This window comes from Lissotriton helveticus, chromosome 6 (genome assembly GCF_964261635.1).
Source record: "Lissotriton helveticus chromosome 6, aLisHel1.1, whole genome shotgun sequence".
Lineage (NCBI taxonomy): Eukaryota > Metazoa > Chordata > Amphibia > Caudata > Salamandridae > Lissotriton > Lissotriton helveticus.
The window spans coordinates 103434038-103506126 of NC_136067.1; the positions used below are offsets into that span (position 1 = coordinate 103434038).

General features: G+C 44.4%; 2 long non-coding RNA genes across 2 annotated transcripts; both read left to right on the forward strand.

Annotated features, from left to right (window-relative positions):
* Positions 1–2229: 2229 nt before the first annotated feature.
* On the forward strand, positions 2230–50842 carry LOC144761236 (uncharacterized). The gene is made up of 3 exons (XR_013595640.1): positions 2230–2265; positions 50546–50653; positions 50746–50842. It is a non-coding gene; the product is annotated as an uncharacterized LOC144761236 (long non-coding RNA).
* Positions 50843–66381: 15539 nt separating this feature from the next.
* LOC144761237 (uncharacterized) lies at positions 66382–66832 on the forward strand. The gene is made up of 3 exons (XR_013595641.1): positions 66382–66491; positions 66584–66680; positions 66761–66832. It is a non-coding gene; the product is annotated as an uncharacterized LOC144761237 (long non-coding RNA).
* Positions 66833–72089: the final 5257 nt, after the last annotated feature.

A 72089-nucleotide genomic window follows, 5' to 3' on the forward strand; every position in this document is an offset into this window, starting at 1 on the left:
TGGTATCCTTTAATTTTCAAACAGTTCTTTGATTGTCCGTTTTAATCTGCTATTTAAGCCCGAACCATGATGTCACTGTTCGTTCGTGGACCCGTTTTTTTTGAACTTTTAATCCTTCTTCTTTGCGGGTGCAGTCCTGGTGTTTGGGCTATAGTTACAATGTGTTTCTTCAAGGCAGGATGCACACCTTCTGTATCCATTATTTTTAACATATTTTTGTTCATCTTTATTCTTGCATGCGTGCAATATACTGTAGTGCCTGCCGTGCCCAACATAGCACTTAGGTACTAACATCATAAGAAGTGGGACTGTGTCCAGTCCCCAGATATGCACAGCTAATTGCCTCTTGGCCAAACTTTATTCAACCATTATTCCACTTTCTCCATGTAATCCATAATCTCTTCTCACAAGTATTCCCATATTTTGAAAACGGGACCACGAGCTGATTCTGTACGTTATTTTCAAATTTCTACTGTTTAATGGGGTCACTTGGACTTTCACCAAAAACAGGATTGAGACGTAGGTTCAGTAAAGCAGTATTTATTAGATCATATGACCCAATGCATTTCGGGCTGCCACGCCCTTCTTCGGGGGTCACTGTAAGTAATAATAACATGACACAAATTACCAAACTGTTATCACCAATGTACACTTATTATCAACCAGGTGCGACAACATAGCCGATTTATGCGGTGAAAAAAGTAGTCACAAGTACCCCGAGTTGTAACTGGTGTTAAATGAACACCCTCTATCAAAATTGTATTCAAGAGCTCTACCCCCAGTTGCCACCCTTTCCCACTACTCCCTCAACTTGTGCACCCTCATAACCCACCAACGTGCACCCGTTCGGTTATCATGCAACATTGTTCTTTAGTATTATCGGAATAAACAGTCTGTGCATCTTTAACAATATTACGGTCTAACTGTCCACCAGAAATCTATGCAAAGTAAATGCATTTGCGCTCGTGCTGTTGTATTTTAATGATCGGTAACAACCTAACAAGAGGGGTGGAAAGGTTGTTACCGATCATTAAAATACAACAGCACGAGCGCAAATGCATTTACTTTGCATAGATTTCTGGTCGACAGTTAGACCGTAATATTGTTAAAGATGCACAGACTGTTTATTCCGATAATACTAAAGAACAATGTTGCATGATAACCGAACGGGTGCACGTTGGTGGGTTATGAGGGTGCACAAGTTGAGGGAGTAGTGGGAAAGGGTGGCAACTGGGGGTAGAGCTCTTGAATACAATTTTGATAGAGGGTGTTCATTTAACACCAGTTACAACTCGGGGTACTTGTGACTACTTTTTTCACCGCATAAATCGGCTATGTTGTCGCACCTGGTTGATAATAAGTGTACATTGGTGATAACAGTTTGGTAATTTGTGTCATGTTATTATTACTTACAGTGACCCCCGAAGAAGGGCGTGGCAGCCCGAAATGCATTGGGTCATATGATCTAATAAATACTGCTTTACTGAACCTACGTCTCAATCCTGTTTTTGGTGAAAGTCCAAGTGACCCCATTAAACAGTAGAAATTTGAAAATAACGTACAGAATCAGCTCGTGGTCCCGTTTTCAAAATATGGGAATACTTGTGAGAAGAGATTATGGATTACATGGAGAAAGTGGAATAATGGTTGAATAAAGTTTGGCCAAGAGGCAATTAGCTGTGCATATCTGGGGACTGGACACAGTCCCACTTCTTATGATGTTAGTACCTAAGTGCTATGTTGGGCACGGCACTACAGTATATTGCACGCATGCAAGAATAAAGATGAACAAAAATATGTTAAAAATAATGGATACAGAAGGTGTGCATCCTGCCTTGAAGAAACACATTGTAACTATAGCCCAAACACCAGGACTGCACCCGCAAAGAAGAAGGATTAAAAGTTCAAAAAAACGGGTCCACGAACGAACAGTGACATCATGGTTCGGGCTTAAATAGCAGATTAAAACGGACAATCAAAGAACTGTTTGAAAATTAAAGGATACCAATAGTCATGAATAATTAACTAGAGTTGGGGGGAAGATGCGGCTCTGACTTTTTTGAGAGTACACAGATGAACTGTGGGAAACCGAGTTGTAGAACGAAAGCCATCAGGTGCAACCAGTGAATGACTGGGGGAAGGCGGGAGTTCCTTTACATTATGAACCTATCAGAGATCACATTAGGTATTCAAAAGGTAGAGGCATGGTGGGGTGCAATAGGTTTGGCTGAGGAAACGAACATGCTTTTAATGACAGAATAGCAGGTATGTGGGAACAACAAGATGTGTTAGACGACGGCAAAATAAATGTACGGCGCGTCCTTTTAAATGTCTGCAAACATTTTTTGAAAGTCTTTAGAAATGTTTGACATTAAAATGCTTGATACGTAGAGGGGTGGAAAGGTTGTTACCGATCATTAAAATACAACAGCACGAGCGCAAATGCATTTACTTTGCATAGATTTCTGGTGGACAGTTAGACCGTAATATTGTTAAAGATGCACAGACTGTTTATTCCGATAATACTAAAGAACAATGTTGCATGATAACCGAACAGGTGCACGTTGGTGGGTTATGAGGGTGCACAAGTTGAGGGAGTAGTGGGAAAGGGTGGCAACTGGGGGTAGAGCTCTTGAATACAATTTTGATAGAGGGTGTTCATTTAACACCAGTTACAACTCGGGGTACTTGTGACTACTTTTTTCACCGCATAAATCGGCTATGTTGTCGCACCTGGTTGATAATAAGTGTACATTGGTGATAACAGTTTGGTAATTTGTGTCATGTTATTATTACTTACAGTGACCCCCGAAGAAGGGCGTGGCAGCCCGAAATGCATTGGGTCATATGATCTAATAAATACTGCTTTACTGAACCTACGTCTCAATCCTGTTTTTGGTGAAAGTCCAAGTGACCCCATTAAACAGTAGAAATTTGAAAATAACGTACAGAATCAGCTCGTGGTCCCGTTTTCAAAATATGGGAATACTTGTGAGAAGAGATTATGGATTACATGGAGAAAGTGGAATAATGGTTGAATAAAGTTTGGCCAAGAGGCAATTAGCTGTGCATATCTGGGGACTGGACACAGTCCCACTTCTTATGATGTTAGTACCTGAGTGCTATGTTGGGCACGGCACTACAGTATATTGCATGCATGCAAGAATAAAGATGAACAAAAATATGTTAAAAATAATGGATACAGAAGGTGTGCATCCTGCCTTGAAGAAACCTGTCCTTCGGACATGGTCAGAAGATCCGGAACCTCCTCCAGCCGCAATGGAGGGACTAGCGACAGCAGATGTAGTTCTGTGTACCAAAATTGTCGCGGCCATGCTGGAGCTATCAGGATTATTTTGCATGGTTCCGTTTTCATCTTCCTGATGAGGCGTGGAATCAGGGGAATTGGCGGAAACGCATAGAGAAACCTCCCTGTCCAGGCTAACGACAGGGCATTGCCCAATGAGCCTTGATGGTGGAACCTGCTGGCGTATGACCAGCATTTCTTGTTGATTGGCGTTGCAAAAAGGTCCACCTCCGGTGTGCCCCATGTCTGAAATAGTCGATCCAGAACCTGCTGTTTTAGTTCCCACTCGTGACTGACTGAGGATAACCTGCTCAGTCTGTCGGCGCCTTCGTTCAGCACTCCTGGTAAGTGCTCCGCCTTTAGTGAAATTCTCTGAAGAATTGACCATTCCCATATCTGTTGAGCTTCCCGCGACAAGAGGAGTGATCTCGTTCCTCCCTCCTTGTTCACATAATGCATAGCTGTGGTGTTGTCCGTTCTGATGAGCACTTGTGAACCCTGGAGTCGCGGAAGAAAAGCTTGAAGAGCTAGCCTAATCGCTCTCAGCTCCAACAGATTGATAAACAGTTTTTGCTCGCGAGGAGACCAATGGCCGCTGACCTGCAGATCCTGCATCACTGCTCCCCATCCCTCCAATGACGCATCCTTCGTTAGTATTTGAGGCGATGGTACGCTTGCGAAGGATAGACCTTGGCACAAATTGTCTTGATGTGACCACCAAATCATTGCCTCCTTCATCTCCCGAGTGACAACCACCTTGTCCTCGAACGATCCGTGCACTTGTTTCCATTGGAGGTCCAGTTGTTCCTGCAGGGGACGCATCCGAAGCCTGCAGTGCGGAATTAAGGGGATACATGATGACATCACCCCTAGCAGCGACTTGTAACTGCGTACAGAAAGACACCTTTTTACCCGAAGGTTTTGTGCCAAACGTTGTAGTTTCTTTATCCTCTCTTGAGTAGGAAACGCCCTCGAGAGCTTTGAATCTAACACTGGTCCTAGGAACCGTGCTCTTCTCGAGGGCATCAGCGCGGATTTTTCTCTGTTCAAAGTGAGCCCCAGATTCTGGAACAGATTGGTGCAAGCCTGCACAGCGTCCTGCGCTAACCTTCTGGACGGGGCCTTCAGTAACCAGTCGTCCAGATAAGGGAAGACCTGGAAGTGGCTTCTTCGCAGAAATGCCGCCACCGGTGCCAGCACCTTCGTGAAAATCCTTGGGGCAGAGCGAAGTCCGAACGGCAGAACCCTGAACTGAAAATGGCTCTTGGCTACTGTGAAGCGTAGGAACCTTCTGTGTGCTGGGTGAATCGGCACATGGAAGTACGCGTCCTCCAGATCGAGCGTGGCCATGAAATCCCCCGGGCTGATCATCTTCAATATATCCTGTAGGGATACCATCCGGAAGGATAGGGAGACGAGATAGGTATTTAGCTCCCTGAGGTCTAAGATGGGGCGCCATTTCTCCAGCGTCTTTCTCACCAGGAAGAACCTGGAATAGAAACCTTGGCCCTGTTGTTTGGAGGGGACCGGCTCTATCGCCTCTTTGCGGAGCATGTGTTGTACTTCGAGCCTTAGGAGACGCAGATGTTTTGATGGAACGGCTGCCGGGGGCCTGGGTGGAGGGACTTCCATAAATTCCAAAGTATGTCCTCGCCTTATGATGTTGATCACCCAACGGTCCGATGTTAGTTTGGACCAATTTTGAAGGAATTTTGACACCCTGCCTCCAACTGGTGATTTCTTGGAGGAGGGAACAGTAGGCAGAGCCAGGAGGCCGCTATTGGCGCTTGGACGTGTCCCGTCCACGGGCAGCCTGCTTGCCCTTATTGTAAGGCCTCGAATAACCCGAAGATTGGCCTTGCCTTTGCTGGTATGACTAGCGATTTTGCTGGTATCCTGAGCTGTTCGAAGAATAGCGTTGTTGATGTTGTTGGCATGAACCTCTATAACCACCTCCTCTGCCTCTCGAACCTCTGAAGGGAGATTTGCGATACTGGAGGGTACCTAGAGACCTGGCTGTTTCTCTGTCTTTTTTGATCTCTTGAAGAGTATCATCTATTAATTTCCCGAATAGGGCTTCGCCATTGAAGGGCAGATCAAGGACCTTGTTCTGAATTTCCGGTCTAAACCAAGTCGCCTTCAGCCACCCTTGGCGTCTTAACACTGCCGCTCCTGCTAACGCCCGAAAGGACGTTGTCGCGATGTCCATGGCACAGTCTATAATTTCCATGGAGACCGCCTCACCCTCCTGTAAAGTCTTCTTCGCTTCCGCCAGTGACTCCGGTGGAAGGAGTTCCAGATATGGGGCTACATCGCACCATAATTGGCGATCATATCGTCCTAATATCGCCAAAGCATTGGAGGCACATATTAGTAGGCTAGCCATCGATGAAAACCGTTTGCCCGTGTTATCAAGTCGTCGCCCATCCTTATCAGGAGGGGCCGTTAATGGAGCAGAGGGGTTCCGCGACTTCCTCTGTGCTGCCTGTGAGATGACAGAGTCAGGTTTTGGATGGCCCGTTAGCGCTGCCGGTCCATCATCTGGTGCTTTATACTTCTTATCCAGACGCGGTAGCACAGGGACCACCGTCGCTGGGTTTTTCATAGCTTTCAAACCTTCATCCCACAAATGATCCACAATTGGAATCGATCTTGTTGTTTTGCGGTGTGTTTCTTTGAAGTCATATAAGAAACATTCTGTGGTTTCCGCGGGCATTGCCAGCTTAAATCTTCCCGCTGCACGTTCCATCAGCTGGTGAAAACTGCCGATGTCAGCAGGAGGCGAATCTACCAAGTTCTGATGAGGTGAAGCTTGGTCTGGGATTATGTAGTCATCATATTCATCCCTATCATGATCCGAGTCTTGGTTACCATCAGATGATTCATCATCATCATCCCCCTCCGGGTCATCGGCTGGCTCTGACGGAGCCTGAGGTATCGGCCGCTGAGGCTGAGGTGGCGTCCGTGCCGGAAGTACCAAAGGGACTACAGATGAGGGGTTTCTGACTGGTGTCGAAGGGGCAGACCTACGTGGTGTTGGTCTTTCCGCTTTCGACTTATAGTCCTGCAGCATCTTGTGGAGGTCATGCAGGAATGTTGTAGGTACCGAAACCATCTCCTGTGGCACATAGCCCCTGGAGTGGGCCACTTGATGATATTCTCCTTCTCCTCGGTCATATGCCCCATCCGAATCTGTCTCCTGACTCTTAATCAGTAGCTGAGACGGGCTACTGGCATAGTCATAAGCATCCTGTCCGTCATCCTCAGATCCTTCCTGGTCCAACAACAAAGTTGGCGGTAAAGTGGTCACCTTTCCCGGGGATGTCATTTCCGGAGTGATCCTCGTTAAGGAAATCGTCACTCGTCTCTCCGTAGCCAGTATCGTCGATGGTTCTGTCTACGCTGGAGATATTCTCGTCGACGATATTGGAATCACAGATGTCGTCGTCGACACCACCGTCGACGAGCCCGCCGACGTTGTAGATATTGTTGTCGTCGTCGATGCACTCGTCGACGATACCACCGTCGTCGATACCGTCGACGACGCCTTCGTCGTCACTGCCTTCGACGATGATGGTTTCCTCGTCGACGATGTTAATGAAGCCGTCGACGACGTCTTCGTCGACGATGTCGTCGTCGTACCTTTCGTCGACGCTGCCATCGGCGCTACCTTCATCGACGACGACGACGAATCTTTCGTCGACGATTCTCCCGCCGACGAGCCCGTCGACGGGACCAATTGAATTTTGGGTTTAGTTTTCTTCGTCGACGGACCCACCGTCGACGATGTCTTCGTCGTAGAGGACTTAGAACTCCTCTCTGAAGAATGTGAGGAGGGTTTCTTGAAGGCTGGGTCTGTCTTCTCACCCTTAGGAGGCGAAACCAGTTCTGCCTTATCCTTCCCACTGTGGTGGGGGGGAGCTTACTGAACCCCGGCTATCAGACTCTCTGGGGGTCTTTTTGGAAGCCTTTGAGGGGCGCTCAACAGAGGAAGATAGGGAACCGCTGCCCCTTTTCACGGACCTTTTTGAGGAAGTAAATGAAGACGATTCCTCCTCATCACTGGAAACTCCATGTTTCCTCTCCTTTTGCCTCTGTAGCCATGTAAGCAGTCTTCCAGCACGGTCTCTCAAGGTCTTGGTGGAGAGAGTGCGGCAAATTTTGCAGTCTTCTGCCTTGTGATCCGGATAAAGGCAGTAAATGCAGTCCTTGTGTTTGTCCTCCACAAACAGCCTCTTCTTCCCACAGGTGGAACAGGGATTGAAAAGAGCTTTCTTTTTCTCAACTTCAGACATCCTGATGAAAAGGAGAGATTTCTGAAGTAGAACTGAAGAAATCCTGAAGAAAAAACTGTAGAAATCTACTTGAAAGAGTTGAAAATAGAGCAGAGCTCAATGCAGACTCCCTAGCACAACGTGCGGTAGAAAATCTGAGGCTCTGAGATTCCTTCAGAAAGGTTCCAGGGGTGAGGCTCTTCTGATTGGCTGATGCCTAATATTTGGTCTCTTTTACAAAAAGAGGCTGATATGCTACAAAAGGGAATGAGGCCTAGGCCTTTCCTCTCTCTTTTGTACCTAATACTATGGTATTTTATTATTACCGAGACTCCCATTCCGACGACGGGGAATGATACAAAAGCATGGGAATCTATGAAAGTTCCAATACTGGGGCAAAGACATTTAGCTTAGTATAAATGAATTAGTTTCCTAATGGGCTTGTGACCTAAATTCTTGGAATTAAAAAAAAATTATGTCTACTGCCCCTGCTGTTTTAAAAGCCCTGTGGTATACAAGCTTATTCCATTTTAAATTGTCTCCAATCATGATTCCCAGGTACTTAAAGTTTGAAACGTTAATAATGGTGGTCCCACCAATGATGAACCTACGTGAGTGTGTATTATTTAGCCCACAGGGCTTGATAAAAGATTTCATGTGGTTGACCTTTAATTTTCAATCCCTCATAACGTAATAAAATGAATCCAGTTATAACTGTAGCCCATTGATGGTGTGAGAAATAAGCACTGGGTCATCCGTGTAGAGGGGGCCGGACAGACACCCACATTTGGAGAGTCCTTTCCACTGACCATCAAAACTCAATCAATGGAATTAATATAGAAAATAAATCAAAAAGGGTCTAGTATGCAGCCCTGTCTAACTTCCCGATTTGCCTTAAAGGCTTGTGTGCATTGGCCATATCGAACTTGAATAACCATATCCCATTGGAGGCGTTTAAGAAGTTCTAACAAGGGGATTTCAACACCTACCTTGCTCATCATGCCCCACAACTTGCCCCTGTCCACCAGATTGAAAGCAGTGGATAGGTCCATAAAAGCCAACTGGAGTGAACCTTCCTTGGGTTTAACATACTTTCCAGTGAGCAGGTTCAAGGACTGCTCAGCTGTGCCTATGCCTGGATGGAAGCTGTAATGTACTTCTGAGAAAGATCCTCTTTTCCACCTAGTCTTCCAATTTTTGCAGGATCACCCTCCCTAAGATCTTGGCAGAGTAGTCGAAAAGGCAGATTGGGTGGTAGCGTATCGGTTGTCTTCTGTCACCCTTTTAAAAAATAGGGACAATAATGGTTTTTTTTCCAGGAACTTGGGACTTTGTCACTAATTTACAGCATGAAACACATTTGTAAGTAGAGGGTCCGAGAATGTTTGGTTTTGTTTGAAGACTTCTATCAGAACCCCATCCTCTCCCTCACAAAAGAGCCCACTGTAGGAAGGTGGATACCTGACTATGGTTGCCCCCAACTTTTTGCCTAGTGTTTTGCTGGTTTCTAACTTAGTTGGCCTGGGATCTTGCTATCCAGGACCCCAGGCTTCCTGCTCTCTCTGTTAAAATGGACTCCATGTACCCTAGGTACATATCTAATTGGATACTGAGTCCCCTTATCAGTCCCTGTATAGTATACCGTAGGTATCCAGGGCATAGGTGTACCCAGGGCCTACCAGGGGCTGAAGCATGTATTATGCCACCCCTGGCTGGCCATCCAAAACGGACACAACTGGCTGCAAGACAGCTGGGGCAAGGTGGTGTAATCACCCTTTGCTTTAGATATAGTATACCTATATCTAACCCTAAAATGGACACATATATTCCTATCAGTCACTCCTATGGCAGGCCTTATCAATCCTGAAGGCAGAGTGCTTGGAATTATGTGAGATGGTGCTCTGGCATGAGCTGAGCCCGTTTGCAGCTTGCGGAACCAAGTCCAAATAGCTGTTCCATGATAACGCTATACCATATACTCTTAAGTGCATTATAATCCTCGCGGTTAAATGCTAACTTTGGTATAGCATTATCAAAACATGTCGAGTAAGGTGTCATACGAATTGGAATACTAACCCCTCGCCAATTCTGGCGACGGGGTTAGCATTCCCCCCTTCTAGAGGGACACGACATGTGTGTAACTGTGAACCCCGGTTAAAGTCAGACACAGCCTCAGCTCCACAAAATGGATGCTGCCACCGAGACACCAGTCTGCCCTCCTGCTGCTGGGAGTCCTTCCAGAAATGGAGGCATGGACAAAGGGTTTCCTGTCAGGGGCGGTGCTAGCACCATCCCAGACAGGGTTTTGTGTATCCCAGGTAGGCAGGGCTGAAAGGAAGGTGACTGCAAGTGGCACCCCGGTGCTCACTGTGCATATGCCGGCTCAAACCAGTTCCTGGGGCACACCAGCCCCTGAGCTGGGGAGAGACCGGACAAAGGAGAGGGGTGTAACCACCCCCCTCCTAGTCCCACCCATAGGGCAGGACTTAGTCGCGTGCCAGCCCCGTTTCTTAGGATAAAGGTAGGAGCAGGCCCCCTTCCCAAATTGGATAATCTTGAATCTTGAAACTACTTTCCACAAAAGGAACTCTTGACTCTTCTGAAGACTCTCCCTTGTGGCTAAGGAGTAGCCACCCTGCACCAGCAGGCAACATCGAAGCTCTTCGGTTTGCTGTAAGTCCATCCTCCGGATCAAGACTGCCCAGCTCGAAGAGACCCGGATTCCCTGCCATCTCTGACCTCTACCTACATCATCCAGCCCAGCTGAGATTCGTGGGTGTGACGAGACCCGTGGGACCGGCCATCTTCAAGACCTGCACGACGCTTCAACAGCACGACCCCCGAGAGACCCTCGAGTAAGTGCACTGGGGTTTGAGAAGCCCTAACCCTGAGCAGCTCCAGCACCGAAGTCCAGTCCCCCAGCATCCACGAGATCTGCGTGGGGCCCTTCTGCTCTTTGCTGCCCACCGCGTTGTCCGGCTACTTGCCTGCTGGCTAGTGGCCCTCCGGACGACGTACCACGACGATTTCACCACTGGTCTGGTTGCCCCAGACTGGCCCTTGCTCCCTTCCAAGAGAGGAGCACCCCGGACCCTCCTGGTCCACTCCAGACGCCATCTTGAGTCCACCGCGTGGGCTTGACTTTGCCAAGGCTTGTTGCTCCAATCCTGGTTTCAGCAGTGCCGACAGCAGACACCTTCGTGGGACAGCTTGCACCTCCATCCTGGTCGCCGACAACGCCTCCTGGTCCGAGAGACTGCAGAGCCCAGCGTCGCCCACTCACCTGGTCGAGGTGATTTCATCCGGTGCCATCCTGGTGCCCATCTGATCACTGGCTAGTGATCAAGAACTGAGTCCCCTCTGCTTTCAGGTCATCTTCAACTCCGATCCAGGCTTGGGTCCCATCGAACTTCATCACTGGTCGCCTGCCAGCAACTTCTTCTGTCAGGCTCCATAGACTGTAACGAGGATTCCCGACGTCTTTTGAACCCTATGCAGCCGCAGCCCCTGGGCTAGGTAACTCCAGCATTTCGGTGCTCCAACGTAGGTTCACTATCTAAGTGTCCAGATCCTTTTTCGTTTTCAGCCTAACTAGTCGGATTCGTCCGATAACACTAACTTTACGAAATCTAGCATCCATAGACTTCTTCCCGCATCCCGCGTGAGAGTGCACACTCTGCACCCGATCCCCCCAGGCCTCCTGCTCCTAACCTTAGGGTTCAGTAGTGTAGTCCTAGCGATCCTGAAGCCTCTGGATCTTGTTACTTACCTGCTAGTATTTCGCATTCCACTTATTGTGTATATGGTTTTTCGTGCCCCTCGGGCATTTGTGTAAATTGTGCAACTTGAAGTATTTTCGTAAGAGTTTTGTATTGTGCTTAGTTCCCTGACTCATAAAGCGTTCAGGGTAGAACTGTTATTAATAAATATCCTATATTTTTATAACAACTTGTGTGGTGTCCTTTCACTTGGTGTTCAAGGGGTATATGTGATGGTGAAACAGCTGGCTTAACACGCCCTCTAGAGTTTAGCCTAAAGACTGCTCGTGTCCATGCTACTAGGATAGCTGGTCTGAAAGGTTGACTTACAACCAATCATCAATAAGGGTTGTTTGGTATGATACAAAGTGATCACTAGAATAGTGAGCACTATATATCAGGCCAACTTCTCACACCCACCACCGCAAAACTCAACTTCCAGAGAGGAATGCAAGAAGTTGCAGTATGGATGACCAATAGCTGCCTAAAATTCAATGCTGAGAAGACAGAAGTCCTCATCCTGGGCACCACCCCTTCAGCATGGGACATCACCTGGTGGCCCACCGCCCTCGGAAGCCCCACTACCCCCTCAGCCCATGCCCCGAACCTCGGATCACTCACCATTAACCGACAGATCAATGCCGCCGCTTCCAGGTTCTTCAACACCCGCCACATCCTCTGAAAGACCTTTAAATGGATTCCCACGAGTCGGGGAAAACAGTCACCCACGCACTTAACACCAGCAGACTGGACTATGGCAATACACTCCACGCCGGCATTAACAAGTCCCTACTCTGCAAGCTCCAAACGATACAGAACACCGCGGCCAGACTCGCCCTCGGCATCCCCCGGCACGAACACATCAGCCAACACCTATGGCTACTGCACTGGCTCCCCGTGGAGAAGAGAGTCACTTTCAAAATCCTCACCCACGCCAACAAATGCCTGCACAACAGCGGACCCAAATACCTCAACGACAGAATAAACTTCCACGTACCCAAAGGGAACCTACGATCATCCAACCTCGCACTAGCTGAAACCCCACGCATCCACAGAGCGAGAGCAGGTGGAAGATCGTTCTCTAACATTGCAGCCAAGACCTGGAACTAGCTACCAGCAGACATCAGACACGTCCCCTCCCTGAACACCTTCAGGAAGGCCCTCAATGCATGCCTCTTCGGCTGAACAGAGCGTCCCTGTGCCTTGAGACCCTCGCGGGTGAGTAGCACGCCTATATTCCCCTGATTGTTTGATTGATCTGGGCCAGGTGAATTCCCGGCAGGGCTTGGTGAAATGGCCAGAGCTATATCACTTACATTGATGCAATTTGCGAGGGAATGCACACCATCTGAAACCGTGTGAAGGACAGCCACAAAGGATGAGTAAAAAGCCCCTTGCAAAAATATACTTCAAATGGGAGGTACCTAGTCTTCAGGAGGAACATGACATTCTATTTTAGGGGCCCTATCTTCTGAACTCAAAGGCTGATCGACAACCTCCCAGAAAGCTATAGGCTCTCTGAGTACCTCGGCTGCTTGTAGATCGTCCCAGGCCTTCTCTGTTATTTCTCTTTTACTCTCCTCTGAGGTATCCTTCTAGATTTGCCCTGCTCGTCTAAAATCCTCAACATTACAAGGTAGAGGCTTAGTTGCCAGTTTTAGCTTTTTAGAAGCAGAAGAGGAAGCACAATTGAACCATCTACACAAAACGGGTTCAGTATGGGTTTTCCTAGAAAACATCATGTTGGTTAGCATTTTACATAGATGATCAAAACTTGCTAAAACTGCTTTTGGGTTTACTTCATCTGATAGGCAGCATATCACCTCTTCCCTTCTTCTCCTAAAGTAGTCTAAAAAAATTATTTTGGTCTTGTTTTTCACATTTGATTCAAATCCTCATATTTGAACATAAATGCAATTCGAACAAACAGATTTTGGGGTCTTAGTAGCAGGGCAAATTAGGCAACTTGTGACTGGGTTATGGTCACTAATACCAGACAGTAGAATATTTCAGTCAAGTGCTAACAGGGCCAGATATAAAGAGAGATTGGGCGTCCATATTTTGAGGGTGTAGCTGCAACACAGAGGGATTGAAAACCATTAATTTGAGAATCTTCTCGAGCCCATATCTCTTGGCAGCATACGATGTTGCAAGAATTAAGAATTTCTAACCAATCCACATTATCCAATGTAATGCTTATACGTGCAATATTCCATGAAAGGAGGTGTAGACCGACTAACCCCTGCCTGCATGTCAGATTATATGTTGCTGTTGATTGGCTCTCCCCCAGCTGGGATAATTGGCTCGTCTGTAGGTGCCACTGATGGCAATACCAGGTTAGGATCTGGAAAAATGGCATGTCAATCTATGTCCATGAGACTAGAAAGGGGAGCAGAGCGGTTTGCCTGGCTATGTGAGTCAGAGAAGATATTAACAAGTTGGGGACCTTGCCTAGACTGCATGCTGTTAAAAGATGCTAAGAAACAAGGGGCGGTAAAAGAAGCCCAGAGGAAGTCTTATCCTGTTCGCTGACTAAATAGTCTAGAGTAGACAATGTAATAGGGCACCCACCAACCAAGGATTTCTAAAATTCACCACCACACAGTCCCCTGTTGAAGTTTTAGGAGCGTGGCCTAACCTGGCTACCATCTGTGCCATATGAATCTCGTCCACAAGGTCTGTAGGACAGCCTGATGTGCTCTTATGCCAATGGCGACTTTATATTTTAGACTCCTCCAATTCTCGTGAGAATCTTTGTCCAAGACAGGAGTACCTACCTGTAACAGATATAACATACGGTGGATAATCAGAGTGTAGTTCGAGACGGGCTGGTCACCCACTATTGACTGATTCATGCCTTATATGTTGAGAAGGCTAATGCTATTCTGTGATGTTTGGCACCTGGTCATGGCTAGTGATGTTTTGGTATGTATTGGTACAGCTAAGAGGATTAAGCAAAGGAGGACTAGAGTCACAGAGAGTCGAAACTGAGTTCAGGGCTAAACGTACTGGCAAGGAATGGGTTCTTTCTTGCAATACTGGTTCGAGATAAGACCGAGAAAGAATACTCTGATTGTCTGACATGGTTTGCTTTTTCGCCAAGGAGTTTTACTTACGTAGTTCCAACTTGATGAAAATCCTTAGGGACTCTAGGTTGGGAGAGGCCAGGACTGGTGGCTTAGTGGACTAATACGTCTACTGTAGGGGCCTGTGTTCGACCTCATGTTCACAGGTTCAAATCCTGGTGGGTACACTCAGCGTTTCATCCTTCTGAGGTCAATAAAATGAGTACAACTTACGTTGGTTAATAATAACCACCTGTTATTCAGCACCAAGATACCCTTGGTTGGATGTGTGCTTTACAAATAAGTTTTATGTTATCAAAAAAAGGTTTACCTATACTTGATAAGAAGGAGCTAACATCGGGAATACCAGAGATGGTTGTGTTCTTAGATGGAGCAGCTGGGTTTGACTTGGACTTGTTAGTCTTAGATTCACCCCTTTTAGTTTTCCAATCGCTCTGCTTGCATTTTAGGGGTGGGGATTGTCTACTTGGGCCAACAAAGGAGATCATCTCTTGTGGGTCATTCACTATGCAGGGAATAGTAGATAAGGTGAAGACAGCGGCTAAGGGTTGGTGGTCATCTTAAGAAAACAATTTGGGAGGTATCCTTCTCTCTAATGAATGGCGTGCCATGTGTATCCACCCGGAGATTTCCTAAAAGAGTTGTTGGGTCTTTAAACATCTTTTGTGCAGCATCTATTCAATTTGTTACCATCTCAAGCTCTTTGGAAATGACCCCCATAATGGAAGTTAAATAAGATGCTATTAGAGGTGATGGAGTTTCTTTAGCCACTGATTTTGAGTTGTTGAGGAGGCTTTTTCTCTCCGATTTTGGTAGATCCAGTTTAGAAGGTAAACACAACAAGTCTAATGAGGAAAAGCCTACCTTGAGCTGGGAGCTCTGCCTGAGAAGCAAGAGGGGTGGCCCAGTTTTAGTCGGCCCTAGATGGGCACAGACTGGCCTGGCGCTCCTTTTATGCACTGGCGTGGTGCGTTGAGATGCGGGCTAGAATGCAGGTTTGGCGGTTCCTGTTGCTGTGGTTTACGGCAGCTGCAGTCTCTGGACATAATGCTGCCTTTCCCACAGTGCGGGACACAGCGTTCCTCTTATGTGCTGGCGTGGTGCCCTGAATTGTGGGCTAGAATGTGAACGTGGTGGCTCCTGCCGCTGTGGATTATGGCACCGTATTCCCAGGGTGAAATGCTGCTTGTCCCGCACGGCGGGACACAGCACTCCTCTTATTGATAAAGATCAATTCAAATGGTCAGGCGATTTCAGTAGATGTTTCCTAAGTTAAATTTGCCCGGCGTAAAACGCCTCTAATACCATACGAAGTTATTCAATAAAGAGGCAGGCGCTGGAGACAGGAAGACAGGAAACAAGTTTATTCCGTTGGAGTGGAACACATCAGATCAGACAACAAGGTATCGTCTCGAGGTGCTCTCCCAACCTCTCTGAGACCTGGTCTTTTATACACTGGTTTAAGACATGTGAACGTCCTTTATTACAACAGGGACATTGTGAAGTATGAGAACGACATCACCGGCACCCCCCCAGTTCCGGCCCATTCCAACACATGACAACAGTAGAGGCCCTTTCCCCTCATATGATTGGGAGGGGCTATCACGCAGCTGAGTGTTCTGCCGATTCCTTTGGAATGTGTGCGCCTGATCGAATCTCAGGGGATGGGGAGGTCGTGATCAATAGTGGCTCCTTTCAGGAAAGGCGAGTGAATACAGTAATGGGCAATAAACTGTATCCTCGGGCTAAAGGATGACCAGCGGTTCGTACAGGCAGTCGGGCTCAGAGGAAGGGGTCATCAAAGGAGGGGTATTCATGGACGGAAAGGAGGTGTTGGTCAGGCGCGGGGTGTGATTCCCTGAGACTGAGTCATGGGAGGGGAGGGTTCATGACTTGCGCATGTGAGTGCGGGGGCAGCCAGGGTGCGCGGGGAAGGCTTGCAAGGTTCAGGGAAGTGTGCTGACGGGCGATCGTGAACAGGGAGACCATGGTACATAAAATGTCTGTCGTGTATACTCATACGTGAGTCTGCAAGATGGCGTAGATAATGTTTAGTACACGAACTAAAATTCCACAGTCCTCCCTTTAACATGTCTCGCCAGCTTGTCAGTTCGGATCGATCCCCATGAGACCACGCACCTCTATTTCGTATAGGGGACTCAAGTGCTCAGTTTTAAAGTTCAAAGTCTTTGGGCACATACAGTTGGAAATGAGTGCACATAAAGATGGTAAACATTGAATACCTAAGCAACACCCACACAGTGTCATGATTGGTATCAATAAAAACGTGAACAATCTCCATCCCCAGCTCTTCAAAGTGTCCCAGAACCAGCCTCCAAGCGACCATCCTTCCTGCTCCTGGTGAACCTCCGAGGACAGTCTGTGGAGGTGTTCGATTGCTTTGTAGACTGAAGGTGAGTTATCTGGCACGTAGGTGCAACAGCTGGAGCCGATGATGCGGCATGCACCTCCGCGGTCGGCCAGAACCACATCTAGAACAAGACGGTTTTGAAGAGCCACCAGGCGGACGGCCTGAAGCTCAGCCGTGTTGTTGGCGAGGATGCCAGCGGTGATGTTAATGGTTGTTTCTAATGCCTGAGTCAGGTGTCGGATAGCGCGGCTATTTGCCATTGGTCCCCACAGAGGAACAAGTCCCTTTGCTGCATCCAGGAACTGTGCTCCGGTGGAGTCGGCTTGTTCAACATCTCCGGCGCGCTTTTGCCGGTGGTGGTTGGCTGGAGCCACATACGTGGGAGGAAGAATGAAGGCGATGTAGCACGTACCCCTCCAGCCTCTTGGGAGCCAAGTGTAAGCTTTGGTGCCACAAACAAAGTACATATTCGGGGAAGCAACAAAGGAGGGGGGGTCAGCTGAGACCAATGTTTTGGTGATGCGACAAGAACTGTGACCCACCAGCTGCGTTCCTTGTCCTTCGAGGCATACGAGTCCTGTGACATTGATGACAGACAGGGCCACGGTCAGGGTGGCAGCCGTTTGTTTCCGCAGGTGGGAGAAGGTGGGTCTGGCTGGATTGTGGAGCACTTGCATTTCGACCCTTTCTTTGGCAGGGATGTTCGTAAGGAAGGTTGAACCCGAAATTGCAGGACAAAAGGGCTTTCCTGTCTTGTTCAGCCAGAACCCATAGTAGAAGTGAGACACCGTTTGACCAGAAGTGGCGTTGTCCTTGTGGCTTTCTTGCATGAGGATCAACCAGGCGAGGCAGGAGCCGTGAACTGAGAAAGGAGAAGGGATGAAGGGGATGGAGTGTCCGGTAGCATGTGGGAGCAACCCACAGATCCAGCAGTTCGTGGCATTTGCAGCAAGGTTGTGCTGGTGCAACAGTTGTACGAAGGAATTGTTCCAGAACTCCCTACGCCTTTCTCGGAGCTGAGGTGAAAGGGTGATCAGGTGGTGTTCTTTCGTGGTTGGCTGGACAGTGGTTGGCAACATCTGGTGAGCGGGTGTGTTTTCCTCCAAGATCCAGAAGGAAGTCATGAGGAGGAGGCAAAAGAGGAAGACAATGAAGAAAGCGATTGTCTTTGATTTGTGCAAATTGTCAGTCTTTGGGTTCCTGTAGTGGGTATTTCCTGTTGCTTCCGACGTCTTCTTATCTGGCGCTTCCATCATCTTCTTATCTGGCGCTTCCATCATCTTCTTATCTGGCGCTTCCATCATCTTCATCTTCAAGGTGCTCGGTAGTGGGCAGAACCACAGACTTTGTTTAGCTTCTCTCCGGGTAACCCTTGGTTGCTTTGGGTCACCTTTCTGAGATTTTTAACTTAGTCAGTGGCCTACTTAGCCGAAGCTCCCTCCTTTCGACGCAGGAAATACCCTTCTCGAGATGGCACAGTGGGATCAGAGTGTTTTGCAAGTTCAAGTGCCTCAGTATCAGGATAGCAGTTCAGTGATGGTCGGTCTTTGTTCAGGAGCTCTTCTTGGGTGCTGACGTTGTCTGTCGTGGCCAGGGTCGAGGAAATCTTCTTGCAGTGGTGTGCATGCAGCCAGTTCTTCTTCCCCTCCACTCGAAGAGCCGTCCGAGTGGTGATCAGCACTTGCCAGGGGCCCGTCCACCGGGGTTCCAGACTCTTCGCTCGTTGAAAGTTCCGGATTAGGATGTAGTCCCCCGGTTGGATATCGTGACCGGGACCCCTGGAAGCATCGGGGATGGCCTGCTGCACCTGTTGATGAATGACAGACAACGTTTTAGTTAATTTGCATAAATAATCTGACAGCAGGACGTCGGGGACGTCGTGAATGGAGGTCGGTTTGGGGGCAGTCCAGAGGTTCATAGGCCGGCCAAACACAACTTCGTAGGGGGTCAAGTGGTGCTTAGTGGGAGTGGAGCGCATTGATAGTAATGCCAGTGGAAGGGCATCTGGCCACTTAAGTCCTGTGGTGGCCACTATTTTCGACAGTTTCAGTTTCAGTGTAGCGTTGTCGTTCGACCAGGCCAGCAGATTGGGGGTGGAAGACTGCGTGGAATCTTTGTTTTACCCCTAACCCCTTCAGGATTAGTTGGATAACTTCAGCTATGAAGTGGGGGCCATTGTCGCTCCATAAAATTCGACAAAGGCCGTAGCGAGGGAAAAACTCTTTCAGCAATACTTTGGCAGTAGTCATGGCAGTGTTATCACGGGTCGGATAGGCTTCCACCCATTTGCTGAAGGCACATACAATGACTAATACGTACTTCAAGCCCTGGCACCTCTCTAATTGGATGTAATCCATCTGGAGGACCTCAAAGGGGTGGTCGGGGATCCCAAACCCTCCCCGGGGTACCACAGTTCCTTTCCCGGGGTTGTGTTGTAAGCAGATAAGGCACTGCTGGACTAGGCGTTTTGCCGAGTCGGGGATCTTGTTGTTGTGCCAAACTTTGGAAATGAGTTCAATCATGGGGGCAGAGCCTATGTGTGCAGGGGAATGTGCCATTGTCAGTATGGGGATCAAATATGCATCAGGCAGCAACCATTTGTTCGTGTCTTTTGTCCGCCAGCAGCCTTCATCGTCCCTTAGACCCACCCGTGCCCACTCAGTCAATTCGTGTGGTGTGCTGGCCGATTGGATGTCCCTGATCGTTTCCCTAGCGTCAGTCCATTTTTCTGCTTGTGACCTGGTCACATACATGCGTGTCGTTGTCCTATTCTCAGCTGTGGTTCGAGCAGTGATGTCGGCTAGTGCGTTTCCCTGTCCAACTAAATCTGTTACCTTCTTGTGTGCCTGGCATTTGATTACTGCTAATCGTTTGGGGAGAAGAACTGCTTCAATCAGGGCGGAGACTAAATCTCCGTGGAGGATGGGCGTACCGTGGGACGTCAGGAATCCCCTTTCCCTCCACAGGAGCCCAAAATGATGAACCACCCCGAAGGCGTACTGGCTGTCCGTGTAAATGTTTGCCGTGGTTCCTGCTGCTATGATACATGCTCGTGTGAGGGCAATTAGTTCTGCTGCCTGTGCGGATCGTTGTGTGATGCGAGCGGTTTCAACTACTGTTCGAGCTGTCGTCACCGCATAGGCAGCAGAAGTGGTGCCGTCTGGGAGTTTGATACAAGAGCCATCTACCCATAGTTCTCCATCAGGATCTGTAAAAGCAATGTCTCGGAGGTCAACTCTACTCCTGGTCTGTTCGTCCGTGAGGGTCACACAGTTGTGTATAGGGGGCACATCGGGGTCATTTTCGGGCAAGGGTAACAGTGTAGCAGGGTTCAATGTCGTGCATCTCTTCAGGGTGATGTGGGGTGCAAGTAGAGTCAATTCGTACCCTGTTAGTCGTGCACTAGTCAGATGTTGAGTCTTAGTCTGGTTCAAAAGGGTGTCAACTGCATGGGGCACTAATACCGTGAGGGAGTTTGAAAGCACAATTCCCTCACTCTGGCGGATAGAGACAGCAGCAGCGGCTACTGCTCGAAGGCAGGCAGGTAGAGCTCTGGCGACTGGATCAAGAGTGGCAGAGAAGTAGGCACAAGGGCGTTGTTTGGCGCCGATGGGCTGAGTTAGAACAGACAATGCGCATCCCTCCCTTTCGTGAGTGAAGAGGGAGAAGGGCTTGGAATAATCTGGTGTTCCTAGAACGGGTGCCGAGCAAAGGGCATCCCGCAACTCCTTAAAGGATGCTTGGCATTCGGGAGTCCACGGGAGTGGGAACGGAACATCTTTGGCCAACAGGGAAAGTAGGGGTTTTATAATGAGACTGAAATTTGGTAACCATTGTCGGCAGAAAGAAGTAAGGCCCACTAATGAACGGACTTGCTTCTGCGTTTTTGGAATGGGGGTGTCTAGGATGGTTTGGATTCGGTCGGGCGTAAATTTCCTCCCTTCTTTGGACAGGAGGTGGCCTAGGTATGTTACTTGGGGCTGACAGAACTGCAGTTTCTTTTTGGAGACTTTGTGGCCATTCTCCGCAAGAAAGTGCAAGAGTTGGATAGTGGCTGTGATTGCAAGTGGAGTGGTGTCGGCCGCCAAAAGGATATCGTCAACATATTGGATTAACACCACTCCATCTGGTAGCTGGACAGCGTCCAGCTGTCTTTTGAGGGCCTGGCTGTAAATGCTGGGACTTTCAGTGTAGCCCTGGGGAGCCCTACAAAATCGGTACGAACGGTTTTTTAAAGTGAAGCCGAAGAGATAACGGCTGTCTGGATGGATGGGGATAGAGAAAAATGCATTTTTAAGATCAATAACGGTGAAGGTGGTGGCAGTGGACGGGATGAGAGTCAGGATGGTGGTGATGTCTGAGACTACGGGGTACTGTGGCACCACCACTTTGTTGATTTCTCGCAGGTCGATGATGAAGCGGTATGCTTTCTCATCTCCCTCACCTTGTTTCTTGACAATGGGTAGGATAGGGCTATTGCAGACATTACTAACCACTTCCTCTACCACTCCTGCGTCCACCAAGGACTGAATAATCGCTACCAATGCTTTCTCGCCTTCGGGCGATATCCGGTACTGTGGGAGTTTCGGGAGTATTGCATCTGGTCGAACAGTTATGTGTACAGGATCGATCATCATTCGTCCTACATCCGAGTCGTTTCTGGCCCATAGGTACAGGGGTAGGGTATCGAGCAAGGATAGGTCAGCATCTGTTATGGCGTACATATGTCGTGCGGGGTAGGGTCTGGACATGCTCGGGTTGTCGTACAGGATGACTCGGACTCCATCCGGGGAACACCTAATAGTAGCTCGGAAATGTTTCAGTAAATCAATACCCATAATGGCGTCAGGGGAGTTGGAGGAGAGCAGAAATGTTGTGTCAGTGGGATTGTTTCCTAGGTCAAAGGAGATAGGTACAGACAGGGGATTAGTGGAGGGCGTTCCATCGAAACCTATCGAGGTAATGTGTGAGCCAGACAAGGGTGCCCTTGGAATCAGTCGCTTTGATAATACACTCCGTGTCGCTCCAGTGTCTACCAAAAATGGAGACTTTGTACCCAGGACCTTAGCAGTGACGTAAGGACCTTGCTGGTCAACACAGAGCTCGACTGGATCCCTCCCTTGCCCCTGGCAGTCCTATGCAGAGTCGTGAGCATTGTTGCCGTCGGACTGTTGGCACTGATTCTGTCGGGGGCGGTCAAATGTGTTTGGTCTGTCAGATCGGTCATTGGTGGTGTCGCGGGTCTGCCCTCGTCCCTGCCCTCCAGTTTTGGAGCCATTTGTCATGTCCCTTGTTTCTTTATTTTTAATCATTTCCCGAAGGGCCAGGCATTGAGACTTCCAATGCCCAAATTCTTTGCAAAATGCACACTGGTTCTCATCGAGGTCGGTTCGTGGAGCGCCAGGTGTGGGGTTGCGGTCTCTAGGGGCCGAATTCCTAGGGGCATTCGACTGGTAGTTCCCCCTATACCGTTCCCTTCCTGTAGTCACTCCCTGCAATTGAGCAATCATTACTCGTTCTTTTAAGTCCTTTTTCTTTTTCTCAGTTGCCCTTTCGTTCTCGTTCTCTTGGTGTTCGTAATACTGAGCCATCTGAAGGATAGCTGCAGGTTTAGAGGCTCCCCAACTACTCTCGCTAGTCTGTAACTTTTGGGAGACCTCTTGCGTTAGCCCCTTTACGTAGTTTTGCACGAATAGGTGTTGTCCGGTTGCGGTGGTCATATCTTGGCCACTGTAGTCGGAGAACACTGTTTCGAATCGTGAGAAGTATTCTGATACATCTTCCTGAGGTTTCTGGCGACAAGCCGTGACTATCGACCAGTCTACCTTCTTTTCTGGGATCAACGTCTTTAGCTTCTGCACTATTTTGTCGGGGAGTTCCAGTATGTCTTTTACAGGTTTCTTTCCGGGCTCTCGCTGCCTATCTAGGTCATCGAGTTGTTTCCAGGTGTGTCCGAACAGGTCCGTGTGGTCGGCTTTCCGGATTTGCTTCCACACATCAGCCGGCAGACACAACCCGAAAAACAAATCAATGTCCGCTAGAGTCATTATGGTTGAGCCCAAGGCTGTGCCTAGTTCTGTATAAAATGCTGTAGGGTTTTTTCGTAAATCGGGCAGGGTTTGCCTAAAAGTTAAAATATCTTGCCGATCCCATGGTTGGTAAACCCAGTTGTACACAACCCTCCCTTTTGCATCTGCGTGGTTGATATCATCGTTTGTTCCCTGACCTCTTGGGGGAACCCAATAGGGGGCGGCTTCTCTGATAGGCATCATCGTGTTGGCTGCTTCTAATGAGGGCTCAATCGTCTCAGGGACTGTGATCTTGACCTCTGGTTTCTGTTCCGCGAGGTGGCGGAAGACCTCAAGCGTTTGCATGAAGAGGTCCGTCACATCGCTCTTAGTTCCATCTCCAACATCGACCCTTCTATATAGAGCCGTCAATTTTGTTGGACCCTTATTCTGGTACCTATCCTCATATGCGTTCAGGGTGTGATAGCTGAACCGTAAAATGAAATGCCGTCTATGACTACCGGCATGTGAATTGTGCATATTCATCGTATATTCTTCGCTCTCCTTCCGTTCTACCAATGTTTTTGCTATCTTGTCGATTCCATCCCGCTCATCTTTGCTCAACCTATTTGGTCTGGCTGTTAGGTGCCTGCTAGTCTCATGTTCATCTGCTGTTGTTACCAATGCGGCTGGTGCGAAGGCCGTAAGAGCCGGGGCACTAGCGCTAGGGTCACCCATACCTGCACTTTGAGCTGGTGAGTGTTGTGCTAGAGGCTGGCTGGGAGCATAAGGAGGAGGCATGTAGATAATTGGAGGTCCGAGCAGTAACTCGTCATTTGCCCGCTGTTTGGAGGGTATCTCCGGGTAGAGCGCAGAGGTGGTCCTGACAGGGCATTGGCCTGCCAGTCCTGATTCTTGCGTTTGTCTAACTTCCTCTCTTCTTCTTATTTCTTCATCTAGTTCTTTTGCGGCCAGATGGGCGTTTTTTCGTAACTCTTTCACTATTTTTGCTTCCTCTCTTTTCCTGCGATGTTCTGCTTCTTTGCGCCACATGCCAATACTATCAAGCATAGTGGGCGTTGCCTTGTTTATTTTTACAGCTGCTTCTAGTGTTTTTATTTTATTTTTATCAAATGAACCTATCAGTGGCCATTGATTTTTAGGATCCTTTTTTGTATATTTATGCCATAACTTACTATAAGCTATAGCGACTAGTCCTTGCTTAGTAAACATGTCCTTATTAGGGGTGCCTTCCAGTGGAGCTGGATGGTTCATCTCTAATAAGCGGTCCGGGTTGACCCAACTATGAACCAATGGGGAGAAGATAGGCATGACGGATTACAATGGGGGGCAAAAGCCTGCACTACCTATCTTTTCACTACTTGCAAAGACTGGACAGAATATTCTATTCTACGCTATTTGCAAATAGAGAATACCTCAGAAAAGAACCAATTCCCAAAACAGTCAATGTTCGGGCAAACAATCAATCAATGAGGAACGACATAGGTACGACGTGTTAAAGGTTTGCGTTACCTACCCTTCACTATCGGCAAAGGGAGAGAGAATATTCCTATTCTTCCCCGTTTGTAGACAGAGAAGATCCTTAAGAGAACCAACTTCGAACAATTCAATGCTCGATTCAATCAATCAATCAATGAGGAGAAAAGTAGGCACGACGTGTTAAAGGCTTGCGTTGCCTACCCTTCACTATCTGCAAAGATTAAACAGAGTATGGCGATTCTGTGCTTGTTTGCAAATAGAGAATTTCTCAGAAACAGTCAATAAGTAATACTAGTATTTTCAAACAATCAATCAATCAATTTCGCAATTTGTCGTGTGTCACGACCTTACCCGGACCGCATGGACAGTTTCTCGTCTTCCGCTTCCAGCGCCCGATTGTCCTCTATTCTCTTGTTGCTATCGCGGCACTCCTGGTGGTTCCCAGCCAGGACCGTAGATCACTCGGGAGAGGTCTGCTCGGAATCAGTGAAGTTCAGATGATCGGCTGTCAGACAAGGGTCTATCGGACAGGAGCTCTTCCGATCGTTGCAGTTGTTCACTCTGTCGTCGGGACCTCTCCCACTGGATCCACGTGTCGCTGATGGGCCCCACGTTGGGCGCCAATTGATAAAGATCAATTCAAATGGTCAGGCGATTTCAGTAGATGTTTCCTAAGTTAAATTTGCCCGGCATAAAACGCCTCTAATACCATACGAAGTTATTCAATAAAGAGGCAGGCGCTGGAGACAGGAAGACAGGAAACAAGTTTATTCCGTCGGAGTGGAACACATCAGATCAGACAACAAGGTATCGTCTCGAGGTGCTCTCCCAACCTCTCTGAGACCTGGTCTTTTATACACTGGTTTAAGACATGAACGTCCTTTATTACAACAGGGACATTGTGAAGTATGAGAACGACATCAACGGCACCCCCCCAGTTCCGGCCCATTCCAACACATGACAACAGTAGAGGCCCTTTCCCCTCATATGATTGGGAGGGGCTATCACGCAGCTGAGTGTTCTGCCGATTCCTTTGGAATGTGTGCGCCTGATCGAATCTCAGGGGATGGGGAGGTCGTGATCAATAGTGGCTCCTTTCAGGAAAGGCGAGTGAATACAGTAATGGGCAATAAACTGTATCCTCGGGCTAAAGGATGACCAGCGGTTCGTACAGGCAGTCGGGCTCAGAGGAAGGGGTCATCAAAGGAGGGGTATTCATGGACGGAAAGGAGGTGTTGGTCAGGCGCGGGGTGTGATTCCCTGAGACTGAGTCATGGGAGGGGAGGGTTCATGACTTGCGCATGTGAGTGCGGGGGCAGCCAGGGTGCGCGGGGAAGGCTTGCAAGGTTCAGGGAAGTGTGCTGACGGGCGATCGTGAACAGGGAGACCATGGTACCTAAAATGGCTGTCGTGTATACTCATACGTGAGTCTGCAAGATGGCGTAGATAATGTTTAGTACACGAACTAAAATTCCACAGTCCTCCCTTTAACATGTCTCGCCAGCTTGTCAGTTCGGATCGATCCCCATGAGACCACGCACCTCTATTTCGTATAGGGGACTCATGTGCTCAGTTTTAAAGTTCAAAGTCTTTGGGCACATACAGTTGGAAATGAGTGCACATAAAGATGGTAAACATTGAATACCTAAGCAACACCCACACAGTGTCATGATTGGTATCAATATAAACGTGAACAATCTCCATCCCCAGCTCTTCAAAGTGTCCCAGAACCAGCCTCCAAGCGACCATCCTTCCTGCTCCTGGTTAACCTCCGAGGACAGTCTGTGGAGGTGTTCGATTGCTTTGTAGACTGAAGGTGAGTTATCTGGCACGTAGGTGCAACAGCTGGAGCCGATGATGCGGCATGCACCTCCGCGGTCGGCCAGAACCACATCTAGAACAAGACGGTTTTGAAGAGCCACCAGGCGGACGGCCTGAAGCTCAGCCGTGTTGTTGGCGAGGATGCCAGCGGTGATGTTAATGGTTGTTTCTAATGCCTGAGTCAGGTGTCGGATAGCGCGGCTATTTGCCATTGGTCCCCACAGAGGAACAAGTCCCTTTGCTGCATCCAGGAACTGTGCTCCGGTGGAGTCGGCTTGTTCAACATCTCCGGCGCGCTTTTGCCGGTGGTGGTTGGCTGGAGCCACATACGTGGGAGGAAGAATGAAGGCGATGTAGCACGTACCCCTCCAGCCTCTTGGGAGCCAAGTGTAAGCTTTGGTGCCACAAACAAAGTACATATTCGAGGAAGCAACAAAGGAGGGGGGGTCAGCTGAGACCAATGTTTTGGTGATGCGACAAGAACTGTGACCCACCAGCTGCGTTCCTTGTCCTTCGAGGCATACGAGTCCTGTGACATTGATGACAGACAGGGCCACGGTCAGGGTGGCAGCCGTTTGTTTCCGCAGGTGGGAGAAGGTGGGTCTGGCTGGATTGTGGAGCACTTGCATTTCGACCCTTTCTTTGGCAGGGATGTTCGTAAGGAAGGTTGAACCCGAAATTGCAGGACAAAAGGGCTTTCCTGTCTTGTTCAGCCAGAACCCATAGTAGAAGTGAGACACCGTTTGACCAGAAGTGGCGTTGTCCTTGTGGCTTTCTTGCATGAGGATCAACCAGGCGAGGCAGGAGCCGTGAACTGAGAAAGGAGAAGGGATGAAGGGGATGAAGTGTCCGGTAGCATGTGGGAGCAACCCACAGATCCAGCAGTTCGTGGCATTTGCAGCAAGGTTGTGCTGGTGCAACAGTTGTACGAAGGAATTGTTCCAGAACTCCCTACGCCTTTCTCGGAGCTGAGGTGAAAGGGTGATCAGGTGGTGTTCTTTCGTGGTTGGCTGGACAGTGGTTGGCAACATCTGGTGAGCGGGTGTGCTTTCCTCCAAGATCCAGAAGGAAGTCATGAGGAGGAGGCAAAAGAGGAAGACAATGAAGAAAGAGATTGTCTTTGATTTGTGCAAATTGTCAGTCTTTGGGTTCCTGTAGTGGGTATTTCCTGTTGCTTCCGACGTCTTCTTATCTGGCGCTTCCATCATCTTCTTATCTGGCGCTTCCATCATCTTCATCTTCAAGGTGCTCGGTAGTGGGCAGAACCACAGACTCTGTTTATCTTCTCTCCGGGTAACCCTTGGTTGCTTTGGGTCACCTTTCTGAGATTTTTAACTTAGTCAGTGGCCTACTTAGCCGAAGCTCCCTCCTTTCGACGCAGGAAATACCCTTCTCGAGATGGCACAGTGGGATCAGAGTGTTTTGCAAGTTCAAGTGCCTCAGTATCAGGATAGCAGTTCAGTGATGGTCGGTCTTTGTTCAGGAGCTCTTCTTGGGTGCTGACGTTGTCTGTCGTGGCCAGGGTCGAGGAAATCTTCTTGCAGTGGTGTGCATGCAGCCAGTTCTTCTTCCCCTCCACTCGAAGAGCCGTCTGAGTGGTGATCAGCACTTGCCAGGGGCCCGTCCACCGGGGTTCCAGACTCTTCGCTCGTTGAAAGTTCCGGATTAGGATGTAGTCCCCCGGTTGGATATCGTGACCGGGACCCCTGGAAGCATCGGGGATGGCCTGCTGCACCTGTTGATGAATGACAGACAACGTTTTAGTTAATTTGCATAAATAATCTGACAGCAGGACGTCGGGGACGTCGTGAATGGAGGTCGGTTTGGGGGCAGTCCAGAGGTTCATAGGCCGGCCAAACACAACTTCGTAGGGGGTCAAGTGGTGCTTAGTGGGAGTGGAGCGCATTGATAGTAATGCCAGTGGAAGGGCATCTGGCCACTTAAGTCCTGTGGTGGCCACTATTTTCGACAGTTTCAGTTTCAGTGTAGCGTTGTGTCGTTCGACCAGGCCAGCAGATTGGGGGTGGAAGACTGCGTGGAATCTTTGTTTTACCCCCAACCCCTTCAGGATTAGTTGGATAACTTCAGCTATGAAGTGGGGGCCATTGTCGCTCCATAAAATTCGACAAAGGCCATAGCGAGGGAAAAACTCTTTCAGCAATACTTTGGCAGTAGGCATGGCAGTGTTATCACGGGTCGGATAGGCTTCCACCCATTTGCTGAAGGCACATACAATGACTAATACGTACTTCAAGCCCTGGCACCTCTCTAATTGGATGTAATCCATCTGGAGGACCTCAAAGGGGTGGTCGGGGATCCCAAACCCTCCCCGGGGTACCACAGTTCCTTTCCCGGGGTTGTGTTGTAAGCAGATAAGGCACTGCTGGACTAGGCGTTTGGCCGAGTCGGGGATCTTGTTGTTGTGCCAAACTTTGGAAATGAGTTCAATCATGGGGGCAGAGCCTATGTGTGCAGGGGAATGTGCCATTGTCAGTATGGGGATCAAATATGCATCAGGCAGCAACCATTTGTTCGTGTCTTTTGTCCGCCAGCAGCCTTCATCGTCCCTTAGACCCACCCGTGCCCACTCAGTCAATTCGTGTGGTGTGCTGGCCGATTGGATGTCCCTGATCGTTTCCCTAGCGTCAGTCCATTTTTATGCTTGTGACCTGGTCACATACATGCGTGTCGTTGACCTATTCTCAGCTGTGGTTCGAGCAGTGATGTCGGCTAGTGCGTTTCCCTGTCCAACTAAATCTGTTACCTTCTTGTGTGCCTGGCATTTGATTACTGCTAATCGTTTGGGGAGAAGAACTGCTTCAATCAGGGCAGAGACTAAATCTCCGTGGAGGATGGGCGTACCGTGGGACGTCAGGAATCCCCTTTCCCTCCACAGGAGCCCAAAATGATGAACCACCCCGAAGGCGTACTGGCTGTCCGTGTAAATGTTTGCCGTGGTTCCTGCTGCTATGATACATGCTCGTGTGAGGGCAATTAGTTCTGCTGCCTGTGCGGATCGTTGTGTGATGCGAGCGGTTTCAACTACTGTTCGAGCTGTCGTCACCGCATAGGCAGCAGAAGTGGTGCCATCTGGGAGTTTGATACAAGAGCCATCTACCCATAGTTCTCCATCAGGATCTGTAAAAGCAATGTCTCGGAGGTCAACTCTACTCCTGGTCTGTTCGTCCGTGAGGGTCACACAGTCGTGTATAGGGGGCACATCGGGGTCATTTTCGGGCAAGGGTAACAGTGTAGCAGGGTTCAATGTCGTGCATCTCTTCAGGGTGATGTGGGGTGCAAGTAGAGTCAATTCGTACCCTGTTAGTCGTGCACTAGTCAGATGTTGAGTCTTAGTCTGGTTCAAAAGGGTGTCAACTGCATGGGGCACTAATACCGTGAGGGAGTTTGAAAGCACAATTCCCTCACTCTGGCGGATAGAGACAGCAGCAGCGGCTACTGCTCGAAGGCAGGCAGGTAGAGCTCTGGCGACTGGTTTAAGAGTGGCAGAGAAGTAGGCACAAGGGCGTTGTTTGGCGCCGATGGGCTGAGTTAGAACAGACAATGCGCATCCCTCCCTTTCGTGAGTGAAGAGGGAGAAGGGCTTGGAGTAATCTGGTGTTCCTAGAACGGGTGCCGAGCAAAGGGCATCCCGCAACTCCTTAAAGGATGCTTGGCATTCGGGAGTCCACGGGAGTGGGAACGGAACATCTTTGGCCAACAGGGAAAGTAGGGTTTTTATAATGAGACTGAAATTTGGTAACCATTGTCGGCAGAAAGAAGTAAGGCCCACTAATAAACGGACTTGCTTCTGCGTTTTTGGAATGGGGGTGTCTAGGATGGTTTGGATTCGGTCGGGCGTAAGTTTCCTCCCTTCTTTGGACAGGAGGTGGCCTAGGTATGTTACTTGGGGCTGACAGAACTGCAGTTTCTTTTTGGAGACTTTGTGGCCATTGTCCGCAAGAAAGTGCAAGAGTTGGATAGTGGCTGTGATTGCAAGTGGAGTGGTGTCGGCCGCCAAAAGGATATCGTCAACATATTGGATTAACACCACTCCATCTGGTAGCTGGACAGCGTCCAGCTGTCTTTTGAGGGCCTGGCTGTAAATGCTGGGACTTTCAGTGTAGCCCTGGGGAGCCCTACAAAATCGGTACGAACGGTTTTTTAAAGTGAAGCCGAAGAGATAACGGCTGTCTGGATGGATGGGGATAGAGAAAAATGCATTTTTAAGATCAATAACGGTGAAGGTGGTGGCAGTGGACGGGATGAGAGTCAGGATGGTGGTGATGTCTGAGACTACGGGGTACTGTGGCACCACCACTTTGTTGATTTCTCGCAGGTCGATGATGAAGCGGTATGCTTTCTCATCTCCCTCACCTTGTTTCTTGACAATGGGTAGGATAGGGCTATTGCAGACATTACTAACCACTTCCTCTACCACTCCTGCGTCCACCAAGGACTGAATAATCGCTACCAATGCTTTCTCGCCTTCGGGCGATATCCGGTACTGTGGGAGTTTCGGGAGTATTGCATCTGGTCGAACAGTTATGTGTACAGGATCGATCATCATTCGTCCTACATCCGAGTCGTTTCTGGCCCATAGGTACAGGGGTAGGGTATCGAGCAAGGATAGGTCAGCATCTGTTATGGCGTACATATGTCGTGCGGGGTAGGGTCTGGACATGCTCGGGTTGTCGTACAGGATGACTCGGACTCCATCCGGGGAACACCTAATAGTAGCTCGGAAATGTTTCAGTAAATCAATACCCATAATGGCGTCAGGGGAGTTGGAGGAGAGCAGAAATGTTGTGTCAGTGGGATTGTTTCCTAGGTCAAAGGAGATAGGTACAGACAGGGGATTAGTGGAGGGCGTTCCATCGAAACCTATCGAGGTAATGTGTGAGCCAGACAAGGGTGCCCTTGGAATCAGTCGCTTTGATAATACACTACGTGTCGCTCCAGTGTCTACCAAAAATGGAGACTTTGTACCCAGGACCTTAGCAGTGACGTAAGGACCTTGCTGGTCAACACAGAGCTCGACTGGATCCCTCCCTTGCCCCTGGCAGTCCTATGCAGAGTCGTGAGCATTGTTGCCGTCGGACTGTTGGCACTGATTCTGTCGGGGGCGGTCAAATGTGTTTGGTCTGTCAGATCGGTCATTGGTGGTGTCGCGGGTCTGCCCTCGTCACTGCCCTCCAGTTTTGGAGCCATTTGTCATGTCCCTTGTTTCTTTATTTTTAATCATTTCCCGAAGGGCCAGGCATTGAGACTTCCAATGCCCAAATTCTTTGCAAAATGCACACTGGTTCTCATCGAGGTCGGTTCGTGGAGCGCCAGGTGTGGGGTTGCGGTCTCTAGGGGCCGAATTCCTAGGGGCATTCGACTGGTAGTTCCCCCTATACCGTTCCCTTCCTGTAGTCACTCCCTGCAATTGAGCAATCATTACTCGTTCTTTTAAGTCCTTTTTCTTTTTCTCAGTTGCCCTTTCGTTCTCGTTCTTTTGGTGTTCGTAATACTGAGCCATCTGAAGGATAGCTGCAGGTTTAGAGGTTCCCCAACTACTCTCGCTAGTCTGTAACTTTTGGGAGACCTCTTGCGTTAGCCCCTTTACGTAGTTTTGCACGAATAGGTGTTGTCCGGTTGCGGTGGTCATATCTTGGCCACTGTAGTCGGAGAACACTGTTTCGAATCGTGAGAAGTATTCTGATACATCTTCCTGAGGTTTCTGGCGACAAGCCGTGACTATCGACCAGTCTACCTTCTTTTCTGGGATCAACGTCTTTAGCTTCTGCACTATTTTGTCGGGGAGTTCCAGTATGTCTTTTACAGGTTTCTTTCCGATCTCTCGCTGCCTATCTAGGTCATCGAGTTGTTTCCAGGTGTGTCCGAACAGGTCCGTGTGGTCGGCTTTGCCGGATTTGCTTCCACACATCAGCCGGCAGACACAACCCGAAACACAAATCAATGTCCGCTAGAGTCATTATGGTTGAGCCCAAGGCTGTGCCTAGTTCTGTATAAAATGCTGTAGGGTTTTTTCGTAAATCGGGCAGGGTTTGCCTAAAAGTTAAAATATCTTGCCGATCCCATGGTTGGTAAACCCAGTTGTACACAACCCTCCCTTTTGCATCTGCGTGGTTGATATCATCGTTTGTTCCCTGACCTCTTGGGGGAACCCAATAGGGGGCGGCTTCTCTGATAGGCATCATCGTGTTGGCTGCTTCTAATGAGGGCTCAATCGTCTCAGGGACTGTGATCTTGACCTCTGGTTTCTGTTCCGCGAGGTGGCGGAAGACCTCAAGCGTTTGCATGAAGAGGTCCGTCACATCGCTCTCAGTTCCATCTCCAACATCGACCCTTCTATATAGAGCCGTCAATTTTGTTGGACCCTTATTCTGGTACCTATCCTCATATGCGTTCAGGGTGTGATAGCTGAACCGTAAAATGAAATGCCGTCTATGACTACCGGCATGTGAATTGTGCATATTCATCGTATATTCTTCGCTCTCCTTCCGTTCTACCAATGTTTTTGCTATCTTGTCGATTCCATCCCGCTCATCTTTGCTCAACCTATTTGGTCTGGCTGTTAGGTGCCTGCTAGTCTCATGTTCATCTGCTGTTGTTACCAATGCGGCTGGTGCGAAGGCCGTAAGAGCCGGGGCACTAGCGCTAGGGTCACCCATACCTGCACTTTGAGCTGGTGAGTGTTGTGCTAGAGGCTGGCTGGGAGCATAAGGAGGAGGCATGTAGATAATTGGAGGTCCGAGCAGTAACTCGTCATTTGCCCGCTGTTTGGAGGGTATCTCCGGGTAGAGCGCAGAGGTGGTCCTGACAGGGCATTGGCCTGCCAGTCCTGATTCTTGCGTTTGTCTAACTTCCTCTCTTCTTCTTATTTCTTCATCTAGTTCTTTTGCGGCCAGATGGGCGTTTTTTCGTAACTCTTTCACTATTTTCGCTTCCTCTCTTTTCCTGCGATGTTCTGCTTCTTTGCGCCACATGCCAATACTATCAAGCATAGTGGGCGTTGCCTTGTTTATTTTTACAGCTGCTTCTAGTGTTTTTATTTTATTTTTATCAAATGAACCTATCAGTGGCCATTGATTTTTAGGATCCTTTTTTGTATATTTATGCCATAACTTACTATAAGCTATAGCGACTAGTCCTTGCTTAGTAAACATGTCCTTATTAGGGGTGCCTTCCAGTGGAGCTGGATGGTTCATCTCTAATAAGCGGTCCGGGTTGACCCAACTATGAACCAATGGGGAGAAGATAGGCATGACGGATTACAATGGGGGGCAAAAGCCTGCACTACCTATCTTTTCACTACTTGCAAAGACTGGACAGAATATTCTATTCTACGCTATTTGCAAATAGAGAATACCTCAGAAAAGAACCAATTCCCAAAACAGTCAATGTTCGGGCAAACAATCAATCAATGAGGAACGACATAGGTACGACGTGTTAAAGGTTTGCGTTACCTACCCTTCACTATCGGCAAAGGGAGAGAGAATATTCCTATTCTTCCCCGTTTGTAGACAGAGAAGATCCTTAAGAGAACCAACTTCGAACAATTCAATGCTCGATTCAATCAATCAATCAATGAGGAGAAAAGTAGGCACGACGTGTTAAAGGCTTGCGTTGCCTACCCTTCACTATCTGCAAAGATTAAACAGAGTATGGCGATTCTGTGCTTGTTTGCAAATAGAGAATTTCTCAGAAACAGTCAATAAGTAATACTAGTATTTTCAAACAATCAATCAATCAATTTCGCAATTTGTCGTGTGTCACGACCTTACCCGGACCGCATGGACAGTTTCTCGTCTTCCGCTTCCAGCGCCCGATTGTCCTCTATTCTCTTGTTGCTATCGCGGCACTCCTGGTGGTTCCCAGCCAGGACCGTAGATCACTCGGGAGAGGTCTGCTCGGAATCAGTGAAGTTCAGATGATCGGCTGTCAGACAAGGGTCTATCGGACAGGAGCTCTTCCGATCGTTGCAGTTGTTCACTCTGTCGTCGGGACCTCTCCCACTGGATCCACGTGTCGCTGATGGGCCCCACGTTGGGCGCCAATTGATAAAGATCAATTCAAATGGTCAGGCGATTTCAGTAGATGTTTCCTAAGTTAAATTTGCCCGGCGTAAAACGCCTCTAATACCATACGAAGTTATTCAATAAAGAGGCAGGCGCTGGAGACAGGAAGACAGGAAACAAGTTTATTCCGTCGGAGTGGAACACATCAGATCAGACAACAAGGTATCGTCTCGAGGTGCTCTCCCAACCTCTCTGAGACCTGGTCTTTTATACACTGGTTTAAGACATGTGAACGTCCTTTATTACAACAGGGACATTGTGAAGTATGAGAACGACATCACCGGCACCCCCCCAGTTCCGGCCCATTCCAACACATGACAACAGTAGAGGCCCTTTCCCCTCATATGATTGGGAGGGACTATCACGCAGCTGAGTGTTCTGCCGATTCCTTTGGAATGTGTGCGCCTGATCGAATCTCAGGGGATGGGGAGGTCGTGATCAATAGTGGCTCCTTTCAGGAAAGGCGAGTGAATACAGTAATGGGCAATAAACTGTATCCTCGGGCTAAAGGATGACCAGTGGTTCGTACAGGCAGTCGGGCTCAGAGGAAGGGGTCATCAAAGGAGGGGTATTCATGGACGGAAAGGAGGTGTTGGTCAGGCGCGGGGTGTGATTCCCTGAGACTGAGTCATGGGAGGGGAGGGTTCATGACTTGCGCATGTGAGTGCGGGGGCAGCCAGGGTGCGCGGGGAAGGCTTGCAAGGTTCAGGGAAGTGTGCTGACGGGCGATCGTGAACAGGGAGACCATGGTACCTAAAATGGCTGTCGTGTATACTCATACGTGAGTCTGCAAGATGGCGTAGATAATGTTTAGTACACAAACTAAAATTCCACAGTATGCGCCGGCTTGGTGCACTATAATGTGGGTGTGGCCACACGTGCTGCAGTGGATTATTGCTCCCGTAGTCCCTGAGTGAAGTGCTGTTTAATAGTCATTTGAAAAGCTTACAACTTGAACTTCTTTTCCTGAGAGGGGGAGGTCTGGAACTTCCACTGGATTGGCCATGGATCCGGGTAGCACCTTTATCAATCAAAAATGATACAGGATGGACTTTTTATTCCACATAAGGGCCAGTCTGTTCTTCTTCTAGGACTGCACCAGGCATGCAATCCTCCTCAGACACAGTCATTGTGTCTGGCTTGGTCCAGAAAGGACTAAGAGTGTAGCTGCAAATTGTGAAAAACTGTCATTAATTACGGAACGTTTTTGCTTGACCTTTTACATTTGGTATAAATCCGTATGTGATATTCTGCGTTCTGTTTCTGATCTGGGGTTGAAAGCTATTCCCATTGCGTTGCCTTGTATTCTGCGTATTCTGCTCAGATGCCAGGATGACTGGGATCGCTAACTGCCTCATTTCATTCTGTGCCATTGCAATAAGATTCCAATTCCTATTCTGCTGCATGGGATTCATTGGAGGGAAATTTGCTCCTCAGTTTGAAATGTATTCACGTTAAATTTACAATTCCTTTTCTAATGCCCCTCTCAACCACGAGTGTCGTATGCCCCTGATCTCGTGGTCCACCTCAAGAACGACCATTTCCACCTTGCACACCACTGTGGCCAACTCATGCTAACTGACGCATGTTTACATTGGGCATACTTTCTAACATTTAAAAACTCACCTACAACATCGTCTAGGACAGGACATAATGTTATCTGAAAGGAGCACTGTATGATGTAAAACCTTTCATCCATGATTCAGGCGGCTGGGTCTGCATGGTGCGAGATGGAGCTAGGGGATCAAAGAAGTAGACCTTAGACTGAGGTGTACCTGTCCTGTCGTTCTTGTAGCCCATTGAACCAACATTGATTTGGGTCTCTGCACCCATTCTTACAAACAGTGTAGGGCCAGGCTGATGGGCCTTGGAGATGGAGAAAGGAGAGAGTCCACCAGGGTGTTCTGCAGCTTACTTGTGGTGATATTGGACGTGCAGCCACCTGACCGTAGGTGGTAATATTTCAAAACCATAATCAGTGTGGCTGCGGAAGATCTGAGAGTGCGACTGGGAGAGTATCTGAAATTACTAGGGGTGGGCTGTAAATTCTGCTCCGCTGGCAGGATTTGCGAAGTTTTACCGTTCCGCTTGGAGCGCAGTGTTCAGCAAAAACTCCATCAACCACTTGTGGCGGAGTTTACTGGTGTCACCCCTACTGCTCACCAAAACTTCAGAGATGGTGCGACCAATGTGCCTGCGCCCTGCAGAGGAACTAGAGTCACTTGAGGTGGACGCTTGTGCACTGTGAACTGCTTCCTGACAGTCTCTCCACCTGCTTGGCTTGTGGAGGCAGGGTGAGGGGAATCGTGGTCTGTGCTTCGGGGGTGCTGCTGTACCGGGCAGCGACAAGGTGAGGCAAAATGCATTCAGGGGAATTAACTTCTCTGTGTGGGGATAACTCAGAAAAATTGCTGATTAAAATTGTAGTAGCTAGTCTCCAAGAGTTGCAACGCTGTCTAGACGGTAATACAGGTGCATTATGTATCCTTGCAGAATTTGAGAAATTAAATGATATTATCAAAAGGACCTTAACTATCACCAAGGCCAGTAGTTCTAGGGTGACCCTAGGCTGGTTTGACGGGGCATGTACGAAGTCTTTATGAGAATTAAAGAAAGCTCTCTCAAACTGTCCTAGGGATAGGGAAGTTGTTAAATCTCTTAGGGCAACCTATAAACATCATCTGAACTGTAGGAAGCAGGAGTTAAGGGAGGAAGCTTGGGACAATCTCTCAAAAGCGGCAGAGCTCCGGGACAGTAAGCTTTTTTGGAATACTGTAAATAGCCCTTTCCTCCAGAAAGAGGACTATCTGCCCAGGTTAGTGAGGAAAGCTGGGTTTCGTACTTCACTGGTATCTTTAATCCGGGCGAGGAAGATCTTACATGTTCTAGGGCCGTAGCCCTTGGCCCAAATTTACCCCTTAATATTACAACACTAGAGGTAGATAACGCTATTCGGAATAGTAAGGGTGGGAAGGCCCCCAGATCTGACGGGGTGCCGATAGACCTGTATAAAGCGGATTTATTGTTATGGGGCCCTCTCCTGACCCAGGTTTTCAATGCGGCAGTCAAGAAATGCACTCCATCCACATGGGGCGAGTCCATAATTATACCTATTTATAAGAAGGGAGATAGAGGCAAGGCTAAGAACTATCGCCCTATCTCCCTTCTAGACTCATCCCTGAAAATAATGAGCAGGGTGCTCTTGCTGCGACTGGAAGAGTGGGCAGAGGCTAATGGTATCAATGCGGATTCCCAATTTGGGTTCCGCAAGGGTCTGGGTACCATCGAGCAGTGCATTAATTTAGATTTAATCATTGGTAAATACACCCGAGCCAAGCAGGGCTCGTTATTCCTGTTTTGCGGATCTCTCCAGCGCATTTGATTTGGTGGATCATGCTTTATTGTGGACCACACTACTTGATCTGGGCGCCCCTGCTGCAATTATTTTTTTTTGGGCCAGATTGTATAGTAAGTTGTCGACCCAGATTCGATTTGGCCAAGCGGGGGAATGCACCAATAACATCAAGGTCAAATCAGGTATTAGACAAGGTTGTGTCCTTGCCCCACTCCTTTTTTCCCTCTTTATTAATGCCATGGATTCCGAGTTGAAACTGGTTAATGCTGATGCACCGCTTGTGGAGGGCCAAGCGATCCCCGTACTGCTCTATGCAGACGACACTGTTCTATTATCAAGAACACCTGTCGGTCTGCAGAGATTAATGGACAGTTTCTTTGATTTTATAAAGGGGAGGAAGCTAAAAATTAATAACTCGAAAACTTTTATCATGGCTTGCGGGAAGAAGACAAAGAAGTTAAGATCATTCCAGTTCAAGGATCAAAAAATTTAAGTGGTGGATAAATTCTGTTACCTAGGGATTACTTTTAGTAGCAGTGGTGGGTGGGCACCGGAGATAATTAATATTAAGGCTAAGATGGGTAAGGGTGCTTCTGGCGTTTTTAAATTTGCTTCTAAAATTGGAAGTCGTCGTATATATGACATGTTGTATGTATACCGACATAGATGTGCTCCAGTGGCACTCTATGGTTCGGGGGTCTGGGGACACTGTCGTCATGGGGATCTGCAAGTGGCGGAAAATAACTTTTTAACCCCTTCCGCGCTGATGACAAAGCCAGCTCGTCATGGGCGTTACCTGCGCTACGCGGATGACGAGCTGGCTTTGTCACAAACCGCGCGATTTTCAAAAATCAGCGCACAGCGGGAAAACGCGGTAGCGCGGTAGCGGTTAAAGAGGCTTCTTTGTCTCCCAACCTCAGCCTCTAATGAGCTGGTTCATCAAGAAGTTGGGTTGGAATTTTTGACTGATCTAATAGGGTTGAGACCATTATTGGCCTGGAGATCTATCTGGGCCAAGGATGAAACTAGTTTCACTAGGAGAATCATTAATGACTGCCTCCGTTTGGATAAATACAGTCTGATCCCATGGCTTAAATACGTCATAACATCATATAGAGACATGTTTGATATGGATGTTTTTGCGGAACCAGCTAGCGCCACTGATATTTCCAAACAGGAGCTAAAACATGTGTATCTGGGGGCTAAAACTAAAACAAAATTGCGTAGTGAAGCGAGCCACCAATTTGTAACACACCAATTTTACCATTCTAATAACTATGCAGGCTATGGCTTTTCGAAATATTTAAAAGTGGTCACTAAGCAATCTCACCAGTATGTCCTCACCAGACTAAGATTGGGCATCGTTTATAACCTGGTGGCCTTCCCCCCTGATAAAAAAGCATACGTCAATTCCCTGTCCATGCAACGGGACTTCTAAGCAGAGCACTGTGCACTTTTTGCTTATATGTCAATTGTATCTGTACTTCCATACTGCCTACCTTAAACCCCTTTTTAAAAAATACTCTGTGTCTACTGTTAAAACTGCTATGAGGCTTTTATTTGCACTTGATGTACCGGACGTGTGTTTCTTTACAGCGACATTTATTTTGAAATCCGTGTCTGCCAGGAAAAGTATGGAATTTATAACCCAATTTTGAATGTACTGTTTTTCAATAATTTAGCTGCTATTGTTGACTTGCTACCTCTACCTTTTCTGTGACTGTACTGAATCCCTTTTTTAAAATTTTATAGTTGTTATGCAATTTTGATGTAATATCTTGTGTGCTTTTATGATTGTTTTTTTAAATGATCGAATAAAGCTTTTGATGATGATGACTTTTCTGTGATGGGGAGAGACGCGGTTTGTGATTGTGACATTCATTCATACGTAGTTTTTTTAGGCTACTCACTTCGCTGTATGTGGATTCATACGTAGTTTTTTAGGCTACTCACTTCGCTGTATGTGGATTCATATGTAGTTTTTTTAGGCTACTCACTTCGCTGTATGTGAAGAGCTGAGCCTCTGCTGGCCACCCTGCACACCGTAAGCCCTTCAGCACAATATCCACTGCTATCCATGCTGATACTGCTACGTACTAAAGCGCCCCCTCAGTAACACCGTCTGAGAAAAAGCTTCCACCCGTCTGGTGACTATCTAGTAATCACTTGGTAAAAGTTAAACTCGCAAAGAACTGCAGCTGTCTGCATTTCTGCTGATTCTTCGAGGTAAACTGCACTGTGCCATCACATGAGCCGTGTCATTTTCTAAGTTGTCTTGAATTGGGTAAACAACACAACTAGCAGCCAATAAAGAAGACGACCAAATAGAGCATTGGCATTTGTAATGGAACATATTCTTATAATTAAATGTGCCTGCTTCTTAAAATGTTGCAGTCATTGTCTGCATAATAAAAGCTCAACTGGCCTAGTTTGCTTGCATTTGTATGCATCGTTCAGCATGGCGCGCATCATTATTGACACTAAATTCATTCTGACTTGCTAATCAGTTTGAAATACAATGCTCCTTACTGTGCGGTATTAAAGATAGTGCACCTCGTTGACAAATTGCCAAGATTCAGCTATCGCAATTCAAGCACACAATGCAATTGTGTCATGTTGATGCTGCTGAAAGGTTCAACACGTTCCATCTATAAAGGCGGTCCATGCTAGGAGCGTCTTGACTGCCATTATATGGCTTTAATTGCCTCTCTTGTTCAAACAGGAAGGACTATTTGCAGGGAAGCTTGTGCATTCCTCCCTAGAGCCGGTGCAGAAAGTTCTGCACCTCTAAAAGAGACGTGTGGCTCCTGGAAGGAATCGCTGGCTCTTTTTCCGAATCCAGGACTGTAAGGCTGTGATCAAAGAAGCTACTTATGTAAACTGCAAAAAGTCGATCTTAACATGTATTTTAGGTTCTGCTATGATTTGAAAGCATACATTGCTGAAGGTAAACAGTAGCGCGACAACAGGCTGCTCTCATCTGTTTAGTAAATAAATACCCTTTGGTCGGATCTGTCAGTGATGTTGGCAGCTCGCTATTTGTTACATCTCGTTTTTGTGCAGCACAAAAACTCTATGAACAAGCCTGCTGCCTTTTCTCTGTGACTAGTGAACTACCACAGGGTCCAGCGATGGCTGTATTTTGGTAAGTGGCAATGGGTGTTTATTTAGCTGTAATCCCTCTAGTGGTTTTTAAGTCCGTGTGCAGGACTGGTGCACAGAACTACGGGTGGGCGGAACTCCGCAGAATATTTATGTAACTCTGCGGAATTTCATGGAGTAGAACTCCGCAAGTGCTGCCCACCCCTAGAAATTACATTGGAGAGATCAAGGACCAAAGCTGTGGTAAGCTTGGAAGACAAAGCAAAGGGGTTTGATGATGATTTGTACAGAAACGGGAAGATAGAGCAGATAGTTCTGTGCGTCCGATGAGGAAGAACACATAGGTAGACTGAGTGCAAGGTGAGGTGCAGCATTTTGGATTTGCTGAAATTTACTAACAGTATGATAAGGACCACCTAGCAATAGTAAGTTACAAAAGTCAATGCTATTGACCACTAATTGGCAGGATTGGAGAGGGAGTAAGGGGAGAAGTTTTAGTTTTAGCAGCAGAAAAAATAAAGTTTGTTTACATGGGTTGAGCAAGATAATTCCCAAGCAATTATGAAATCTATGTTTCAGCTATGAAAGACTGGCTTCTTGAGGAATTTTGAGTTGGGTGGACCAGAAATTGGCTGGATTCCATTGCGGAGAGGTGCATCCAAAGAAATATGTATTTAATTTCATGGCGTATTTTTCCCATTCAATCCACAATGCTAAGCAAGCACCCCTGACAAATAGAAACAAGCCTTCAGAGTGCTTGTTTAAATAAAATATAATTTGCCTGTCGTTGGCGTAACACATGAATCTAAGGCCAAATGACTAAATTAGCTGAGCCAGAGGGAGAACATAAGGTTTAAAAAGCATTGCACTTAAAGATGAGTTTTTTTATCCTTTGTTATATTTATGAAATTTCTGTACAAGTGACCAGTTGCTGCGCTCTGAAACAAAAGGAATCCATCCTTAGTCTCACATCCGCCACTCTGACACTAATTTATCAACAATAATAATATATACTCACTGTAAAATAAAAGTTGCTACGAGGGAAATCTTCACTCGCTAGAATCCAAAATTATATCCAAAGTCCATTAAATTTGCTCTTTTACGTTAATTGCACCCTGCAATAAAATAATTATACAATCCTCAATTGTTGTCCCTAATTTGTTACAATGGGAATTACATGTATAGCCACACTCGTCGTCTCACTCACCTATAGTAATTCTTCCCAATGTCAAAAAAGGTTAGACATCCCAATTTGTCGATGTCAAATATCCAAGCACCGTTATCAATCCAAACCGTTACATGTATAAAGTTCTCGCTACGGATACAAAAAGTTAAGAGGCATAACCTTATAGTTACAAATCTAGGTCGAGTGTATTTCGGGCATAGTCTAATCACTCAAAATATAGCTCCGCTTACTTCTCAAAACAAGCGTGTACGCTCGCTCTGGCATTCCGATCAACCACTGGCGTTTAACTCAGGCGCCATTATCCCTAAATAACCTGTTTCTCCACATCAGTTTCTCAGTCGCCATCTTGGAATGGTTATTTCTTACTCAAAGTGAAGGGTCTATAACTCATAGACTCGTTAAAAAAGGAGTTTAGTCAGCCACTGTTTAAGTATTTTGCGACACTACCTATTATATAAGTGATAATACACTCGTTTGCAATATCCGTTGCGTTCTAATGTTTCTTAATGTGTATTCGAACCCTAAAAAATCACGATACCTTATTCTTTAACTACAATACGTGGTCCCTCTCCTATCTTAACCTCAATATATACACGTAGCGGCACGAGAACAAAGGACTATTCACTTCCATTCCATCGCCCAACAGGTCGGCCACTCGGAGAAATCCCATAAATTGTGTACATTTTAAACATGTAAAAAGGGGAGAAAGAGCAGTATGAAGGACAGAAAATCACATCGTGTTATACTGTACTGTACATCTCGTTGCATACATTGCAATGCAAATTTGTTTAAAAACACTTTTTATATATACAGAGGCAACACTATTTAGTTGGTTATACATACATCCAATGAAAATATATACAATAAGTATCACAGTAATACTATATTTGAGTTCACTAATCACCCAAGAAGAATTGAAGCTCAGGGTCTAAATTTAATCCCTCTTCCACTGCCCGGAAAACCATAATCCATCTAGCTTCTTTACGTCTAAGTTTCAGGGTTCTATTCCCACCCCGTCTATCTAGGGTAACATGCTCAATTCCATGATACGTAAATCTATGGTTTACGGAATCATTACCATTCTGGATCAGGTGAGAGGCAATAGGGTACCTAGTGTCACCACTTTTAAGTGCGCGAAAATGTTCCATCATTCGGTCCTTCAATTTTCTCACTGTACTTCCTACATAGATTTTCCCACATGTACAGGCAATAATGTAAATTACATATGTTGTCTCACAGTTAATAAATGACGTAATTCTAAAGGTACCTGTGTTGTTAAATGCAAAAAGTCTGTATCTTTTTGGTAGCCCATCTGCAGCAGCTGCAGAATCCACAGTAATAAAAACCTACTGGTTTCGTGCGTAACCAGTGGTCCGTGTTCACTGGTTTGGTCTGTTTCGGATAACTGGGACTCACTATATTTGCAATTGTTGTACCTTTACGAAATGTCAGACTGGGTCTCTCGGTTAGATATGGTAATAAGTCATTGTCTGTACGTAACAAATGCCAATGTTTGTTAAGGATAGCATACAGTTTATGACTCCCTTTACCAAAATTGGTAATCATCCTCACTTTGTTTGCGCTCCTAGTTCGGTCATTGGAATTCTTGGGTTTCAATGTATCACTTCTCTTTAGTTTACAAGCCCTGTCACAGGCCTTAGTAATAGTTTCAGTTTCATAGCCTCTGTTTTTAAATCTCTTAGTCATATCCTTAATATTCATATCAAAATCAATATCATCAGAGCAATTCCTCCTGGCTCTCAACATTTCACCAAAAGGAATTGCTCGAATTTGGCTCTTAGGGTGACAACTATCTGCCCTGAGTAATGCATTACAGCCCGTTTCCTTACGGAACATCCGACTACATAGTCTATTATCTTGTACAAAAAGTTCTACATCCAGAAAAGTAAGATGTTGTCTGTCAAATTGTGTAGTGAATGTCATGTTCAGGTTGTTAGAATTAAGATAGGAAAAAAAGTTGTTAAGTTCATCTGTCGAACATCTCCAAATTAACAAACAATCGTCAATAAACCTTCCCCAATAATAAATGTGATCTATCCATTTTTGACCTTTAGGGCCCCAGATCCACTCCGCCTCTAAGCGTCCCATAAACAGGTTGGCAAAGGACGGCGCGAATCTGGAACCCATAGCTGTCCCAAGTCTCTGTCTGTACCATGTATCTTCAAAGAGGAAGATATTGTTTTGTAGTACCATTCTCGTCATCTCTAGAATCATCTCAGTATGCTCTAGGTATTCAATTGGTCTTGAGTTCAAAAAGTGTTCTAAAGCTTGAATGCCCAACTCGTGGTCAATGTTAGAATATAAAGAAACAACATCAAGTGATGCTAAAATCATGTCCGGTTCCCATATTACATCATTCATGATATTGAGGATATGCTTCGTGTCTTCTATATGAGACGGTAAATTCTGAACAAACGGTCTCAAGTATATATCCACAAACTGTGAGAGTCTCTCTGTGGGCCCACCTATGCCTGATATTATCGGCCTGCCTGGTGGTTTCTGGCGATCTTTATGAATTTTCGGCAATGTATATAGGCATGGGGCCCTGGGACATTCTACTCTCAAATACCAGTATTCTTCATGATCAAGTAATGTATGTTCATACCATTCTCTCAACTTGGTATTGATCTTAGCCATAGTCACTGTCATAGGGTTAATACTTAGTTTTTCATAATACCTAGAGTCATTTAGTTGTGATAAAATCTCATTGTTATAATCTTCTTTGTTCATAACAACAATGTTGCCACCTTTGTCAGCCATACGTATTATCACATTGGGTAATGACGAGAGTTCCTTAAGAGCTAGCCTTTCACCATATGTTAAGTTACCCCCAAAGTTTCTTGGTTTGTTGTTACGTTCTCTCTTTATTATATGATCAATATCAGCAGTGACAGATTTAACAAACGCATCAACCACATTTCCTGCCGATAATTGCGGTGTCCACTTCGATTTCGTTCTAAGTCCACTAGTAGGTGCATAACCTGGATTAATATCCAAGTCCCTTAAAAGTGAGCTAACCGTAACTGGGTCTTCCTCGTTCTCAGTCAATGATAACAGTAGTTTAGTGTTATACACTTCTTGTATAGTAAGGTTGCTCATAGGTGGTTTAAGGGATGATGTTTTATGACTATCATGTTTCAAAAAGTGTTTCTTAAGTTTCAGAAGTCTAGAAAACTTATATAAATCAATTTTAGTCAAAAACCAATCAACACGTACAGTTGGACAATATCCCAAACCTTTCTTTAATATTGACATCATATTTTCTGATAAATCAACAGATGAAAGGTTAATAATCTCAATCTCATTAATGTCTCCATTCATTTCCTCCAAGAGTGTAGTCTCATCCCTGGTCTTGTTTCTTCTGCCTCTGCCTCTGCTCCCCCTCCTAGTCTTTCTCCTGGGCTGTTCCCAAATCTCCCCCCGGGTTCTCGGTTTCCCATTCTGATGCGACGGACCTCCTCTAAAAAAGGATTTGGGGCTACACTAGCTGTTGTACTAGGCTCATTGTTATCCTCATTTTCACTTGTCGATATATTACTTGAGGAAGTATTTAGTTCTGAACTGGTAGGTGTTAAACCTTGTTTGGTGGTTTGCCCTTTAGCCACCAAATGATCAAATTTACGAGCAAAGGTATATACTCGTCCAGTGTTGTAATCATGTTCATCTCTCTTAAGCTTACGAGCTTTCCTGCGTTTTATATCTGCCTGTTAGTTGGTCAAGATCTCATCTAGCTTGTTGTAGTTTTTTATAGTAGCCTCTGGCAAATTTAACTGTTTAATTTCATCCTCACAAGTTTGTATTTCAATCAAAAGTTTGGCAATTTTTCTTTCCGCATTGTCTATGAGAATCCTAATCAGATTACTAGAACTACTGGAGAGTTCTTGTTCCCATTTATCTAGGAGGTCCGGTTCCAAGTCTTCATAAGTCGGAATGGTCTGTGATCTTAGGCCTCGAGGGATGCGTTTCAAAGTTAAATATTGTTTCAAAGTTATTGCATCCCACCATTTGTTCAACTCTGACCTTTTCAGTCTTTCTAATCTAACAAATTTGGCTCTGAGTCCCTCTTGTTTTGGTTGAGTGTTAGAGGATAGTGCTACATTCACTGAAGAACCAGTACTAAGGTTCTTAAATAAGTCTAAAGCTTCCTGTTCACGGTTCATATTGAGATATGTAAAGCCACCTGTGGCTGCCTAAACCTGAAACTAAATGATTATAGTGTGATGACCAGGCAATGGTAGGCGCACAACAAGATTATGGCAGTTTGTACAACATCCACGTAATGCTGTGTGCTTCAAGCAAAGAATGGAAGGTCACCCTTCTTCCACACAAACTCAGAATAAATTCCAAGAAAACAGTTCAAAATTGTTCCTCGCTGAGCAACACAATAAAGTAAATATTTTTGTATAACACGCGTTTTTTCACAATCCCTAGTTCCCAGGTATGGAAATTCACATCAATTGTAACACCAAGGCGTGTCTCTATATTCCATATGAGGAAAGTCTCTTCAAATATCACACCACCGTCAATTTGTAGTTTCGCAGCATCGATCCAATTTTTATTTTTAATCTTCTTTCCATCAATCAAAATGTATATAGCATGAACTTCCTTCCATCAATCAAAATGTATACAGCCAACACGTGTTTCGTCTGGCATTGTTATAATGCCATTCGACTTCTTCAGGGCTGCAAGCCAAGAAGATATCATTAAGAGTCTATATATATCACCAAAAACGATACCAATTTGGTGTGAAAAAGTTATTTACGATTAATAGGCTAAGTCACCACCTATGTGAAATAGATAGTTCCATTACATCAGTGTGTTAACAAAGTAAAGGAAGAAAAGAAGACACCATATAATCTGGTGCAAGCCCTGGTGTTGAGAATAACAAGAGGAATTCCAAAGTCCCAAAGATGTCAGAAATAAATTGTAATTTATTTACCAAATCAAGAAGAGTATTTGTATCCTTTGTTATATTTATGAAATTTCTGTACAAGTGACCAGTTGCTGCGCTCTGAAACAAAAGGAATCCATCCTTAGTCTCACATCCGCCACTCTGACACTAATTTATCAACAATAATAATATATATTCACTGTAAAATAAAAGTTGCTACGAGGGAAATCTTCACTCGCTAGAATCCAAAATTATATCCAAAGTCCATTAAATTAGCTCTTTTACGTTAATTGCACCCTGCAATAAAATAATTATACAATCCTCAATTGTTGTCCCTAATTCGTTACAATGGGAATTACATGTATAGCCACACTCGTCGTCTCACTCACGTATAGTAATTCTTCCCAATGTCAAAAAAGGTTAGACATCCCAATTTGTCGATGTCAAATATCCTAGCACCGTTATCAATCCAAACCGTTACATGTATAAAGTTCTCGCTACGGATACAAAAAGTAAAGAGGCATAACCTTATAGTTACAAATCTAGGTCGAGTGTATTTCGGGCATAGTCTAATCACTCAAAATATAGCTCCCGCTTACTTCTCAAAACAAGCGTGTACGCTCGCTCTGGCATTCCGATCAACCACTGGCGTTTAACTCAGGCGCCATTATCTCTAAATAACCTGTTTCTCCACATCAGTTTCTCAGTCGCCATCTTGGAATGGTTATGTCTTACTCAAAGTGAAGGGTCTATAACTCATAGACTCGTTAAACAAGCATTTACAATGCAATGGTTTTGCCTTTGTTAAGGTACCACCAGGTCCACCATGGTGCGGCTCTGAGCCCCAAGCAGAGCAGCAGCAGGGCCCAGCAGAGCAGGGCGGGGGGCAGCAGGGGCTCGCAGAGGTGTTTCCTGGGGCAGCCGCCCAAGTCCACCATGGTGTGGCTCCGAGCCCCAAGCCTCTGGTGGTGCTGCTGCTGCGCTCGGTAGCCCATTTAACTTACCGGGCACTCTGGCGGGGGCTCCTTGCGACGGCGGCAATCTCCTGGGCACTTCTCCGGTCTCCCTCTTCGGCATGGGAGACCGGCAACGTCCTCCGCTTCTCCCGGGGCTCCCTCCAGGCCACTGGAGCCCCGCGTGGACCGCCATACTTCTTCTCCTGGGCCGCCGTCCTGGCGGGGGCTCCTTGCGACGGCGGCAATCTCCTGGGCACTTCTCCGGTCTCCCTCTTCAGCATGGGAGACCGGCAACGTCCTCCGCTTCTCCCGGGGCTCCCTCCAGGTCTTCTCCTGGGCTGCCGTCTTCCTTCTTCCCCCGGGCTGGGGGGGGCGGGCACTTCCGGCCGGCCGCGCTAGGATTGGCCGGCCGGCTAGTCACTTCCGGGTCGCCGCGGGCAGCGCGGCGGCCCGTCTCTAGCTCAGGCAGGCGGGCGGCGAAGTTTCCCGATGGATGCGCCGCTCTCAGGGCGAGCCTCCGATGGTGGCGAAGCTGCGGCCAATCGCAGCGCGGCTCCAGCGATGACGCGGTGGCTCAATAACCACTCCTAGCACGGCGGCACTGCGACGGACCTCCTCTAAAAAAGGATTTGGGGCTACACTAGCTGTTGTACTAGGCTCATTGTTATCCTCATTTTCACTTGTCGATATATTACTTGAGGAAGTATTTAGTTCTGAACTGGTAGGTGTTAAACCTTGTTTGGTGGTTTGCCCTTTAGCCACCAAATGATCAAATTTACGAGCAAAGGTATATACTCGTCCAGTGTTGTAATCATGTTCATCTCTCTTAAGCTTACGAGCTTTCCTGCGTTTTATATCTGCCTGTAAGTTGGTCAAGATCTCATCTAGCTTGTTGTAGTTTTTTATAGTAGCCTCTGGCAAATTTAACTGTTTAATTTCATCCTCACAAGTTTGTATTTCAATCAAAAGTTTGGCAATTTTTCTTTCCGCATTGTCTATGAGAATTCTAATCAGATTACTAGAACTACTGGAGAGTTCTTGTTCCCATTTATCTAGGAGGTCCGGTTCCAAGTCTTCATAAGTCGGAATGGTCTGTGATCTTAGGCCTCGAGGGATGCTGTAATGCATTACTCAGGGCAGATAGTTGTCACCCTAAGAGCCAAATTCGAGCAATTCCTTTTGGTGAAATGTTGAGAGCCAGGAGGAATTGCTCTGATGATATTGATTTTGATATGAATATTAAGGATATGACTAAGAGATTTAAAAACAGAGGCTATGAAACTGAAACTATTACTAAGGCCTGTGACAGGGCTTGTAAACTAAAGAGAAGTGATACATTGAAACCCAAGAATTCCAATGACCGAACTAGGAGCGCAAACAAAGTGAGGATGATTACCAATTTTGGTAAAGGGAGTCATAAACTGTATGCTATCCTTAACAAACATTGGCATTTGTTACGTACAGACAATGACTTATTACCATATCTAACTGAGAGACCCAGTCTGACATTTCGTAAAGGTACAACAATTGCAAATATAGTGAGTCCCAGTTATCCGAAACAGACCAAACCAGTGAACACGGACCACTGGTTACGCACGAAACCAGTAGGTTTTTATTACTGTGGATTCTGCAGCTGCTGCAGATGGGCTACCAAAAAGATACAGACTTTTGCATATAACAACACAGGTACCTTTAGAATTACGTCATTTATTAACTGTGAGACAACATATGTAATTTACATTATTGCCTGTACATGTGGGAAAATCTATGTAGGAAGTACAGTGAGAAAATTGAAGGACCGAATGATGGAACATTTTCGCGCACTTAAAAGTGGTGACACTAGGTACCCTATTGCCTCTCACCTGATCCAGAATGGTAATGATTCCGTAAACCATAGATTTACGTATCATGGAATTGAACATGTTACCCTAGATAGACGGGGTGGGAATAGAACCCTGAAACTTAGACGTAAAGAAGCTAGATGGATTATGGTTTTGCGGGCAGTGGAAGAGGGATTAAATTTAGACCCTGAGCTTCAATTCTTCTTGGGTGATTAGTGAACTCAAATATAGTATTACTGTGATACTTATTGTATATATTTTCATTGGATGTATGTATAACCAACTAAATAGTGTTGCCTCTGTATATATAAAAAGTGTTTTTAAACAAATTTGCATTGCAATGTATGCAACGAGATGTACAGTACAGTATAACACGATGTGATTTTCTGTCCTTCATACTGCTCTTTCTCCCCTTTTTACATGTTTAAAATGTACACAATTTATGGGATTTCTCCGAGTGGCCGACCTGTTGGGCGATGGAATGGAAGTGAATAGTCCTTTGTTCTCGTGCCGCTACGTGTATATATTGAGGTTAAGATAGGAGAGGGACCACGTATTGTAGTTAAAGAATAAGGTATCGTGATTTTTTAGGGTTCGAATACACATTAAGAAACATTAGAACGCAACGGATATTGCAAACGAGTGTATTATCACTTATATAATAGGTAGTGTCACAAAATACTTAAACAGTGGCTGACTAAACTCCTTTTTTAACGAATCTATGAGTTATAGACCCTTCACTTTGAGTAAGAAATAACCATTCCAAGATGGCGACTGAGAAACTGATGTGGAGAAACAGGTTATTTAGAGATAATGGCGCCTGAGTTAAACGCCAGTGGTTGATCGGAATGCCAGAGCGAGCGTACACGCTTGTTTTGAGAAGTAAGCGGGAGCTATATTTTGAGTGATTAGACTATGCCCGAAATACACTCGACCTAGATTTGTAACTATAAGGTTATGCCTCTTTACTTTTTGTATCCGTAGCGAGAACTTTATACATGTAACGGTTTGGATTGATAACGGTGCTTGGATATTTGACATCGACAAATTGGGATGTCTAACCTTTTTTGACATTGGGAAGAATTACTATAGGTGAGTGAGACGACGAGTGTGGCTATACATGTAATTCCCATTGTAACGAATTAGGGACAACAATTGAGGATTGTATAATTATTTTATTGCAGGGTGCAATTAACGTAAAAGAGCAAATTTAATGGACTTTGGATATAATTTTGGATTCTAGCGAGTGAAGATTTCCCTCGTAGCAACTTTTATTTTACAGTGAGTATATATTATTATTGTTGATAAATTAGTGTCAGAGTGGCGGATGTGAGACTAAGGATGGATTCCTTTTGTTTCAGAGCGCAGCAACTGGTCACTTGTACAGAAATTTCATAAATATAACAAAGGATAAAAATACTCTTCTTGATTTGGTAAATAAATTACAATTTATTTCTCACATCTTTGGGACTTTGGAATTCCTCTTGTTATTCTCAACACCAGGGCTTGCACCAGATTATATGGTGTCTTCTTTTCTTCCTTTACTTTGTTAACACACTGATGTAATGGAACTATCTATTTCACATAGGTGGTGACTTAGCCTATTAATCGTAAATAACTTTTTCACACCAAATTGGTATCGTTTTTGGTGATATATATAGACTCTTAATGATATCTTCTTGGCTTGCAGCCCTGAAGAAGTCGAATGGCATTATAACAATGCCAGACGAAACACGTGTTGGCTGTATACATTTTGATTGATGGAAGGAAGTTCATGCTATATACATTTTGATTGATGGAAAGAAGATTAAAAATAAAAATTGGATCGATGCTGCGAAACTACAAATTGACGGTGGTGTGATATTTGAAGAGACTTTCCTCATATGGAATATAGAGACACGCCTTGGTGTTACAATTGATGTGAATTTCCATACCTGGGAACTAGGGATTGTGAAAAAACGCGTGTTATACAAAAATATTTACTTTATTGTGTTGCTCAGCGAGGAACAATTTTGAACTGTTTTCTTGGAATTTATTCTGAGTTTGTGTGGAAGAAGGGTGACCTTCCATTCTTTGCTTGAAGCACACAGCATTACGTGGATGTTGTACAAACTGCCATAATCTTGTTGTGCGCCTACCATTGCCTGGTCATCACACTATAATCATTTAGTTTCAGGTTTAGGCAGCCACAGGTGGCTTTACATATCTCAATATGAACCGTGAACAGGAAGCTTTAGACTTATTTAAGAACCTTAGTACTGGTTCTTCAGTGAATGTAGCACTATCCTCTAACACTCAACCAAAACAAGAGGGACTCAGAGCCAAATTTGTTAGATTAGAAAGACTGAAAAGGTCAGAGTTGAACAAATGGTGGGATGCAATAACTTTGAAACAATATTTAACTTTGAAACGCATCCCTCGAGGCCTAATATCACAGACCATTCCGACCTATGAAGACTTGGAACCGGACCTCCTAGATAAATGGGAACAAGAACTCTCCAGTAGTTCTAGTAATCTGATTAGGATTCTCATAGACAATGCGGAAAGAAAAATTGCCAAACTTTTGATTGAAATACAAACTTGTGAGGATGAAATTAAACAGTTAAATTTGCCAGAGGCTACTATAAAAAACTACAACAAGCTAGATGAGATCTTGACCAACTTACAGGCAGATATAAAACGCAGGAAAGCTCGTAAGCTTAAGAGAGATGAACATGATTACAACACTGGACGAGTATATACCTTTGCTCGTACATTTGATCATTTGGTGGCTAAAGGGCAAACCACCAAACAAGGTTTAACACCTACCAGTTCAGAACTAAATACTTCCTCAAGTAATATATCGACAAGTGAAAATGAGGATAACAATGAGCCTAGTACAACAGCTAGTTTAGCCCCAAATCATTTTTTAGAGGAGGTCCGTCGCATCAGAATGGGAAACCGAGAACCCGGGGGGAGATTTGGGAACAGCCCAGGAGAAAGACTAGGAGGGGGAGCAGAGGCAGAGGCAGAAGAAACAAGACCAGGGATGAGACTACGCTCTTGGAGGAAATGAATGGAGACATTAATGAGATTGAGATTATTAACCTTTCATCTGTTGATTTATCAGAAAATATGATGTCAATATTAAAGAAAGGTTTGGGATATTGTCCAACTGTACGTGTTGATTGGTTTTTGACTAAAATTGATTTATATAAGTTTTCTAGACTTCTGAAACTTAAGAAACACTTTTTGAAACATGATAGTCATAAAACATCATCCCTTAAACCACCTATGAGCAACCTTACTATACAAGAAGTGTATAACACTAAACTACTGTTATCATTGACTGAGAACGAGGAAGACCCAGTTACGGTTAGCTCACTTTTAAGGGACTTGGATATTAATCCAGGTTATGCACCTACTAGTGGACTTAGAACGAAATCGAAGTGGACACCGCAATTATCGGCAGGAAATGGGGTTGATGCGTTTGTTAAATCTGTCACTGCTGATATTGATCATATAATATAGAGAGAACGTAACAACAAACCAAGAAACTTTGGGGGTAACTTAACATATGGTGAAAGGCTAGCTCTTAAGGAACTCTCGTCATTACCCAATGTGATAATACGTATGGCTGACAAAGGTGGCAACATTGTTGTTATGAACAAAGAAGATTATAACAATGAGATTTTATCACAACTAAATGACTCTAGGTATTATGAAAAACTAAGTATTAACCCTATGACAGTGACTATGGCTAAGATCAATACCAAGTTGAGAGAATGGTATGAACATACATTACTTGATCATGAAGAATACTGGTATTTGAGAGTAGAATGTCCCAGGGCCCCATGCCTATATACATTGCCGAAAATTCATAAAGATCGCCAGAAACCACCAGGCAGGCCGATAATATCAGGCATAGGTGAGCCCACAGAGAGACTCTCACAGTTTGTGGATATATACTTGAGACCGTTTGTTCAGAATTTACCGTCTCATATAGAAGACACGAAGCATATCCTCAATATCATGAATGATGTAATATGGGAACCGGACATGATTTTAGCATCACTTGATGTTGTTTCTTTATATTCTAACATTGACCACGAGTTGGGCATTCAAGCTTTAGAACACTTTTTGAACTCAAGACCAATTGAATACCTAGAGCATACTGAGATTATTCTAGAGATGACGAGAATGGTACTACAAAACAATATCTTCCTCTTTGAAGATACATGGTACAGACAGAGACTTGGGACAGCTATGGGTTCCAGATTCGCGCCGTCCTTTGCCAACCTGTTTATGGGACGCTTAGAGGCGGAGTGGATCTGGGGTCCTAAAGGTCAAAAATGGATAGATCACATTTATTATTGGGGAAGGTTTATTGACGATTGTTTGTTAATTTGGAGAGGTTCGACAGATGAACTTAGCAACTTTTTTTCCTATCTTAATTCTAACAACCTGAACATGACATTCACTACACAATTTGACAGACAACATCTTACTTTTCTGGATGTAGAACTTTTTGTACAAGATAATAGACTATGTAGTCGGATGTTCCGTAAGGAAACAAGCTGTAATGCATTACTCAGGGCAGATAGTTGTCACCCTAAGAGCCAAATTCGAGCAATTCCTTTTGGTGAAATGTTGAGAGCCAGGAGGAATTGCTCTGATGATATTGATTTTGATATGAATATTAAGGATAGACTAAGAGATTTAAAAACAGAGGCTATGAAACTGAAACTATTACTAAGGCCTGTGACAGGGCTTGTAAACTAAAGAGAAGTGATACATTAAAACCCAAGAATTCCAATGACCGAACTAGGAGCGCAAACAAAGTGAGGATGATTACCAATTTTGGTAAAGGGAGTCATAAACTGTATGCTATCCTTAACAAACATTGGCATTTGTTACGTACAGACAATGACTTATTACCATATCTAACTGAGAGACCCAGTCTGACATTTCGTAAAGGTACAACAATTGCAAATATAGTGAGTCCCAGTTATCCGAAACAGACCAAACCAGTGAACACGGACCACTGGTTACGCACGAAACCAGTAGGTTTTTATTACTGTGGATTCTGCAGCTGCTGCAGATGGGCTACCAAAAAGATACAGACTTTTGCATATAACAACACAGGTACCTTTAGAATTACGTCATTTATTAACTGTGAGACAACATATGTTATTTACATTATTGCCTGTACATGTGGGAAAATCTATGTAGGAAGTACAGTGAGAAAATTGAAGGACCGAATGATGGAACATTTTCGCGCACTTAAAAGTGGTGACACTAGGTACCCTATTGCCTCTCACCTGATCCAGAATGGTAATGATTCCGTAAACCATAGATTTACGTATCATGGAATTGAACATGTTACCCTAGATAGACGGGGTGGGAATAGAACCCTGAAACTTAGACGTAAAGAAGCTAGATGGATTATGGTTTTGCGGGCAGTGGAAGAGGGATTAAATTTAGACCCTGAGCTTCAATTCTTCTTGGGTGATTAGTGAACTCAAATATAGTATTACTGTGATACTTATTGTATATATTTTCATTGGATGTATGTATAACCAACTAAATAGTGTTGCCTCTGTATATATAAAAAGTGTTTTAAAACAAATTTGCATTGCAATGTATGCAACGAGATGTACAGTACAGTATAACACTATGTGATTTTCTGTCCTTCATACTGCTCTTTCTCCCCTTTTTACATGTTTAAAATGTACACAATTTATGGGATTTCTCCGAGTGGCCGACCTGTTGGGCGATGGAATGGAAGTGAATAGTCCTTTGTTCTCGTGCCGCTACGTGTATATATTGAGGTTAAGATAGGAGAGGGACCACGTATTGTAGTTAAAGAATAAGGTATCGTGATTTTTTAGGGTTCGAATACACATTAAGAAACATTAGAACGCAACGGATATTGCAAACGAGTGTATTATCACTTATATAATAGGAAGTGTCACAAAATACTTAAACAGTGGCTGACTAAACTCCTTTTTTAACGAGTCTATGAGTTATAGACCCTTCACTTTGAGTAAGAAATAACCATTCCAAGATGGCGACTGAGAAACTGATGTGGAGAAACAGGTTATTTAGAGATAATGGCGCCTGAGTTAAACGCCAGTGGTTGATCGGAATGCCAGAGCGAGCGTACACGCTTGTTTTGAGAAGTAAGCGGGAGCTATATTTTGAGTGATTAGACTATGCCCGAAATACACTCGACCTAGATTTGTAACTATAAGGTTATGCCTCTTTACTTTTTGTATCCGTAGCGAGAACTTTATACATGTAACGGTTTGGATTGATAACGGTGCTTGGATATTTGACATCGACAAATTGGGATGTCTAACCTTTTTTGACATTGGGAAGAATTACTATAGGTGAGTGAGACGACGAGTGTGGCTATACATGTAATTCCCATTGTAACGAATTAGGGACAACAATTGAGGATTGTATAATTATTTTATTGCAGGGTGCAATTAACGTAAAAGAGCAAATTTTATGGACTTTGGATATAATTTTGGATTCTAGCGAGTGAAGATTTCCCTCGTAGCAACTTTTATTTTACAGTGAGTATATATTATTATTGTTGATAAATTAGTGTCAGAGTGGCGGATGTGAGACTAAGGATGGATTCCTTTTGTTTCAGAGCGCAGCAACTGGTCACTTGTACAGAAATTTCATAAATATAACAAAGGATAAAAATACTCTTCTTGAATTGGTAAATAAATTACAATTTATTTCTGACATCTTTGGGACTTTGGAATTCCTCTTGTTATTCTCAACACCAGGGCTTGCACCAGATTATATGGTGTCTTCTTTTCTTCCTTTACTTTGTTAACACACTGATGTAATGGAACTATCTATTTCACATAGGTGGTGACTTAGCCTATTAATCGTAAATAACTTTTTCAAACCAAATTGGTATCGTTTTTGGTGATATATATAGACTCTTAACGATATCTTCTTGGCTTGCAGCCCTGAAGAAGTCGAATGGCATGATAACAATGCCAGACGAAACACGTGTTGGCTGTATACATTTTGATTGATGGAAGGAAGTTCATGCTATATACATTTTGATTGATGGAAAGAAGATTAAAAATAAAAATTGGATCGATGCTGCGAAACTACAAATTGACGGTGGTGTGATATTTGAAGAGACTTTCCTCATATGGAATATAGAGACACGCCTTGGTGTTACAATTGATGTGAATTTCCATACCTGGGAACTAGGGATTGTGAAAAAACGCGTGTTATACAAAAATATTTACTTTATTGTGTTGCTCAGCGAGGAACAATTTTGAACTGTTTTCTTGGAATTTATTCTGAGTTTGTGTGGAAGAAGGGTGACCTTCCATTCTTTGCTTGAAGCACACAGCATTACGTGGATGTTGTACAAACTGCCATAATCTTGTTGTGCGCCTACCATTGCCTGGTCATCACACTATAATCATTTAGTTTCAGGTTTAGGCAGCCACAGGTGGCTTTACATATCTCAATATGAACCGTGAACAGGAAGCTTTAGACTTATTTAAGAACCTTAGTACTGGTTCTTCAGTGAATGTAGCACTATCCTCTAACACTCAACCAAAACAAGAGGGACTCAGAGCCAAATTTGTTAGACTAGAAAGACTGAAAAGGTCAGAGTTGAACAAATGGTGGGATGCAATAACTTTGAAACAATATTTAACTTTGAAACGCATCCCTCGAGGCCTAATATCACAGACCATTCCGACCTATGAAGACTTGGAACCGGACCTCCTAGATAAATGGGAACAAGAACTCTCCAGTAGTTCTAGTAATCTGATTAGGATTCTCATAGACAATGCGGAAAGAAAAATTGCCAAACTTTTGATTGAAATACAAACTTGTGAGGATGAAATTAAACGGTTAAATTTGCCAGAGGCTACTATAAAAAACTACAACAAGCTAGATGAGATCTTGACCAACTTACAGGCAGATATAAAACGCAGGAAAGCTCGTAAGCTTAAGAGAGATGAACATGATTACAACACTGGACGAGTATATACCTTTGCTCGTAAATTTGATCATTTGGTGGCTAAAGGGCAAACCACCAAACAAGGTTTAACACCTACCAGTTCAGAACTAAATACTTCCTCAAGTAATATATCGACAAGTGAAAATGAGGATAACAATGAGCCTAGTACAACAGCTAGTGTAGCCCCAAATCCTTTTTTAGAGGAGGTCCATCGCATCAGAATGGGAAACCGAGAACCCGGGGGGAGAATTGGGAACAGCCCAGGAGAAAGACTAGGAGGGGGAGCAGAGGCAGAGGCAGAAGAAACAAGACCAGGGATGAGACTACGCTCTTGGAGGAAATGAATGGAGACATTAATGAGATTGAGATTATTAACCTTTCATCTGTTGATTTATCAGAAAATATGATGTCAATATTAAAGAAAGGTTTGGGATATTGTCCAACTGTACGTGTTGATTGGTTTTTGACTAAAATTGATTTATATAAGTTTTCTAGACTTCTGAAACTTAAGAAACACTTTTTGAAACATGATAGTCATAAAACATCATCCCTTAAACCACCTATGAGCAACCTTACTATACAAGAAGTGTATAACACTAAACTACTGTTATCATTGACTGAGAACGAGGAAGACCCAGTTACGGTTAGCTCACTTTTAAGGGACTTGGATATTAATCCAGGTTATGCACCTACTAGTGGACTTAGAATGAAATCGAAGTGGACACCGCAATTATCGGCAGGAAATGTGGTTGATGCGTTTGTTAAATCTGTCACTGCTGATATTGATCATATAATAAAGAGAGAACGTAACAACAAACCAAGAAACTTTGGGGGTAACTTAACATATGGTGAAAGGCTAGCTCTTAAGGAACTCTCGTCATTACCCAATGTGATAATACGTATGGCTGACAAAGGTGGCAACATTGTTGTTATGAACAAAGAAGATTATAACAATGAGATTTTATCACAACTAAATGACTCTAGGTATTATGAAAAACTAAGTATTAACCCTATGACAGTGACTATGGCTAAGATCAATACCGAGTTGAGAGAATGGTATGAACATACATTACTTGATCATGAAGAATACTGGTATTTGAGAGTAGAATGTCCCAGGGCCCCATGCCTATATACATTGCCGAAAATTCATAAAGATCGCCAGAAACCACCAGGCAGGCCGATAATATCAGGCATAGGTGAGCCCACAGAGAGACTCTCACAGTTTGTGGATATATACTTGAGACCGTTTGTTCAGAATTTACCGTCTCATATAGAAGACACGAAGCATATCCTCAATATCATGAATGATGTAATATGGGAACCGGACATGATTTTAGCATCACTTGATGTTGTTTCTTTATATTCTAACATTGACCACGAGTTGGGCATTCAAGCTTTAGAACACTTTTTGAACTCAAGACCAATTGAATACCTAGAGCATACTGAGATGATTCTAGAGATGACGAGAATGGTACTACAAAACAATATCTTCCTCTTTGAAGATACATGGTACAGACAGAGACTTGGGACAGCTATGGGTTCCAGATTCGCGCCGTCCTTTGCCAACCTGTTTATGGGACACTTAGAGGCGGAGTGGATCTGGGGTCCTAAAGGTCAAAAATGGATAGATCACATTTATTATTGGGGAAGGTTTATTGACGATTGTTTGTTAATTTGGAGAGGTTCGACAGATGAACTTAACAACTTTTTTTCCTATCTTAATTCTAACAACCTGAACATGACATTCACTACACAATTTGACAGACAACATCTTACTTTTCTGGATGTAGAACTTTTTGTACAAGATAATAGACTATGTAGTCGGATGTTCCGTAAGGAAACAAGCTGTAATGCATTACTCAGGGCAGATAGTTGTCACCCTAAGAGCCAAATTCGAGCAATTCTTTTTGGTGAAATGTTGAGAGCCAGGAGGAATTGCTCTGATGATATTGATTTTGATATGAATATTAAGGATATGACTAAGAGATTTAAAAACAGAGGCTATGAAACTGAAACTATTACTAAGGCCTGTGACAGGGCTTGTAAACTAAAGAGAAGTGATACATTGAAACCCAAGAATTCCAATGACCGAACTAGGAGCGCAAACAAAGTGAGGATGATTACCAATTTTGGTAAAGGGAGTCATAAACTGTATGCTATCCTTAACAAACATTGGCATTTGTTACGTACAGTCAATGACTTATTACCATATCTAACTGAGAGACCCAGTCTGACATTTCGTAAAGGTACAACAATTGCAAATATAGTGAGTCCCAGTTATCCGAAACAGACCAAACCAGTGAACACGGACCACTGGTTACGCACGAAACCAGTAGGTTTTTATTACTGTGGATTCTGCAGCTGCTGCAGATGGGCTACCAAAAAGATACAGACTTTTGCATATAACAACACAGGTACCTTTAGAATTACGTCATTTATTAACTGTGAGACAACATATGTAATTTACATTATTGCCTGTACATGTGGGAAAATCTATGTAGGAAGTACAGTGAGAAAATTGAAGGACCGAATGATGGAACATTTTCGCGCACTTAAAAGTGGTGACACTAGGTACCCTATTGCCTCTCACCTGATCCAGAATGGTAATGATTCCGTAAACCATAGATTTACGTATCATGGAATTGAACATGTTACCCTAGATAGACGGGGTGGGAATAGAACCCTGAAACTTAGACGTAAAGAAGCTAGATGGATTATGGTTTTGCGGGCAGTGGAAGAGGGATTAAATTTAGACCCTGAGCTTCAATTCTTCTTGGGTGATTAGTGAACTCAAATATAGTATTACTGTGATACTTATTGTATATATTTTCATTGGATGTATGTATAACCAACTAAATAGTGTTGCCTCTGTATATATAAAAAGTGTTTTTAAACAAATTTGCATTGCAATGTATGCAACGAGATGTACAGTACAGTATAACACGATGTGATTTTCTGTCCTTCATACTGCTCTTTCTCCCCTTTTCACATGTTTAAAATGTACACAATTTATGGGATTTCTCCGAGTGGCCGACCTGTTGGGCGATGGAATGGAAGTGAATATTCCTTTGTTCTCGTGCCGCTACGTGTATATATTGAGGTTAAGATAGGAGAGGGACCACGTATTGTAGTTAAAGAATAAGGTATCGTGATTTTTTAGGGTTCGAATACACATTAAGAAACATTAGAACGCAACGGATATTGCAAACGAGTGTATTATCACTTATATAATAGGAAGTGTCACAAAATACTTAAACAGTGGCTGACTAAACTCCTTTTTTAACGAGTCTATGAGTTATAGACCCTTCACTTTGAGTAAGAAATAACCATTCCAAGATGGCGACTGAGAAACTGATGTGGAGAAACAGGTTATTTAGAGATAATGGCGCCTGAGTTAAACGCCAGTGGTTGATCGGAATGCCAGAGCGAGCGTACACGCTTGTTTTGAGAAGTAAGCGGGAGCTATATTTTGAGTGATTAGACTATGCCCGAAATACACTCGACCTAGATTTGTAACTATAAGGTTATGCCTCTTTACTTTTTGTATCCGTAGCGAGAACTTTATACATGTAACGGTTTGGATTGATAACGGTGCTTGGATATTTGACATCGACAAATTGGGATGTCTAACCTTTTTTGACATTGGGAAGAATTACTATAGGTGAGTGAGACGACGAGTGTGGCTATACATGTAATTCCCATTGTAACGAATTAGGGACAACAATTGAGGATTGTATAATTATTTTATTGCAGGGTGCAATTAACGTAAAAGAGCAAATTTAATGGACTTTGGATATAATTTTGGATTCTAGCGAGTGAAGATTTCCCTCGTAGCAACTTTTATTTTACAGTGAGTATATATTATTATTGTTGATAAATTAGTGTCAGAGTGGCGGATGTGAGACTAAGGATGGATTCCTTTTGTTTCAGAGCGCAGCAACTGGTCACTTGTACAGAAATTTCATAAATATAACAAAGGATAAAAATACTCTTCTTGAATTGGTAAATAAATTACAATTTATTTCTGACATCTTTGGGACTTTGGAATTCCTCTTGTTATTCTCAACACCAGGGCTTGCACCAGATTATATGGTGTCTTCTTTTCTTCCTTTACTTTGTTAACACACTGATGTAATGGAACTATCTATTTCACATAGGTGGTGACTTAGCCTATTAATCGTAAATAACTTTTTCAAACCAAATTGGTATCGTTTTTGGTGATATATATAGACTCTTAACGATATCTTCTTGGCTTGCAGCCCTGAAGAAGTCGAATGGCATGATAACAATGCCAGACGAAACACGTGTTGGCTGTATACATTTTGATTGATGGAAGGAAGTTCATGCTATATACATTTTGATTGATGGAAAGAAGATTAAAAATAAAAATTGGATCGATGCTGCGAAACTACAAATTGACGGTGGTGTGATATTTGAAGAGACTTTCCTCATATGGAATATAGAGACACGCCTTGGTGTTACAATTGATGTGAATTTCCATACCTGGGAACTAGGGATTGTGAAAAAACGCGTGTTATACAAAAATATTTACTTTATTGTGTTGCTCAGCGAGGAACAATTTTGAACTGTTTTCTTGGAATTTATTCTGAGTTTGTGTGGAAGAAGGGTGACCTTCCATTCTTTGCTTGAAGCACACAGCATTACGTGGATGTTGTACAAACTGCCATAATCTTGTTGTGCGCCTACCATTGCCTGGTCATCACACTATAATCATTTAGTTTCAGGTTTAGGCAGCCACAGGTGGCTTTACATATCTCAATATGAACCGTGAACAGGAAGCTTTAGACTTATTTAAGAACCTTAGTACTGGTTCTTCAGTGAATGTAGCACTATCCTCTAACACTCAACCAAAACAAGAGGGACTCAGAGCCAAATTTGTTAGACTAGAAAGACTGAAAAGGTCAGAGTTGAACAAATGGTGGGATGCAATAACTTTGAAACAATATTTAACTTTGAAACGCATCCCTCGAGGCCTAATATCACAGACCATTCCGACCTATGAAGACTTGGAACCGGACCTCCTAGATAAATGGGAACAAGAACTCTCCAGTAGTTCTAGTAATCTGATTAGGATTCTCATAGACAATGCGGAAAGAAAAATTGCCAAACTTTTGATTGAAATACAAACTTGTGAGGATGAAATTAAACAGTTAAATTTGCCAGAGGCTACTATAAAAAACTACAACAAGCTAGATGAGATCTTGACCAACTTACAGGCAGATATAAAACGCAGGAAAGCTCGTAAGCTTAAGAGAGATGAACATGATTACAACACTGGACGAGTATATACCTTTGCTCGTAAATTTGATCATTTGGTGGCTAAAGGGCAAACCACCAAACAAGGTTTAACACCTACCAGTTCAGAACTAAATACTTCCTCAAGTAATATATCGACAAGTGAAAATGAGGATAACAATGAGCCTAGTACAACAGCTAGTGTAGCCCCAAATCCTTTTTTAGAGGAGGTCCGTCGCATCAGAATGGGAAACCGAGAACCCGGGGGGAGATTTGGGAACAGCCCAGGAGAAAGACTAGGAGGGGGAGCAGAGGCAGAGGCAGAAGAAACAAGACCAGGGATGAGACTACGCTCTTGGAGGAAATGAATGGAGACATTAATGAGATTGAGATTATTAACCTTTCATCTGTTGATTTATCAGAAAATATGATGTCAATATTAAAGAAAGGTTTGGGATATTGTCCAACTGTACGTGTTGATTGGTTTTTGACTAAAATTGATTTATATAAGTTTTCTAGACTTCTGAAACTTAAGAAACACTTTTTGAAACATGATAGTCATAAAACATCATCCCTTAAACCACCTATGAGCAACCTTACTATACAAGAAGTGTATAACACTAAACTACTGTTATCATTGACTGAGAACGAGGAAGACCCAGTTACGGTTAGCTCACTTTTAAGGGACTTGGATATTAATCCAGGTTATGCACCCACTAGTGGACTTAGAACGAAATCGAAGTGGACACCGCAATTATCGGCAGGAAATGTGGTTGATGCGTTTGTTAAATCTGTCACTGCTGATATTGATCATATAATAAAGAGAGAACGTAACAACAAACCAAGAAACTTTGGGGGTAACTTAACATATGGTGAAAGGCTAGCTCTTAAGGAACTCTCGTCATTACCCAATGTGATAATACGTATGGCTGACAAAGGTGGCAACATTGTTGTTATGAACAAAGAAGATTATAACAATGAGATTTTATCACAACTAAATGACTCTAGGTATTATGAAAAACTAAGTATTAACCCTATGACAGTGACTATGGCTAAGATCAATACCAAGTTGAGAGAATGGTATGAACATACATTACTTGATCATGAAGAATACTGGTATTTGAGAGTAGAATGTCCCAGGGCCCCATGCCTATATACATTGCCGAAAATTCATAAAGATCGCCAGAAACCACCAGGCAGGCCGATAATATCAGGCATAGGTGGGCCCACAGAGAGACTCTCACAGTTTGTGGATATATACTTGAGACCGTTTGTTCAGAATTTACCGTCTCATATAGAAGACATGAAGCATATCCTCAATATCATGAATGATGTAATATGGGAACCGGACATGATTTTAGCATCACTTGATGTTGTTTCTTTATATTCTAACATTGACCACGAGTTGGGCATTCAAGCTTTAGAACACTTTTTGAACTCAAGACCAATTGAATACCTAGAGCATACTGAGATGATTCTAGAGATGACGAGAATGGTACTACAAAACAATATCTTCCTCTTGGAAGATACATGGTACAGACAGAGACTTGGGACAGCTATGGGTTCCAGATTCGCGCCGTCCTTTGCCAACCTGTTTATGGGACGCTTAGAGGCGGAGTGGATCTGGGGCCCTAAAGGTCAAAAATGGATAGATCACATTTATTATTGGGGAAGGTTTATTGACGATTGTTTGTTAATTTGGAGAGGTTCGACAGATGAACTTAACAACTTTTTTTCCTATCTTAATTCTAACAACCTGAACATGACATTCACTACACAATTTGACAGACAACATCTTACTTTTCTGGATGTAGAACTTTTTGTACAAGATAATAGACTATGTAGTCGGATGTTCCGTAAGGAAACAAGCTGTAATGCATTACTCAGGGCAGATAGTTGTCACCCTAAGAGCCAAATTCGAGCAATTCCTGTTGGTGAAATGTTGAGAGCCAGGAGGAATTGCTCTGATGATATTGATTTTGATATGAATATTAAGGATATGACTAAGAGATTTAAAAACAGAGGCTATGAAACTGAAACTATTACTAAGGCCTGTGACAGGGCTTGTAAACTAAAGAGAAGTGATACATTGAAACCCAAGAATTCCAATGACCGAACTAGGAGCGCAAACAAAGTGAGGATGATTACCAATTTTGGTAAAGGGAGTCATAAACTGTATGCTATCCTTAACAAACATTGGCATTTGTTACGTACAGACAATGACTTATTACCATATCTAACTGAGAGACCCAGTCTGACATTTCGTAAAGGTACAACAATTGCAAATATAGTGAGTCCCAGTTATCCGAAACAGACCAAACCAGTGATCACGGACCACTGGTTACGCACGAAACCAGTAGGTTTTTATTACTGTGGATTCTGCAGCTGCTGCAGATGGGCTACCAAAAAGATACAGACTTTTGCATATAGCAACACAGGTACCTTTAGAATTACGTCATTTATTAACTGTGAGACAACATATTTAATTTACATTATTGCCTGTACATGTGGGAAAATCTATGTAGGAAGTACAGTGAGAAAATTGAAGGACCGAATGATGGAACATTTTCGCGCACTTAAAAGTGGTGACACTAGGTACCCTATTGCCTCTCACCTGATCCAGAATGGTAATGATTCCGTAAACCATAGATTTACGTATCATGGAATTGAACATGTTACCCTAGATAGACGGGGTGGGAATAGAACCCTGAAACTTAGACGTAAAGAAGCTAGATGGATTATGGTTTTGCGGGCAGTGGAAGAGGGATTAAATTTAGACTCTGAGCTTCAATTCTTCTTGGGTGATTAGTGAACTCAAATATAGTATTACTGTGATACTTATTGTATATATTTTCATTGGATGTATGTATAACCAACTAAATAATGTTGCCTCTGTATATATAAAAAGTGTTTTTAAACAAATTTGCATTGCAATTTATGCAACGAGATGTACAGTACAGTATAACACGATGTGATTTTCTGTCCTTCATACTGCTCTTTCTCCCCTTTTTACATGTTTAAAATGTACACAATTTATGGGATTTCTCCGAGTGGCCGACCTGTTGGCGATGGAATGGAAGTGAATAGTCCTTTGTTCTCGTGCCGCTACGTGTATATATTGAGGTTAAGATAGGAGAGGGACCACGTATTATAGTTAAAGAATAAGGTATCGTGATTTTTTAGGGTTCGAATACACATTAAGAAACATTAGAACGCAACGGATATTGCAAACGAGTGTATTATCACTTATATAATAGGTAGTGTCACAAAATACTTAAACAGTGGCTGACTAAACTCCTTTTTTAACGAGTCTATGAGTTATAGACCCTTCACTTTGAGTAAGAAATAACCATTCCAAGATGGCGACTGAGAAACTGATGTGGAGAAACAGGTTATTTAGAGATAATGGCGCCTGAGTTAAACGCCAGTGGTTGATCGGAATGCCAGAGCGAGCGTACACGCTTGTTTTGAGAAGTAAGCGGGAGCTATATTTTGAGTGATTACACTATGCCCGAAATACACTCGACCTAGATTTGTAACTATAAGGTTATGCCTCTTTACTTTTTGTATCCGTAGCGAGAACTTTATACATGTAACGGTTTGGATTGATAACGGTGCTTGGATATTTGACATCGACAAATTGGGATGTCTAACCTTTTTTGACATTGGGAAGAATTACTATAGGTGAGTGAGACGACGAGTGTGGCTATACATGTAATTCCCATTGTAACGAATTAGGGACAACAATTGAGGATTGTATAATTATTTTATTGCAGGGTGCAATTAACGTAAAAGAGCAAATTTAATGGACTTTGGATATAATTTTGGATTCTAGCGAGTGAAGATTTCCCTCGTAGCAACTTTTATTTTACAGTGAGTATATATTATTATTGTTGATAAATTAGTGTCAGAGTGGCGGATGTGAGACTAAGGATGGATTCCTTTTGTTTCAGAGCGCAGCAACTGGTCACTTGTACAGAAATGTCATAAATATAACAAAGGATAAAAATACTCTTCTTGATTTGGTAAATAAATTACAATTTATTTCTGACATCTTTGGGACTTTGGAATTCCTCTTGTTATTCTCAACACCAGGGCTTGCACCAGATTATATGGTGTCTTCTTTTCTTCCTTTACTTTGTTAACACACTGATGTAATGGAACTATCTATTTCACATAGGTGGTGACTTAGCCTATTAATCGTAAATAACTTTTTCAAACCAAATTGGTATCGTTTTTGGTGATATATATAGACTCTTAACGATATCTTCTTGGCTTGCAGCCCTGAAGAAGTCGAATGGCATGATAACAATGCCAGACGAAACACGTGTTGGCTGTATACATTTTGATTGATGGAAGGAAGTTCATGCTATATACATTTTGATTGATGGAAAGAAGATTAAAAATAAAAATTGGATCGATGCTGCGAAACTACAAATTGACGGTGGTGTGATATTTGAAGAGACTTTCCTCATATGGAATATAGAGACACGCCTTGGTGTTACAATTGATGTGAATTTCCATACCTGGGAACTAGGGATTGTGAAAAAACGCGTGTTATACAAAAATATTTACTTTATTGTGTTGCTCAGCGAGGAACAATTTTGAACTGTTTTCTTGGAATTTATTCTGAGTTTGTGTGGAAGAAGGGTGACCTTCCATTCTTTGCTTGAAGCACACAGCATTACGTGGATGTTGTACAAACTGCCATAATCTTGTTGTGCGCCTACCATTGCCTGGTCATCACACTATAATCACTTAAAGATGAGATTATGGTACCCCATGCAAGAAAGGTTGAAACTAAGACTGGGGGGCAGATAGCTTCAGTTCAGTGGAAGAGTTAGAATTTAACCCAGGTAAGTGCCTGGCCACAGATACCAGCTTTTGAAGGAGAATCCAGTAACCTGTAGTGAAAAACTGTGTCAAGTGCAGTGAATAGGTCCGCCAAAAATCAAGCAGAGGCTTTTCCTTGTTCTGCCAGAATTTGAAGTTCATCTAGAACAAAGACCAACGCTTCCTCTGTATTATGAAAAATGTGGAAGTTAGGTTGTGCAGAGTCCAGAATGATATAGGACTCAAACAAAGAAGTGTTGTTAATAATGTCCTATTCCAAAGGTTGTATGGAAACAGCTATAAGAGAAATGGGGCAAAAGTTACTTGGGACCGCAGGGTCGGGCACAAGCTTTTTAAGCAGTGGGATGATTCAGGCTTGTTAACAAGTGTGTAGGATCATGACAAGAAGGATGGATTTAATGTAGGTTTAATGTAAAACAAATAGGAGCTGAGGGGAATGTTGCACCGGATGCACGGTGAAGAACCCGAAGAAACTGAACCGATTAACTCCTGATTATCAAGAGGAGACTGGAAATTTCCAGAAGGGTGCTGCTCCTTCCAAACGCTAGAGACATCCAGACTGTCTGTTAAAGATTTCTCTAGCGGGAATGAAGAGAATTAGAGTTGCCCCAATTAGTGGAGGGTTGAATATCATCAGGGCCACTGGCATTATGTGATTGTGCGGCTGCAGCGTTTTTCGCATAATTATAGATCTGCTTATTTGCCATATAATCCATCTTCTGCTGCATAATCTGCAGATTTTAACAAACAAAATAGCTTCTAACTCAGGTGGTTAAAAAGTTACAAAAAATTCAGCGACGCGTGTTGCTGCTCAGTGGAAGGCCCTTCGCAAAGGTTGAATTATCACCTTTCTGTTGCTTATTGCTTTGTTTGGGTGTTAAACTGGTACTAATGAGGTGCAACCCTTGTCCAGAAAGTGCTAATAAGTGTAAAAATGACAAAATAACGAAGTGATACTATCAGAAAACGTGCCACAGTATGATGCATAATTTACCATTTCTAGAGGTATAATTTAATCAACCTCACTGCATAATTTGGCACTCTCCCTCCGCATAATTCCAGTGGCCCTGAATATCATCCATCCGTAAGGCAGATGGAGATGGGATCATATTACAGATGGTGTTGATTTTGTCAGCAAAAAGTTGGATTATATAGCCTTATAGACTGTTTCCAAGGACTATGCCTGTTGGTAAAGGCCCTACTCCAGAGATATAGACCTGAGCCACAGGCAAGGGCCTGTAATGGAGAAGATGGCCTTTAACAAGTGGTATAACACAAGGCAGAAGGGTTATAAGGTTCTTAGAACATTCCACCCACTGCAGGTAGACAGTTCTAAATAAAAAAATGGAGAAACAGGAAGACAAACATTGGAATGCTGAAGCAGAAGGTTTATACCGGCTATTATTAGTGACTGAGGAGGTAAGATTGAAAGCTGAGCAGTCTGTGGAAGATTCCAAGTGTACTATATTAAAATTTCAATGGGACATATGGCGAGCTGTTGCAGGGGTAACAATCATGGGTGTATGCGTGTATCGCTCTGGACCGGTTGCATTACTATCCACACTGAACACTCAAAGTTGCTACTCACAGGTCATTTACTTAAGAGCTCTGCTGGAGTCACATTTACTTTGTGTGGACCATTAGGGATGTTTATGGATAATTTCATCAGAAGAGCTGTGTGGGTGTACCTCTGTATTCAAGGAGAGAGTGAAACCTCTCTGGCCTGCTTCCAGAAGGCAGTACATGTGAGTGTACCACATGGAGTGAGACCTATCTGGGCCTGCTTCCAGAAAGGAGTGCTTAGGAGTGTACCAGCAGGAGGGAGACCTATCTGGGCCTGCTTCCAGAAAGGAGTGCTTGGGAGTGTACCAGCAGGAGGGAGACCTCTCTGGCCCTGCTTCCAGAAAGGAGTGCTTGGGAGTGTACCAGAAGGAGGGAGACCTCTCTGGCCCTGCTTCCAGAAAGAAGTGTATGTGAGTGTACCACCAGAAGTGAGACCTATCTGAGCCTGCTTCCAGAAAGGAGTGAACCACCAGAAGTGAGATCTATCTGGGCCTGCTTCCAGAAAGGAGTGCATGTGAGTGTACCAGCAGAAGTGAGACCTCTCCTGGCCTGCTTCCAGAAAGGAGTGCATGTGAGTGTACCACCGGGAGTGAGACCTATCTGGGCCTATGTTGTAATGTACCTTTTACTCAATGCACTCTCCCTACAGAAGTTATCTGCCTTGCTGCTCAGCCTATGATGAGGTCATATAGAATGTTGAGTTGGTTTGTATGTGGAGAGTGTCAGTTGGTGTGGATGGGCTGAGCAGCGAGGAGGCTGCTCCTGGTGGGGCACTTTAAAATATCTGTCTTACATCTGGTTATCTGTAACTAAGAAGTGATCTTAAGAATAAAGCAGAGATCTTGTTCAGCATCACTTGGTCTACACATCTTTCATCTCTGTAACACTGGCGAAGATTTAAAAGAACTTTACGCGTGGAGTAAGCAGGACTAAAGGAAAGGAATTAAGGAACCTACAAAAGATAAGTCTGTATTTAAAGAACCTACTCAATAATATTGAAATTAGAGAAATAACGCAAGCATCAAATAAAGGAAAGCACCCTGGTTAGCCCCACCAGTGTCCTTTTCAATCTGGACAGCCTTCAACCCCAAGGTGTTTAAGTTCTTGATACAGATTTGGGACAGTTTTTGGCTTGCGTTTTAAAGTTTTGCTTGAGCTGTGCTGAGAACCATTACATTTTTGCCTCCGTGCTTTATGAGAGGGAGCGCTCTGTTGTGCTCTATTACAGACCCCGCGTGTGAAATCTAATCCGGAGGGTGCAGATTTATGGTGACAGCTGTGCTCGGTCTCTAACAAAAAGAAAAGAAAACACTAGATGTGCGGAATGTGAGTTAATTATCTACTCTCACAGTGTTGTTCGTGTCATTGTGAATAGACAGTTTTTAGCCTTTTATGTAACTTTTGAGGAAATCGGATTTAAGGAAAGCTGCACGCAGCCCAAGTCATTTATTCACTTATTGAGCCTTTTACAATTTATTAGGAGCGGCGCACAGTGGATATTATCAGACTCTCTGCCTGAAAGTGAAGATATGCGGTGAGCCTGTTATAATTTATGAGGAGCTGCGCACAGTCGATGTTTTCAGACTCTCTGTGTTAAAGTCAAGATATGTGGAGAGCCTGTCCCCATGTGCTGAGTATTGAATATTCGACATTTCATTAATCTTTTATCATTTTATTTTCACTGCGCAAGAGTTGACAGTTTAACTGTCATGTGTGTTTGTTAAACTATGCGCGTAATGCCCATTATTCTTACCTGCTGTCTACCGCGTGAAGGCCTTTCTGACGTCGGCGATTAGCTGCTGCATTCTCCAATGTTTTTCCAGCACAGGCGTGCCGAGTGCCACCCTGTGCGACGCCTGTTACGTGCCGCCATTTTGTGTGGGGAACTTGATTACAGATTCATAGTTTATCTTGCCAACAACGTTTTTTAGGTCTCGCCTATTCCATTCCGCAGGAATGAATATGCGAGTCTAATGCCGCTAAACCACCGCTAAACCAAGGCTCTCAAAAGGCTCCCTGTAGGAAGGTAGATCCCTGACTATGGTTGCCCCCAACTTTTTGCCTGGTGTTTTGCTGGTTTTCTGACTTAGTTGACCTGGGACCCTGCTATTCAGGGCCCCAAGCCTACTGCTCTCTCTGTAAAATGGATTCCATGTACCTTAGGTACATATCTAAATTGGATACTGAGTCACCTTATCCGTCCCTGTACAGTGTACCTTAGGTACCCAGGGCATAGGTGTGCCCAGGGCCTACCAGGGGCTGTAGCATGTATTATGCCACCCCTGGCTGGCCATCCAAATCTGACACAACTGGCTGCTTGACAGCTGGGGCAAGGTGGTGTAATCACCCTTTGCTTTAGATATAGTATACCTATATCTAACCCTAAAATGGACACACAGATCTCCTATCAGTCACTCCTATGGCAGGCCTTAACAATCCTGAAGGCAGAGTGCTTGGAATCGTGTGAGATGGTGCTCTGGCATGAGCTGAGCCTGTCTGCGGCTTTCGGGATCTATCCCTTAGCCGTTTCCATGATATCGCATACCATATACTCTTAAGTGCATTATAATCCTCGCGGTTATATGCCAACTCTGGTATCGCTTTATCAAAACATGTCGAGTAAGGTGTCATACGAATTGGAATACTAACCCCTCGCCAATTCTGGCGACGGGGTTAGCATTCCACCCTTCTAGAGGGACACGACATGTATGTAACCCCTAACCCCGGTTAAAGTCAAACAGAGCCTCAGCTCCACAAAATGGATGCTGCCACCGAGACACAAGTCTGCCCTCCTGCTGCTGGGAGTCCTCCCAGAGCAGGAGATAAGGACAAAGGGTTTCCTGCCAGGGGCGGTGCCAGCACCGT